Here is a 71,563-nt window from a genome sequence, read left to right as displayed (position 1 = left end):
AGTTCAGTAAAGATGTAAGTGTTTGTCACAGCAAGGACTCTATTGGAACTGGTTGGAAGTTGTCTTACACTTCTTCCCAAAATTGTGACTGCAATATTCCAGGTTTAGCTAGACATTAACTTGGTATTACACACGAAGTTATGACTTATAGTTTGATAAATTAGGTTTTAAAGAGACCTTATACTTAATTAAACCCACATCTTGGATGGCTGACTCGCTCTCGGCCCTATTTTTCTAGGTATCCAGAAGATGAGGTAAACTGTCTTGTGTTTTACGTTCTGTCAACTAGTTTCAATACTGCATTTGTTTTAACTAAATACTAGTGCTACCGTAAATAAACTTGTGTAGAGAATTGTGCTTACGCAAGCTGTCAATGTTTCTGCGGAAACTATTTATTTGCAGTACAAAAGTGAACCGTACAACTCAATGTCACTTCAACTCTGCAAAGAGAAGTCCATTACTGGCCCATATGATGCCTTGTGTGATTTCTCATCACAAGTAATAACTTGGCTGACAAGTGGCCCTTCTACCACAATCAGGAAAGCTCATTAAAAAGATATCTCACAACCATAAACTCTGAAACATGGTAATGTGCGTTCACTCAAAGGCAAACTTCAGGAAACCTCAGGTGTTATAACAAAACAATGAGACCCATCAAAATGTATTACTTAAATGGAATGTTGTGAGTCTTAGCCTGTTCTCACTGAGGCCTTGGTTTATATGTATCAGGGTCTACTGCAATTTTTAATTTTTTTCACAGGATGACCACAGAATGTCTTGTCAAACATTTTCAAATCTGACAGTTTGAATGTTTTTACTAGCTTTTGATCCAACTAGCTAGCTTGTCCTTTAGTAGTAACCTCAATAGTACTCCAAGTAACCTACCTCACCAGTCATGCCATCTCTAGAGATGTTTAATACTGGACACTTTCAGAGGACATTGAACTGGTATGAATACAACAGACACTCTGCTTTCTCTTTTTATAACTTTTTTTTTTACACATTTTGTACAGTTGGCTTGTATGATGTGGATTTTCTTTTGGTATGTCCAGTTGTGCATGTGTAAGATGAGCATCAACTTCCCTCTACACAACTTCTGTCAGTACTAGCGACTAAATGTCAAGTGGATGACTGCATTCAGACTCTGTACTTGACAACAGCAACTTATTTCTTACAAAGTTTGTTTGTACTCTGATTCAATGTCTAAGTATTTAACTTGTATTTATTTTGACTACTTTTCTTAAGGTATGCATTACCTCTGTTTATATGTGGTGTAGGGTTAGGCCTTGATACAAGCAAACTACCATTTTATACTTTTCATTTTAGTTATTTTGAACATTAAACATTTAAGATACTTTGCCGTTTTAAATCTATGACAATGCATTGTAATCATTTTATAAGCATATTGTTGAATAAAACTAACATTCTACTAGTTGGTGTGAGTTCTAACTCAGTGGAAATTGTTAAATTTAACTTAAATGACACTGACGTGCAGAACAATCAACGTAAGGTTGCGCAAAAGTTGTATCGCGTCAATATTGTAAAATTTGCCAAAATCAGATATACATAAGACACCATCTGTCCATAATACTGTTGCTTACTGCCATCTACTGGTAACACAGGACACATATTGGAGGAATCCAAAGTGGACACTATTCAGCCAGCTCTAGATTTACTGAGGGAGTGACTAATCACCCTCAATTCATTCAAACCCCCAAAAAAAAAAAAATAAGTCACATGACCCTATTAAATGTCTTGAACACCCTCTCATAGACTTGCCTCATGTTTACGACCACAAATAACCGTAGCGGCCCGGTTTATGAATATCGACCTCTGTGGCACATTCGCTACCGCTACGGGCCAGAAGGTTGAGGGTTTGCCGATCAGCCCAGATGAGAACTCTCCCTGGAGCCGGTTTCATTACACTACGATCAGCTAGGGATTCATCAGATGTATAGTTAAATAAAATATATTCAACAATTTCCAAGTTTCTCTGCACCACCCAACCAATGAAGCATACCGACTACGGACACTTGTAGGTTTACCCAGTATAGAAGGCTTGGTTGACATTTTCCGAATGTTAGACTTTTTGGTGTCGCTTTCCGTTCAATTGTCCGCTGCACAGTTTGGATTGATTTTATTTGTCATTTAAATACATATACACAAATAACTGACTAGGATTGCACAAAATTGGGGACATATTTCTATTGTGGTCCCTTAATGTTTAACATAAATATAATTTACATTAAGTTTTGCTCAAAGGGGCAAACCTCTGTGTATGATTGTCAATGATAATGCAACGTATTCCCTTAATTCCAGTCACAGGTCTTTTTGTTTGGCTACTGAACAAAAACAAATGTAATGCAACAATTTCAGAGAATGCGTTTTAACCCACAAGGATTTATTATAGACAAACACCCCCCTCGTGAAGAAGCTGGATGTGGAGGTCCTGGGCTGGTTTGGTTACACGTGGTCTGCGGTTGTGAGGCAACAGCTCTGGTAGACATTCCTACAGTTAGCATGCCAATTGCACGCTCCCTCAAATTGAGACATCTGTGACATTGTGTTGTGACCTTTCATTGTCCCCCAGCACAAGGTGCACCTGTGTAATGATCGTGCTGTTTAATCAGCTTGATATGCCACACCTGTTAGGTGGATGGATTATCTTGGCAAAGGAGAACTGCTCACTAACAGGTATGTAAACAATTTTGTGCACAAAGTTTGAGAGAAATAAGCTTTTTGTGCGTATGGAACATTTCTGGGATCTTCTATTTCAGCTCATGAAACATGGGACCAACACTTTACATGTTGCTTTATATTTGTGTTCAGCGTAGATAGACAAAAATATCTATGTAATGTGTCTATCAACCTCTAGATAAGTATAAGGGGAGAGATTAAGTACAATTCTTACAAGCTTGTTTGGGTGGTCGCTTATTTTTCAGACGTTTTGGGCTGCTGATGAATCATGATGTTCAGGCATATTCAAAGTGATACTGGACTAGCGAGTTACCAGAGTCTTTAGGGTGTCTATAGCTAGGTTTCCTTCCAATTGGCGACAGATATTCATGTGAATATTCATAAAAACAATATGCCATTTCAGAGTTTCCTTTAGAAAAATTTGGCGCTGGACAACATGACAGGGAAGATTTTAATATACTGGACAAATTACAAATTTAATGGACATCCATATGCATTGAGATCCAACACAGCTAGCACCATCAATAAACAAGGGATGTTTGCCAAATGAGACACATTTACATGTCCTTAAAAACAGCCTATAACAAATGACAAAAACCCTATTCCTTGTAGGGTTTCGATGTGTAGCATATGCAAAACTGTATAGCCTATTATTTGGGGGGATTCCTAAAACAATAATAGTAATAACAATAACAATAACCTCAAGAGTTCAGGTCTCAGAGATTTGAGCACTAAATGTATCAGGGCACTGCAAAGACCTACAGGCTTAGTTGACTACTGTATGATATTCATATTTTAATAAATATAAACAAAGAGAAGCTTAGGCCTAACCCCAGAGAGCTGAAGATATGCCGATGGCATGCTAAGTCACCGACATGCATTTCCTTAATGTCAGATGGCTACTGCATCTGCTATACAGATAGACATACAGAAGGAGGGTAATTAGTTAATTTCTCTGAATATTTTGTATAAAGATAAGCATTATATTAAAGGAGTAACTCTGGTAGGTCTGAAACTTCCTCACCTCAAGTTGAACTGTTATTTGGACCGCCAAGGCGCACTGCCTTTCATATCGTAGGCCTGGGTAGCTAAAGCTTCATAATAGCCACACCATACCTAAACTTTAAGGTAAATGTATATCTGTCCTTTTGTGAAAGTGGAGACAGATCTTTGAGCTAGCTAGCAATAATTAAAGAGACTTGAGAAACATATTTGTTTATTCAAAATGTAAAACGGTTGATTCTTTTATACAATAAGTAGTCTCTCACAACAATTTGCTAAATTCATGTGTTTTGGGAACACTATTCCATCAGCAATACAGATCTACAGTAACCATTTCCTTCTTATTGTATATGGACTATGGCCATGTTGTACATTCCAGGTAAACTGTACAGTAAGAATAAGTAGGGCAATGGGATAAAAAAAAAAGATATTTTAAAAAGTGCCCCTGCCAGCTATGAGCCCTGAAACAAGGTTATTCCTCTGTGGTATAGATAGATAATGCATGTCATTCTGATACAGTTCTGAAGAGAGTCTGACACACTTCCGCAGAGGGTCTGACACACTTCCGCAGAGGGTCTGACACACTTCCGCAGAGGGTCTGACACACTTCCGCAGAGGGTCTGACACACTTCCGCAGAGGGTCTGACACACTTCCGCAGAGGGTCTGACACAGTTCTGGGCCAGTAACCGAAAGGTAGCTAGATCGAATCTCTGAGCTGACAAGGTAAAAATCTGTCGTTCTGCCCCTGAACAAGTCAGTTAACCCATTGTTCCTAGTCCATCATTGTAAATAAGAATTTAACCTTTATTTAACTAGGCAAGTAAGTTAAGGTTAAATAACATTTTAAAAAAAGAGTCTGACACAGTTTTGTAGACAGTCTGGGGAAGGTGCATAATGGAAATGCACAAGACTGTATGGCAAGAAAAACTTATTGAAAGGTTAGAAAGGCATGACTGTAGTTATATTACAGACAGTTTTGGACAGAAATATCAAGGGACAAAAAAAAAAATGAACAGGAAATTGCTCACAATTTTCTCTAAATGAACGGGAACAGCCTTTTTTTCAAAATGTACAGGACAGTTGCTAAAAACAAAGCCACTGCTAGAAAGATTAGTAGTTTGTCAGTCAATTCTCGTCTGTTATATTTTGAGATCAGTTTCCTTCCCAAATGTATGGTTCCTGTCATGGCTTTGAACTCTTCATCAGTTTCCAGGACTGTTCTTGAGGACGTAGCTACATACAGGAGAAAATGTGTACATAATGACTCATTTATCCTAGATTAATAAGAGCGTTGCTGGGATGAGTTACAATACGTGCTGGAAATGCAAAGTGTTCTAGACTAGTGGACAAAGCCTAGCACCAACAGGGACACTAGGGGCAGTATGCCAAAGGGACGAGGCCATATGAATATTTGTGTGCTCACTTTCCAGCAATTTTTGTATTGTACTATAGTGTATTGGCTTTGTGTATTTTGTATGTGAACATCACAACATACATTTTCAAATGTAAATGGACAATAAAGTTATCATATCTTTGTTTGGTTGTAGGTTTGATTCCCAGGACCACCCATAAGTAAAAATGTATGCAAGTATGACTAAGTCGCTTTGGATAAAAACATTGCAAAATGGCATATATTATTATTATAGGTCTGCAAGCCCTAACCATTGGCACCCATTTTGTGACTGTTCTCCCTTCCCAAATGAGTAGTCTCTTACCCAGAGTGCCGATGGTCTCCTCGCTCTGCGACACCGACTGAGCCATCATACGACTGATGCTCATCAGGCTCTCTGTGATATCACCGGATGTCTGGACCAAACTCTCCTTAGTTGCTTTTCTGAGAGGGGACACACACTGCAATTAATTCCAATGCAATTCCAACTTTCTGTCCCTGTCAAAGGGGTATTTATCCACTTGCACGTTAATACATTTCTTGAAAAAGTGCAGAAGAAAGCTGTGAAGATTGAGGATTGCAGGAATAAGAAACTGGACATATAGAGGGTTAATAAAGCAGCTGTGAGTGAAGAGAAGAGCACCACACACCGTTGTCGCACAGTGGAGTCTCCACCATACAACAGCTCATCTTTCTCAAGGTTGTCAATGGACAGTTTACATGCCAGGTTTGCCTTCCTCCAAGCTGTCTGGTTACTGTAGAGGGAATATTTCGAAAATATTCAGTTCAGGAATTCCAAGAGGAATTGTGAGATCAATTACATTTTCAATAGGAATCTGGATTCCAATCTCATACCTCAGCATCTGTCTACGATTACTCTCGGTCTCACTCAAGATGGCTTGTTTTTCTGTTTCTCGGTCTTGTTCCTTGGCCATTTGCTCCATATTCTGTGAATTTAATGTATAGGTCAGAAGAGTTTTATCTAGCTGATCACAATGAATGCGATGTAAAGTAAGTTAAACTAATGCATTGAATTACATACCTGGATTCTCAGTCGTAGCTGATTGAATCTCTCTTTTACTTGGGAGTTGAAATCCATCAACACACTTTGTGGCCCCGGACATTCTCTAATGTCCTAAGCAAGATACATACTTTTTAAACTTTAACTGACCATTCAATATAATCCACATTTGTTTAATAGTTTATTGCATCGCTTTCTCTCAACAATTACAGTAGCTAGCTAGGCTAGATTAGTTTGCCAAATGTAAACTTACTTGTCCCCCAATCACAAATTGAAATGACACAAAATGAATAAAGAAAATAAAAAAACAGTTAATAAAATATAGCTACCTGAATGAGAGCTTTAATTTCGAGATCATATTTGATTATTTCTTGTCCACAAATTCGGACGTGGACATCCTGGGAAGAGGCCATTTCTGTTGTTGTACGGCAAACCATAAATCCAAAAAGTGCGTGCTATTTGAAGCGCGTTTTTAAATGAAAAGATTGAGTGTTCAATATAAATGGGAAATGCATTACATGCAATATTAACATAACTAATGAACACATCGTATTAAAAAATATATAGCATAAGAAGCTGTGCATAGTCTATGTATGAAAAGTACTTATTTGAATAATATTCTTTTTCTTGTGCATTTTGCTATTTGCCTCGTGGCTCCCACATGCTTTGTTGACTACAAACTTTCTTTACCCGACCGACCGTGGGACAGACTATCTTTGTTCCCACACTCGGGACTAATCCTGATAGAGATCAGTGTGGTGTTTTCTGTAATGACCTTAGTGATCACTGTTTTATAGCCTGTGTTCGTAATGGTTTCTCAGTGAAACGACATGTCCTGCTTTGTCATAGACACTTGTTAAAACACTTTAATTCCTTTGTGAACTGGCCTCTGTAAAATGGTATAGAATCAGCTTGATCCCCTCTGATCCCCTTCTTTTTTTGATATTTTCAGTGTTATTGTTAACAAACACACCCCATCAAGAAAATGAGAATGAAAAACAGGTTCAGCCCCTGGTTCGACCGTGATCTTGCAGAGTTACTCCACCTCAAGAATTGCATTTGGCGAAAGGCTCGGCACACACATACTCAGGCTGACTGGCTCTCGTTCAGGCAAATGAGAAATAAGTGCACTCAGGCTATCCGGAAGGCCAAAGTTAGTTACTTTAAGGACCTGTTCTCTCTCTGTGGGTCTAATCCCAAGAAGTTCTGGAAAACGGTTAGAGACCTGGAGAATAAACCCTCCTCCTCAGCTGCTCATGTCCCTTAATGTTGATGATGTGGTTGTTACTGACAAGGATCACATGGCTGAGCTCTTTAATCACCACTTCATTAAGTCAGGATTCCTATTTGACTCAACCATGCCTCCTTGCCCGTCCAACATTTCCTTATATGCCACCCCTTCTAATGTGACTATCCTCAATGCTCCTCCCTCTTTTCCCCCTGCCCCACTACAAAGTTTCTCCCTGCAGGCAGTCACCTAGTCCGAGGTGCTGAAGGAGCTCCTTAAACTTGACCCCAAAAAAACATCTGGGTCAGATGGTTTATATCCTTTCTTCTTTAAGGTTGCTGCCCGTATCATCACCAAGCCTCTCTCTGACCTTTTAACCTGTCTCTCCTTTCTGGGGAGGTTCCCATTGCTTGGAAGGCAGCCATGGTTCATCTTTATTTAAAGGGGGAGATCAAGCTGATCCTAACTGTTATAGGCCTATTTATATTTTGCCCTGTTTATCAAAAGTGTTGGAAAAACTTGTCAATAATCAATTGACTGGCTTTCTTGATGTCTATAGTATTCTCTCAGGTATGCAATCTGGTTTCTGCTCAGGTTATGGATGTGTCCCTGCCACCTTTAAGGTCCTCAATGATGTCACCATTGCCCTTGATTCTACGCAATGTGCTATTTTTATTGTCTTGGCCAAAACATTTGATATGGTAGACCATTCCGTTCTTGTGGGCCGGCTAAGGAGTATTGGTGTCTCTGAGGGGTCTTTGGCCTGGTTTGCTAACTACCTCTCGAAGAGTGCAGGGTATAAAGTCAGAAAATCTGCTGTCTCAGCCACTGCCTGTCACCAAGGGAGTACCCCCAAGGCTCAATCCTAGGCCCCACGCTCTTCTCAATTTACATCAACAACATAGCTCAGGCAGTAGGAAGCTGTCTCATCCATTTATATGCAGATGATACAGCCTTATACTCAGCTAGCCCTTCCCCAGATTGTGTGTTAAATGCTCCACAGCAAAGCTTTCTTAGTGGCCAACAAGCTTTCTCTACTTTTAATCTTGTTCTGAACACCTCCAAAACAAAGGTCATGTGGTTTGGTAAGAAGAATTCCCCTCTACTACCTCTGAGGGTTTAGAGCTTGAGGTGGTCACCTCATACAAGTACTTGGGAGCAGTGGCAGATTTAGGTATGGGCTACATGGGCAGCCGCCTGGGGTGGCATCTTGCCGGGGTCGGCACTGGACGCCCTAAGAAAAACATTTGGAATGGGGACATTTGCGGGATCAGTTTTCTATCACTCATTTGCACGTCACGTAAATTATATCATGTCACCGTGTGGGACTGTGGGTCAATTAACCTTGTCGGAGTGGGCGCCCTGATTCTAGTTTGTGAGCTAGGCAGGCTACTGCCTGGGAAGGTCTCCCACTCAGAAGTACGAGATGGGGAGGGGGGAGGGGGGGGGGGCGGGGGTAGGTTGACCTTAGGTCTCCCCACTGGAAGCCCGAGGTTGGGGGAGCGGGGAATCTATCAAATAGCGCACCTCTAACTTTGTACAATACTAATGCAATTAGTCAAATCAGTCACACTATGAAATACTAAACCAAATAAACCACAATTCATTCATAATACTGTGAATATATAGTTTCACAGACATGTTGCATTTTTTTTCTGGTTTGTGTGAAATCTTTAAGAATAATATAAAACCAGTCTTCACACCACCAAGGTGAATTGGTTTAGTCTTGACTCTTGGTTGACAGTGTTGGGGGATGGGTAATGTATTGATGCTCGAGTGCCAAATCAACACAAATGGATAAGAAAAGGTCTAAGCCATCAAGTGTCCAGTTTAGGAAAAGAGGAAAGAAGAGGAGCAGAAACTTGTGAAAGATAAAGCTATGCAGCTATGTCCTCTCTTTATGAATATAATATTATGCGGCAGGGTAGCCTAGTGGTTAGAGTGTTGGACTAGTAACCAACCGGAAGGTTGCAAGTTCAAACCCCCGAGCTGACAAGGTACAAATCTGTCGTTCTGCCCCTGAACAGGCAATTAACCCGCTGTTCCTAGGCCGTCATTGAAAATAAGAATTTGTTCTTAACTGACTTGCCTGGTTAAATAAAGGTAAAATAAAGAAATGCATTTAATGAAATAGACTAGTATAACACTTAGCCTATGTTGCTTTCTATGCTATTACACATACAGTGGGGAGAACAAGTATTTGATACACTGCCAATTTTGCAGGTTTTCCTACTTACAAAGCATGTAGGTACACTTCAACTGTGAGAGACTGAATCTAAAACAAAAATCCAGAAAATCACAATGTATGATTTTTAAGTAATTCATTTCCACAAGTAGGAAAACCTGCAAAATCGGCAGTGTATCAAATACTTGTTCTCCCCACTGAAGGGCGACAATATTCAGTTTTCTGTCCAACTAGCTTACATAACATTGGATATAATTTCACATGATAATGTGTGTAGCCAGCAGCAAAACGATTAAAACCTGACTAGCACATTATTGATTTGGTTAACTTTCACTGAGGTGACATCAGAAAGGTTTTCTGTGAAGGTATTGACTAGGTCCTGAGCTCAGTAAGGGGGCTAACTTAAAATACGTCTATATTATGCTTATATTTTTTACCTTTTGTGATATATTGAGTATTTTGGGGTGTCTAATGCCTAGAATTAGCCAATGAGGTTGTATGGTTAATTTGGTTCCTATCTGAAAGTTTGATAAATTGTGCATAATGACATGTATATTTAATTGTGCAACAAATGTATTTAGGGTGTCAGACTCATACTGTATTTCAATGCAAATTCAGGGGTACTTCTGAAATATTTTGGAGCACCCTCTGGCACTTGCCAGGATGAAGAGCCATCTACCTCCTCAGCCACATAGGCCTCTTCAGAAATGATCTCGGCACCTCAGAATGAGGAGCCATCCACCTCCTCAGCCACATAGGCCTCTTCAGAAATGATCTCGGCACCTCAGAATGAGGAGCCATCCACCTCCTCAGCCACATAGGCCTCTTCAGAAATGATCTCGGCACCTCAGAATGAGGAGCCATCCACCTCCTCAGCCACATAGGCCTCTTCAGAAATGATCTCGGCACCTCAGAATGAGGAGCCATCCACCTCCTCAGCCACATAGGCCTCTTCAGAAATGATCTGGGCACCTCAGAATGAGGAGCCATCCACCTCCTCAGCCACATAGGCCTCTTCAGAAATGATCTCGGCACCTCAGAATGAGGAGCCATCCACCTCCTCAGCCACACAGGTGTCTTCACAAATGTTGTCTGAGCCTGTGGATGAGGATTAAGATGAAGATGAGGGGGGGTTATGTGGGCATTCCTGCATAACATAAACAAAATAAATTATTTCCTCTCGCAAAGTTTTAACTTTCCATATTGTAGGTAACTATGATGATTTTATTATTACTGGTTATGTATGTGGGATGATCCACCACTATAAATGCGGTGAATAACGTGTTTAAACTAATGCCCATGTGCTCTCTGTTAGAAATGCCTGTAGCAGCATCACCACCAAATCCTGCTGCTGAGGATGAACCACTGTCTACAGACCCTGCTGACTGGCCTTCTGTTCTGACTGACAGAATTTGGACACAAGTAGTTTGCAGAGGACCAAGTGAGGTACCACCTAACTTTGGTTTCCCAAGAAATGAGAGTGATGGAAGTTGCCACCACCAGTATTTCAGGAAGACCTTGGTGAGTGGTAAAAAAAAATCTCTGGAATTGTGTTGGTGTATTATTTTAAAGAAACAAAAGCCTCTTCTGCTTCCAAGAAGAAAATTAATTTAGCAAACTCAGGTCTGACAGACTGAAAACATGCACGTTCTTTGCTGGCTTCACACGACAGCAGCCCAGAACACCAAAACTGCATGAAAACATGGAAAGAACTGGCAATGAGGATCAAAAAAAGGGAAACAATTGACAAGCATGAGATGGCACTTATGGAGGCTGAGAGGATAAGATGGAGAGAGGTGTTGACACGTCTGACTGCTATTGTGCAGTCTCTGGCCATTAGAAATCTGGCACTAAGGGGCCACAGAAATACAACTCTCCATCAAATGGAAATATCCTCAAAGAGGTTGAACTGATGGCACAATTTGATCCAGTTATGAAAGAGCACATTAACCGTGTCCAAAAAGGGACCTCAAGACACACCACCTTGGCCACCATATACAAAATGAGCTCATTGATTTGTTGAGCAGCAAAGTAATTTCAATAATGGTGACATCAAGCTGGCAAAATTATTCTCTATCATTCTAGATTGCACTTCAGATGTCAGCCACACGGAACAGTTGTCAGTTATGATTAGAAATGTCACTGAAGGAGGAGCCCCACATAAAGGAACATTTTATGTTTTTTTTTTTTTTGAGGCAGAGGAGTCCACGTGCCAACATTTGGCATCCCTGATTCTCAAAAGATTAGAGGAGCTAAAAATTAATTTTGAGGACTGCAGAGGACAGTCTTATGATAATGGGACCAACATGAGAGGCAAAAACAAAGGTGTCCAAGCCAGACTCCTGGAAATGAATCAGAGAGCTCCATATGTTCCATGTGGGTCTCACACGTTGAACCTGGATGTGGCTGATGCTGCTGAAAGTTCTGTCGATGCCACAGGTTACTTTGGCATCTTACACACATCACTTTGAAGGTGTGGACTGAGACAAGGTGGGAGAGGGAAGTTAAGTGTCGAGCCACTGAGGTGACAGGCAGCAGTGGTGACAGAGGCACTGAGGTGTCAGGCAGCAGTGGTGACAGAGGCACTGAGGTGTCAGGCAGCAGTGGTGAGAGAGGCACTGAGGTGTCAGGCAGCAGTGGTGAGAGAGGCACTGAGGTGTCAGGCAGCAGTGGTGAGAGAGGCACTGAGGTGTCAGGCAGCAGTGGTGAGAGAGGCACTGAGGTGTCAGGCAGCAGTGGTGAGAGAGGCACTGAGGTGTCAGGCAGCAGTGGTGAGAGAGGCACTGAGGTGTCAGGCAGCAGTGGGTCAGGCAGCAGAGGCACTGAGGTGTCAGGCAGCAGTGGTGAGAGAGGCACTGAGGTGTCAGGCAGCAGTGGTGAGAGAGGCACTGAGGTGTCAGGCAGCAGTGGTGAGAGAGGCACTGAGGTGTCAGGCAGCAGTGGTGAGAGAGGCAGGCAGCAGTGGTGAGAGAGGCACTGAGGTGTCAGGCAGCAGTGGTGAGAGAGGCACTGAGGTGTCAGGCAGCAGTGGTGAGAGAGGCACTGAGGTGTCAGGCAGCAGTGGTGAGAGAGGCACTGAGGTGTCAGGCAGCAGTGGTGAGAGAGGCACTGAGGTGTCAGGCAGCAGTGGTGAGAGAGGCACTGAGGTGTCAGGCAGCAGTGGTGAGAGAGGCACTGAGGTGTCAGGCAGCAGTGGTGAGAGAGGCACTGAGGTGTCAGGCAGCAGTGGTGAGAGAGACACTGAGGTGTCAGGCAGCAGTGGTGAGAGAGACACTGATTGAGGTGAGGGATTAAACCAAAGACCCTGTGATAAAGATTGAGGACCAGTCCTTGCCAGAGGAGGTGGGATCATACTGCTTCAGCATCTGTACGGTGGTGTGGCATGACATCTGGAGCCAGATCCAACATGTGAGCAAGCTGATGCCGTCTCCCAGTATGCAATGGGGATGTTGCAGTCATTCTTCTCAGAAAGACAGAGAGAGGTCTCAGCAACTACAGCGTGACAGGCTTTATGACTGTACAAACGTCAGCCAAGGATACTTGCTAAAGCACAAACGTCAGCCAAGGATATTTGCGAGGGTATGAATGTAGAGGTCGTTCTACAACAAAAAGGCTGAGGTCCACAAAGCGGACACTTTTCATACAAATCATTTGATGGGCCTTTGAGTGATGCCCCGAAGAAGCTGGAGGTGACATTTTTCAATGTTGTTGTTGATGCTGCAACCTCAGCCCTTCAGGAAAGATTTTCCACATTGGAAAATGTGGGAGAGAAGTTTGGAGTGCTGTCAACCTTTCAAAGTCTCTCCAATGAGGAGCTGACAGAACAATGAGAGGCCCTTGGTATGACACTGCACTATGAATAACACTCAGACTTGGATGGCAGAGATCTTGCACAGGAACTGAAGAACTTGCCTGACTTGCCATCGAAGACCATAACCCTGTTTGAGCTGCTGATATTTATACACGAAAGGGAGCTCTCAGAAATCTATCCAAATTTCTGAACTGCTCTCAGAATTTGTCTTACTCTTCCAGTGACCGTAACTGAGCAGAGAGGAGCTTTTCAAAGCTGAAGCTCATCAAATCCTACCTGAGGTCCACCATGTCACAGGAACACCTTAGTGACCTTACTGTTATCAGTATTAACCATGCAATTGCTGGGCAGATTTCTTATGATGATGATGACTTTGCATCAAGGAAGGCAAGGAAGGGAAGAAAGGTCAGGGTTTAGATGGTAGTTGTGCAATTTAGTTTGTGTGTTTCCTATTTGAAGTGCAGTAGTGTCATAATCAGGTTATCTTCTTTATAAGTGTGTTATTATAGTTGTGTATTTGTGTGATATAGGATTTGTGCAATTTAGTTTTATTTGTATTTTTTGTTAGCAATAGGCTAATAGTGTAATAATTAAATTATATTTTTCATTTATATTTATATACTATTTGTTTCCATTACTTCTTTTTTATATTTATGAGTCTTATTTTCATATATATATTTTTTTACATTTATATAGTTTTAAATGTTTATTATTTATTTGTGTTGTTCCAAATGACTGAATAAAAATGACAGTTAGCCCAGGGAGTCATACAAGCTAGAACCGCCACTGCATGGGAGTATGTCTAGATGGTACACTGTCCTTCTCTCAGCACATATCAAAGCTGCAGGCTAAAGTTAAATCTAGACTTGGTTTCCTCTATTGTAATCACTCCTCTTTCACCCCAGCTGCCAAACCTGATTCAGATGACCATCCTATCCATGATGTCACGCCCTGACTGTAGATTGCTTTGTTTGTTTCTATTCTTAGTTTGTTCAGGGTGTGATGTGGGTCGGTATTCGATGTTGTATGTCTAGGTGTTGTATTTCTATGTTTAGGCCTGGTATGGTTGCCAATCAGAGGCAGCTGGTTATCGTTGTCTCTGATTGAGAACCATACTTAGGCAGCCTGTTTTCCCACTATGGGTGTGGGTAGTTGTTGTCTCTGATTGAGAACCATACTTAGGCAGCCTGTTTTCCCACTATGGGTGTGGGTAGTTGTTGTCTCTGATTGAGAACCATACTAAGGCAGCCTGTTTTCCCACTTGTTGTCTCTGATTGGGTGTTTTCCCACTATGGGTAGTTGTTGTCTCTGATTGAGAACCATGAGAACTAAGGCAGCCTGTTTTCCCACTATGGGTGTGGGTAGTTGTTGTCTCTGATTGAGAACCATACTAAGGCAGCCTGTTTTCCCACTATGGGTAGTTGTCTCTGATTGAGAACCACTATGGGTGTGGGTAGTTGTTGTCTCTGATTGAGAACCATACTAAGGCAGCCTGTTTTCCCACTATGGGTGTGGGTAGTTGTTGTCTCTGATTGAGAACCATACTAAGGCAGCCTGTTTTCCCACTATGGGTGTGGGTAGTTGTTGTCTCTGATTGAGAACCATACTAAGGCAGCCTGTTTTCCCACTATGGGTGTGGGTAGTTGTTGTCTCTGATTGAGAACCATACTAAGGCAGCCTGTTTTCCCACTATGGGTGTGGGTAGTTGTTGTCTCTGATTGAGAACCATACTAAGGCAGCCTGTTTTCCCACTATGGGTAGTTGTTTTCTGTCTTTGTGTTTCTGCACCAGACAGAATTGTTTGAATTGTTTCCGCTTTGTTTAGTTTTTTTGTTCTAGTGTTCAGTTTCTTTATTAAATTTACCATGAACACGTACCACGCTGCACCTTGGTCCTCTTCACCTTCTTCCACCTACGAATATCGTTACACGTGAAGATTACAGATATGTAATTTATAGATCGGCAGGTGAAAGTGCTCTCGAGTGGCTAGATGTTCTGTACCATTCTGCCATCAGATTTGCCACCAATGCTCCTTAAAGTACACCTCACTGAACTCCATACTCCTCTGTAAACTGGTCATCTCTGTATACCCGTCGCAAGACCCACTGGTTCGTGCTTATTTATAAAACTCTCCTAGGCCTCACTCCCCCCTATCTGAGATATCTACTACAGCCCTCATCCTCCACATACAACACCCGTTCTGCCAGTCACATTCTGTTAAAGGTCCCCAAAGCACACACATCACTGGGTCGCTCCTCTTTTCAGTTCACTGCAGCTAGTGACCGGAACGAACTGCAACAAACACACAAACTGGACAGTTTTATCTCAATCTCTTCATTCAAAGACTCAATAATGGACACTCTGACTGACAGTTGTGGCTGCTTTGTGTGATGTATTGTTGTCTCTACCTTCTTGCCCGTTGTGCTGTTGTCTGTGCCCAATAATGTTTGTACCATGTTTTGTGCTGCTGCCATGTTGTGTTGCTACCATGCTGTGTTGTTATGTGTTGCTACCATGCTGTGTTGCTACCATGTTATTGTTATGTTGTGTTGCTACCATGCTGTGTTGTCATGTGTTGCTGCCTTGCTATGTTGTTTTCTTAGGTCTCTCTTTCTGAAGTGTTGTGTTGTCTTTCTTGTGGTGATGTGTGTTTTGTCCTATATTTATATATTTTTAATCCCCCCGCAGGGAGGCCTTTTGCTTTTGATAGGCCGTCATTGTAAATAAAAACTGACTTGCCTAGTTAAATAAAATAATCATGAATAGCAAAATAGAAATCCTATTGTTCTATAGGCCTATGTAATTCTAGGAAACAAGACCAAATCCATTGACAATGAAGAGTTATAATAAGAATCAACTCCAAATCAAAGTTGTCACGTTCGCCTAATACAACAGTGAAATGCTTACTTACAGGCTCTAACCAACAGCACAAAAAAGGTATAAGGTGAACAATAGGTAAGTAAAGAAATAAAAACAACAGTAAAAAGACAGTGAGAAATAGCAGTAGGGAGGCTATATACAGTAGAGAGGCTACATACAGTAGAGAGGCTACATACAGTAGAGAGGCTACATACAGTAGAGAGGCTATATACAGTAGAGAGGCTATATACAGTAGTGGATATATACAGTAGAGAGGCTATATATACAGTAGAGAGGCTATATATACAGTAGAGAGGCTATATATACAGTAGAGAGGCTATATATACAGTAGTGAGGCTATATACAGTAGTGAGGCTATATACAGTAGAGAGGCTACAGTAGTGAGGCTATATTCCGGGACCACCCATACGTAGAATGTATGCACACATGACTGTAAGTCGCTTTGGATAAAAGCGTCTGCTAAATGGCATATATTATATACAGTAGTGAGGCTATATACAGTAGTGAGGCTATATACAGTAGAGAGGCTATATACAGTAGAGGCTACATACAGTAGAGGCTATATACAGTAGAGGCTATATACAGTAGTGGATATATACAGTAGAGGCTATATATACAGTAGAGAGGCTATATATACAGTAGAGAGGCTATATACAGTAGAGAGGCTACATACAGTAGAGGATATATACAGTAGAGGCTATATATACAGTAGAGAGGCTATATATACAGTAGAGAGGCAATATACAGTAGTGAAGCTATATACAGTAGCGAGGCTACATACAGGCACAGGTTAGTCGGGCTGATTGAGGTAGTATGTACATGTAGATATGGTTAAAGTGACTATGCATATATGATAAACAGAGTAGCAGCAGTGTAAAAGAGGGGTTGGAGGGGGGGCACACAATGCAAATAGCCCGTGTAGCCATTTGATTACCTGTTCAGGAGTCTTATGGCTTGGGGGTAAAAATGGTTGAGAAGCCTTTTTGTCCTAGATTTGGCGCTCCGGTACCGCTTGCCATGCGGTAGTAGAGAGAACATTCTATAACTAGGGTGGCTGGGGTCTTTGACAATTTTTAGGGCCTTCCTCTGACAGGCTATATACAGTAGCGAGGCTACATACAGTAGAGGATATATACAGTGGCCTGGTCTAGAGGTCCTGGATGGCAGGCAGCTTAGCCCCAGTGATGTACTGGGCCGTACGCACTACCCTCTGTAGTGCCTTGCGGTCAGAGGCCGAACAGTTGCCATACCAGGCAGTGATGCAACTAGTGCTCTTGATGTTGCAGCTGTTGAACCTTTTGAGGATCTGAGGACCCATGCCAAATCTTTTTAGTTTCCTGAGGGGGAATAGGCTTTGTCATGCCCTCTTCATGACTGTCTTGGTGTGTTTGGACCATTCTAGTTTGTTGGTGATGTGGACACCAAGGAAATTGAAGCTCTCAACCTGCTCGTGCCTGGCCATGCAGTCGTGGGGGGGCTCCAGTGTTGAGGATCAGCGTGGCAGATATGTTGCTACCTACCCTTACCACCTGGGGGCGGCCCGTCAGGAACTCCAGGATCCAGTTGCAGAGGGAGGTGTTTAGTCCCAGGATCCTTAGCTTAGTGATGAGCTTTAAGGGTACTATGGTGTTGAACGCTGAGTACCAGTACCTAAGGATTCATTGCTAATAATTATGTTACAATAAGTATTTATATAGTTCTGCTATCAGTCACTTTTCAGCCCTGTTAATGCATACACTGAGAGTACAAAACATTAGCAACACCTTCCTAATATTAAGTTGCACCCCCTTTTGCCCTCAGAACAGCCTCAATTCGTCAGGGCATGGACTCTACAAGGTGTTGAAAACATTCCACAGGGATGAAGTCGTGGAAAAAGTACCCAATTCTCATACTTGAGTAAAAGTAAAGATACCTTAATAGAACATTTCTCAAGTAAAAAAGTGAAAGTCACCCAGTAAAATACTGTTATAAATATACTTAAGTATCAAAAGTTAAAGTAAAAGTATAACATTTCAAATTCCTTTTATTAAGCAAACCATTAGATATATATATATATATATATATATATATAGTATATTTACAGATAGCCAGTGGCATGTTCCAACACTCACATAATTTACACATGAAGCATTTGTGTTTAGTTAGAAGTTTCTATCTGCATTTCTGCAAATAGAACCAGATAGAAACTTCTAGTCCCAAGCTGTAGATGTCCTCATACATCTCAGCCATTGTAAGAGCTTTCTGCAAGTGACATAATAAACCACTTGACTTTTGTTTGCTTCAGGTAAACATTGTCATGTCATGCTGACTCTGACCAGCTACTGGCATCCACACAAGACAAGAAATCAGAAAAGGACAGATATTGAGAGGATATAGTGTTTGTGTGAAGCTGCCAGGCTATTTGAACTTGCTTTTCAGTACAGTTGGTCAGTCGGTTCATAGAACTAGAATGTGATTGAATTTCTATGATTCAGCCTCTAACATCAATGCTTATGCAATTCAATATTATGTCATATGTCTGGACTGGATTTTAACTATGCTTTGTAGTATGGAAGTCATAGGTCATGAATGTGCTTCAGTGTTAAAGCATACAAATAAACTGATAGCCCAAATAAAACATACAAATGGTAAAAGAAGGCAAATAGTGGTTTTCAAAGGTTTTTATTTTGATATTAAAATCAACAATAGAATTGGACAATAAAATCATGGTTACAAGCAAAATCGGGTTGTGGCTAGATTGGAGTACAGCTACGGACCAAAAGTTACATGTTCGAGTCACATCGGGGTCAGCTGTAGCATTTTTGCTAACCCTTACCCTTTTCCTAACCTTAACCTGCTACATTAATTCTCCTAACCTGCTACGTAAAGTCACTTCAGTCCATAGCTGTACTCCACCTAGCCACAAGTGTGGTACCAACTCCTGGCTGATACAATTCTGTGAGAAAAAGTATGATAAAAAAAAATAAAAACTAAACTAAATGAAGGAGAGGCACAATTACACAAGCAGACACATTTTTCCAATCAATCATAACTGAACCCAACCTACATCACATCTGTACATTTACAAGGATCATTATCTGATCTCCAACTAATTGTGCCTCCAAAAAAAATGGAAACAAAAATAAGAGAAAGAGATCGAACGACAAAAGTATAAACCCAGCACAACATTTAAACAACATAAATAGAACTGTCAAGATATTATTGAATTTGAACAGGCATACATGTGAACTACAAATATAGACATTTCTAATAGGATCAAGTCACTGTTAGTTTCAGCAGGATACAGATTTGTTTATGAGTATCACCCAAGAGATTTATTACAGAGCACTTAGCAATGAAATACAGCCTTCCTACTGTGACAAATATTTTTCACTTGGGGAGTACACACACAGTACTAACTACTTAAAGTTCCCATGCTACATTATCTATTGAAATACCATACAACATCAGAAGCATTACATCAAGGGCATGAATTGTGTAGTTTTAAGAATGGGTGAGATATCTTTAAAAAAAAAAAATGTCCTCATTGGGAGTTGTATGGATTTCCCCAAAAAATTATTTGGCAAGTTTGGAAGGAAAATGTAAATCATTGCAGTGTGAATATGATGTGTTTATGGTGCTTTGAAAGAGGGTTATATCTGTTTTCTCTATGTCATTGGTAATCATTGAATTGGTCTGCATGTGTACTATGCAGGAACACATATTCCAACACTTCGGTAAAGGGATGAGAGATCTCTGCCCAGCAGCCCTAGTGACCCTTACCGATCTCTATGCCTTTTCCTGAAGCAAAAAATAATAATCCTATCAAAGCTACCAGCCAATCCACTTCAATTACATTTTTAAAAACACGGTCGTCAACCACCATTACTGAGGACAAGGCGTTACTGACACCGACACTGCAGTGGCTACAGCAGGTCTTAAAAAGAAGTCAGTCACTGTCCAAAGTTCACTGGGAACTGGTCAAGAGTTGCAACACCCCTCAGGCAGCGTTCCCACACAGCAACAGGGCCCGAGTTGCAGCTCTTGGGGAAGTTCAAGTACGTCTTTGAGATTCAGCACCATGGCTGGTGAACGGTGCCTCCAATCAGCTGTTTGCATTGTTTTGTTTTAAACTCACTCTCCAATTAGTGCCCCCTTCAATCTTAAGTTATGAAGAACTGTGTGGTGGCACTTTGGAGCAAACTGGTGAAATCAAGGAACCTGGATTTGTGCAGATGCCCACCACTTCACCAATCACCATTGCTTTAAGCGTTATACAGGCTTTGCCACGTTTAAAGCACCGCCTGCCCCTGCGTAATTACTAGAGACAACCGAGGTTTGTTTCCTGGAACTCCATGGTTTAACAGATCTATGTTGAACAATGCAAACCTCAACATGTGTCATTAAGAGTTACTGTTTCAATCCTTGTTTGTTCATTGAAGAAAGGCTGCTGAAGGCCATCTGCTTGTACATGTGACACTGCTCCGGGTAAAGTGAAACCCAGACGTTTGTGGAACAGTAGAAAATGAGGACCAAAGAGGCACAATTATCTTGATCATTTTTGGAGGGGACACAATAGGTTGGTAAATTGACAGTTTTTGCAAAGCAGATCTACCGGTTCTATAGAAAACTCAACTAAATCAATCACCATTGGTGAATGCTCTGGGTCTGATAAATGTAATTCAGCAAGAACATATAGCTCGCTGCGGTATCATGAATATCTAAAATAATTTCTATAGGTAAACTAGAGGAAATATTTCAAATGAAATATAAAATAAATGGTATGGCAAGTAGGTAAGGTCTAAGTAGAAAAGGCAAAAAAATATTTAAAAAATTCAAACGTGTGCAACAATTGACTGATTTTGAGCACAAATACAAAATAAATAAAAAAAGGTTTACAGAAATAAGGACAACCATACAAACAAGTTCAAATTCCTCTGAATCATGATTGCAGCACACTTTGGATAGTCTCTCTCACCCAATGTTACACTGGACATCTGGAGTATGAACATATCCTTATATTGAATTGAATCCTTTGAAGGAAGACTACATTCCACTGATGAGAAAACTGTCTGAGGCAAAGCAGCATCAATTTTCATCTGTACATGAGATCCCTGTTAAAACACCAGACAGAGTAAAATGTCAGAATTCTTGGCATAGTGGGCAGAAAGATAGTAAATCTTGTATCCATACAAAACAGCAAGACTTTGAAGGGAGTAGATCACGTTTGGATTCAATTATATATCTTTTTTTTAAGGCACCTGGTTTAGCAGGCATTGTATTAAAATTAATGTTTGACATTTTGTAAAACCAAGTGAGTTGTGGGTATGCTTTTGTTTGTACGATTTTGTTTTCGTAGAAACAGTGGGTAAGCAATGGAAAATAGTTTGATCTGAATATGTTCAACATCCAAAACCAAATCTCTCTATGCTTGTTAAGTTCAAATGCCACGTGGACATAGTCCTTGACACCTACAAAATCCCTGAACTCAGGGTGAAGATGCACCCATTACTCAGTACATTTTGACCCAGTAACAAACCTATCAGATGAGTGAGATTTTCATGCACAATGGTCATTCCCTACGCATATTCTCTGCATTTAATTATCCAACAATATAATACATAAACGGTTATAGTGCACTGAGCATATAACCTTTGAGTATGAGCAGTTCCACAAGCAATATAGGGTGTTGAACAAGTTATAATACGAAAAGAATGCGTTTGAAATGCTTCTGCAATGCTTAAAACCGGCAATCAGCAGTTGAAACAATAGCAAATCGTCCCCCACCACTGGTTCGGGGGAAAAACAACTGGGGGATGTAATAATGGTAACACTAGCGCTACGCAATTAGTGATTTTTTGAGGTCAGTTCAGTTTGATTATTAACAAATAACTTTTTTTTTGTATTTCAATTATTTTTTTTAAACATTAAATGCATTATGAAATAATGACAATATTTTAGAGCTTTTTAATGGAAATTCCAAAGCCAAAAATTGTGAACATTCAATTGCTAAAAAACATTAAAATATTCCATTGTCTCCATCAAGTCCACATTAGTCATTTTCTTTTGATGTCATACCTATGAAATCAAACATTTCAGATGTGCATATGACTTGAGTTTTTATTTGAGGACTTCATTATTTTTTATTGTTTAAAGTCCCATTTTCTGCTCACGCAATAGCAGCCAGACAATGTTCCCTGTGCTTCCCATACTGTACTGTCTCGTCGTCCTTTTTTAGCTAGGCTAGCCTGCCTAAGCGTGCTGCCGAGCTGTCTGATGAAATAATTGTACTTGTTTTTCAAAGTAGATAAGGCATACTTTCACAAACTGTCTCCATCTCTCTCGTAGTAGTGTTGTGTACATTTCTCTCTCATGTGGCCTGTGTGCATCTAACATAACAGGTGTAAATTGTATCTCTCTCGGTCCAAGACGGAAAAAACAGGCATAATGGATTATTGTCATTGTAGTTAATTACCACGTTCTTGTGCTGAACTAGGTTGAAAGTTTGCTTAATGAAAACTACAACTCCCTTCAGCCAAGTGTCCCACATAGTTCCTGACATGATTTCTCTCGTGAATGATTTATCTCAAGAAAAACAACGAGTTGGGCCACCCCCCAAATAAAACAAACTACATGGAATTCAAGTAATTGAACTGACGTCGGTCAATTAGTTGTTTAATAACAAAAAAAATACAAAAATGTAGGTTAATCGCTAAGCACCAGTAGGCACTCTCAAATTCAAAGAGCTATGGATGCAAGGACTGACCATGCATTATATAAAAATGGTTCAAACTGTTTTTAGGCTATACAGTGTTTGTTTACATTTACTTTGTTTACAAACATTGGAGTAAAAAAAAAAAAAGCTTATATTTTGGCTTCCGATGGGTTACGACAGTTGAACTTACTTCATGAGGCATTTTTACAAGCTATATTCTTTAAGAAACAATGGATACGTATCATTAATTTATAAAGGTAGCAACTGCTGAGTGCCCGCCCCTTTAAGCATTGAAGCAATTATATATGCAATATACAGCCCATGAAATATCAACTATACAAGTGTTCATACTTTAAGTTCTCAATTTCTATAGATACTATGGGTGTATGGGAAAAGGGATATAAATAAATAAAATGGCAGAACGCAGGTCCTTTGAATGACAGTTTAAAGCAAAAAACAAAAGCATTCAACTGGTTAGATAAGATGGAAAGGAACATACTCATCTAGCAGTTATTAGACAGGTCTTTCTCTGTTACACACACACACGTGTGGCTCCTCCATTGTCAGAGGAAATAGCTCCACTCATTCCCCACATGCCTATCACCACTAGGAACACCTCCATAGGGTTATGGAGACAGGATAAGAGTCTGACTTTATACAATGAAAATGCTCTGCTCAGACACGAGACAGCTGAAAACTAAAGCAACACGCTGTCTTACTCAAAAACAAGTAAGACATGCATAGTGCACAATTTAAGAACATTGTCATCACATACACTACAAACAACTACATACAAAGCAAGCCAAAATCATATCAGGAATTGAAAGAAAAGAGGACAAACACACTTGCTGCCTCCTCTCTAGAGTCTACTGTAGCCATTTGGGAGAATTGGAATAAATTGAGATCGGTCTCTTTCTCATTGTGATCCAGCGGTTTGTTAATGCTACCATTAGACATCTATCCACAAGGTCTGAGACTATAGCATAAGGTTAACTCAAATGTGATCAAAGCGGTAATCATTTGTTAAAAAGTATAACAAGGTCTGTTAAGCATAGGCATATGTAATGTATAATGAACTATCCTCTTTTTAATACAATATAATCCATTAATAACCAACCCATACATGAGCAGCAGCACAGTAAAACAGAAGTTGGATCAAAACTAGATATAATTTATTTCCCTTTTGAATAATACAAAAAAAAAAAAAAAAGTTTGTACGTTTAAATTTCTTAGAGTATAAAGAAAACCTAATCTAGGTAAAATATTTATACTTACAAATCCATTGGCCTTTGTCTATTCTTATCCTGTAGAGAGCATCGCACCATTTTGTTTTACATTGAATATCCATTAAACGCACACATAGTTATTGAACTGCAGAAATAAAAAAAATCGCAACGTTAATTGGAATACATAAATATATTTTCCTTTGATTTACTATTCTATTACATATATTTCTATTAGAAGAATGGTAGTTACCCTGATTCGCTGCAGAAGAGACCATAATGGATTCAATTATCAGACGAGACTAGTACATAATTACACAATCTATTATCTGTTTATATGTTTGATGTCAATAGAGCAGAAGGAATAGTTACTGGCTTTGAATGTCAACCACTTCTTTGACTGTTAAAATGCCACAGAGTCTCCTGGTTAGAATGTAAAGTTGCACAGCTTGCGCCCATCATGTTAAATGTGAAAACCTGCGTGGACACACACACCCGATGCTGGAATCAGCCTCACAACACTATGTTCCACTAGCTTCTTACACAACATTAATTCCCCTAGCTCAACCTCACTTGCCATCAGTGATCCCAATGGAGAGGCCATCGTTGATTTGAGCATATCACCAGGTTGAAGGTCTTGATTGTAGACAGTACAATATTGGCCAAGATCGGTTGCCACAGCAAACCACTTTGCAATTGAACCCACTATTGGCCATCTTAATTAAGTGAATGGATGGGTGTTTGAGAAGGCAAAAAGTATCCCGGATTAAATCTCCACTGCAAATTACTTGCCATACAGTACAGTGATATAGTTTTCCTTCTGAGGTACTCACAAAAGGATGTGGGCTGTTGTGAGTACCTCAGTCTCCCCCTCCCCATTAAGTACAAGTTACAAGTACAAATTACTTTTAAAATGATAACAATATAACTCTCTGGCAAATGCCCAGAAGAAGTGTGTCTACACTGTACATCAACCTGAAGAAAAACCCAAAGCAGAATTTGTTTTTCCATAGGAAATCTCTACTGAAGGCAAATGAATTCATGACGTTAGAGTCATTCAGAACATAGGGGCATTGTAATCAAAGGTTGATTGCCCTCTTAAGACCTCCCCAACACACTGTCCTGGTCAGGTTACAGAAGTCAAGTACTCACTGCAGCATTCAAACAAGGTCGGTTTAGCAGCAAATGGAAGGAAAAATGCTTTTCTTCATACTTGTTTTTTGTTGTTTTTTTTGAACAAAGTGCTTTCTTTTTCATACATGTAATATAGAATATACTATACAAATATAATATTTAGAAGATAAATCCATTTACAAAATGAAACACTACAAAAACAAACCATGGACGGTATATAGAGAATATTTACCACACTAACAAAGTAAGTAGAATAAGATATCTTATCAAACATATCATTCTAGTTTCAGAGAGTGTATTTTTCCCTTTTTTAATTCAATCAAAAATAGTTGGAGAATGGCATGCAGTGCGGAAACCTGCTTTGCAGAACAATAACATTGTTTCTCTACAGCAAACATAAGGCATGTTCAGATATCTTCAGTACTGAAATAAGAAAATGTTCACTACATTTTCAATTAAAACATGCCCTTTCTCAGAATAAGGACAGTGTTACGTTCCCGCAGAGAGGGTTTTCAGCTGTGCCGGTTTGATTGAATTCAGCCTTAAGTCTCCTTGTTCTCTTGAAATGAGCAAACCTAGTCTTTCAAATTGACAACATTGACAAGTTACAGCAGCCAAGACAGACGCTAGACCTCTCTAAAAGCTGCTCACCTCATTTCGTCTGGGCTGAGATTGTAATACAGGTTAAGACTACAATTGCAAGTATACAATTGAGACTTATCATCCATTCGTTTTCTATCAATCTTCCCCGTGACTCAGCGCAACAGAGGAGCTGTGTCAAGAACTGAGGCGGAGGGCACAAAGAAACCAGAATGATATCCATGATATTCAATCCCTTACTTTCAGAACAACCCCTAAAAAACTAGAGCCTCTTCACAAAGATCACAAAAAACAGGAGGAACCCCTCCCAGAGTCTCCATCCAGAAACCCCACCCTATCTCATGCAGAGTCTCCATCCAGAAACCCCACCCTATCTCATGCAGAGTCTCCATCCAGAAACCCCACCCTATCTCATGCAGAGTCTCCATCCAGAAACCCCACCCTATCTCATGCAGAGTCTCCATCCAGAAACCCCACCCTATCTCATGCAGAGTCTCCATCCAGAAACCCCACCCTATCTCATGCAGAGTCTCCATCCAGAAACCCCACCCTATCTCATGCAGAGTCTCCATCCAGAAACCCCATCCAGAAACCCCACCCTATCTCATGCAGAGTCACCATCCAGAAACCCCACCCTATCTCATGCAGAGTCTCCATCCATAAACCCCACCCTATCTCATGCAGAGTCACCATCCAGAAACCCCACCCTATCTCATGCAGAGTCACCATCCAGAAACCCCACCCTATCTCATGCAGAGTCACCATCCAGAAACCCCACCCTATCTCATGCAGAGTCACCATCCAGAAACCCCACCCTATCTCATGCAGAGTCTCCATCCAGAAACCCCACCCTATCTCATGCAGAGTCACCATCCAGAAACCCCACCCTATCTCATGCAGAGTCACCATCCAGAAAACCTATCTCATGCAGAGTCACCATATCTCATGCAGAGTCTCCATCCAGAAACCCCACCCTATCTCATGCAGAGTCTCCATCCAGAAACCCCACCCTATCTCATGCAGAGTCACCATCCAGAAACCCCACCCTATCTCATGCAGAGTCACCATCCAGAAATGTATTTCTCTGAACATCTCTCAAATGACATACATGCGCACCAACAGAAAAAGGCAAATAGTACAAAAATGTTTTTGTTTTTTCATTCCATTGTTTTTTCTTCCAAAGTTTCTCTGAATGTGAGGATAGGCCTTAGAAATGTGTCATGCTTACTAACGTATCAATTTGAAAAAGTGGCAATTCACAATAGATAGACATGTGTGTATGCATGAATGGACATTACTATAAATACGCAACACTTAATATGACATGTGTATTCGTCTCATCTACGTAAATTATAGAAGTGATATACCTTTTGGTTATTTGTGACGTTTTGACAAACAGTCAAAATAAAAATTGTATGTTCTCCCTCTCTTTTCTACTTCGTGCCAAAGCACAATAGAAGTGGAAGTATTATATGTAACTTCTGGAATCTATCAAATGTTTTTAAAGCAACTAATCTACTTGAGAAGCCAACTGACAGGAGCCGTTTAGAAAAAGTTAATGAATGCTTCTTTCAGTACGTAATTGGACCCAAGCCAATTTCACAGTTCAATGAAAATCCCTGACCCTACCACATTTCCTACATTCAATACGGTGTCAGGTAAGCTGTGCAAAACCTTACTTTATCTGGCTAGTCGCCGTTTTCGTTGCATGTGTCTTTGGTACAAAAAGCAATCAAAATATAGTGTGCAAATATTTTTTAAATTCTATACGAATATCCTTTTTTAACCCTCCCATTCCCATCCCATGCCCCAAAGTCCAAGTACCGATAACCAAAGTACATTTTTGTCAGAGCCATCTTATAATACAATGCACAGACTCTGTGGCATATATCTACATGGTCCATGTTCATATGTACATTCAGAATAGCTTGAAAGAGCAGAAATACATAACAAACCGCTTTACCTTTCCTGCACCATGTTCTGCTCTCCCTCAGTGTAAAATGGTCCACTATCCTTCAACCACTTGTGTAATCATCTCACTTTAAATACAAGGCACAATGAACAGTACTGTTATTAAATACAAATATGAACACACCAAACTAAGGAACTTCAAACTATTAGCCCTCTCATCCCTACTTTGCAAGAAGCCAATGGCGCTTTCATTTGAAGACGCTTCAACCAAAGGGTATATAGATCGAGGAAATGGTTGTTATAATCACGTCATCTAGCTTATAGTCAGATGACTAAGAATTTTTCCCATGCAACGGATGGGTATATAGTGGCCTTCTGCTCAAGTCTATTTGAAATATCTTCTCAACTGCAAAAACACAGGATAATGGAATTGAAAAATCAGGCCTAATCGCAAAACAACATTTCACTGCATTCCTGTGTATCCCCACCCACCAACTTCTACAAATTTTTAGCGCATTCCGTCAAAGTAGACTTTCTTAATGTTAGTAGTAATTCAGGTGCTTGTGTGTTTTTGTTGCCTTAATGTGGTTGGCAGGTTGAGAGTATTGGGTAACATCATCTCCCCCTATGTGAATGCCACGGTGCTAGAATGGGAAAGCAGACAACGGGTGTGAAGCGTTCCCTATACCTCCACAACAGACACTATGGAATACCCAGTGGCTGTTTTAAGTTGGGTTTTTTTTTTCATCTGAGAAGCACAGTTCAGTAAAGGTGACATGGGATTGACAAGTTACTATTCACGTTTCAATAGCAAATATCTCGTGCCATCCCGTCGTCTCGCTCTAATTATAACGGCATCCTGTGTTGCCCTTCCCACCCAGGTACGCAGGAATGAAACGGGTCGTTTCAACGCTACAGGAAATGGCTACAGCTAGAACTGATCATCTTTTTTTCTTCCAATATAAACATTTCGGGAGGTATTTTTCATATATTGGCTTTGAATTCGCAAACACTGCAGCCCTAAAGACACTAGCCACGTGCACTAGCCATGTGTACAAATGGCAAGTAACAGACTATTAGTGCAGAGATAGATGCTAAGTTTCATTTCAGCGCATGCTCACAGTGTGAAGACATACATACATTTGGAGAGTGGTATGTTTATCTTCCCACAGGGCATGGTGATGCGATTCCTGGATGGAATGGTCATGCAGAGGGTGAGCCGTTACAGTGTGGGACAAGAATGGCGCGGATGGCTTTGAGTATGCCATCACCAGACCTCTACATGGTCCATCTACACTCTAGACGTGGGTACACGCAGCCCGACCAGTCCTCCAGTGGGATCCCCCTTGCCAGTGTTCTCTAGGATCTGGTTAACAAAGTCAGACGTCTGCCCGGCAACTGGTGACTTCACTGTAGAAAAAAAAACACGTTTTTTTAAAACAACAGCCATTGTTTAAACTGTGTTTGGGCTCAAAACTATATTTCTGTTGCTACTTACGAAAAATACATCGTCATCTTACCAAGGGTCTCTTGGATGAGTTTGTCCAGAGTTTCAGCCATGCTAGTTCCCTTGTCGTCGCAGATATCCTGCACTCTGTTCACTATTTCTTCCTTTATGGTGTTGATGACAAACAGAAGCCGATCTGGAACAAACAATAAAACAAGGTCAATGTAATTGTGATTTTTTTTAGAGAGAAAGATTGTAAATAGCGTTATTGCCAAACACAAAACATAATAAACTTCCTTCCGTAAACCACACATTATACAGAAGGAGTGTAGTATGTAGTAAATGGAAATCAAAAGGGAAATTGACTATGGGAAAAGTGTATTATTCAACATAACGGATCAACATACCGTATTCTGTGCCCAGACCCCACAGCTTGACTTTGTTGGCCTCATACTGAGCTTTCTTCTTCAGTCGACAGGCCCTGAACAGAGAGACAAACAGCTTGTGTAAAGGTATACATATAACAAGACCACCCCTTATGTAGTGTCATTAGTCGTAGTAGTGACATTAGTAGTGACATTAGCAGTGACATTAGCAGTAGTAGTGACAGTAGTAGCAGTGACATTAGTAGTAGTAGTGACATTAGTAGTAGTAGTGACATTAGTAGTAGTAGTGACATTAGTAGTAGTAGTGACATTAGCAGTAGTAGTAGTGACATTAGCAGTAGTAGTAGTAGTGACATTAGCAGTAGTAGTAGTAGTAGTAGTAGTAGTAGTGACAGTAGTAGTAGTAGTGACATTAGTAGTGACAGTAGTAGTAGTGACAGTAGTAGTAGTAGTGACATTAGTAGTAATAGTAGCAGTGACATTGGTAGTAGTAGCAGCATTTACATTTACATTTAAGTCATTTAGCAGACGCTCTTATCCAGAGCGACTTACAAATTGGTGCATTCACCTTATGACATTGGTAGTAGTAGTAGCAGTAGTAGTGACATTAGTAGTAGTAGTAGTGACATAGTAGTAGTAGTAGTGACATTAGTAGTAGTGACATTAGTAGTAGTAGTAGTGACATTAGTAGTAGTAGTGACATTAGTAGTAGTAGTGACATTAGTAGTAGTAGTGACATAGTAGTAGTAGTGACATTAGTAGTAGTAGTGACATTAGTAGTGACATTAGTAGTAGTGACATTAGTAGTAGTAGACATTAGTGACAGTAGTGACATTAGCAGTAGTGACATTAGTAGTAGTAGTGACATTAGCAGTAGTGACATTAGTAGTAGTAGTAGTGACATTAGCAGTAGTAGTAGTAGTAGTAGTAGTAGTAGTAGTAGTAGTAGTAGTGACAGTAGTAGTAGTAGTAGTGACAGTAGTAGTAGTAGTAGTAGTAGTGACAGTAGTAGTAGTAGTAGTAGTGACAGTAGTAGTAGTAGTGACATTAGTAGTAATAGTAGCAGTAGTAGTGACAGTAGTAGTAGTAGCAGTGACATTGGTAGTAGTAGTAGCATTTACATTTAAGTCATTTAGCAGACGCTCTTATCCAGAGCGACTTACAAATTGGTGCATTCACCTTATGACATTGGTAGTAGTAGTAGCAGTAGTAGTGACATTAGTAGTAGTAGTGACATTAGTAGTAATAGTAGCAGTAGTAGTAGTGACATTAGTAGTAGTAGTAGCAGTGACCTTAGTAGTAGCAGTGACATTAGTAGTAGTAGTAGTGACATTAGCAGTGACATTAGTATTAGCAGTGACATTAGTAGTAGTAGTAGTGACATTAGTAGTAGTGACATTAGTAGTAGTAACATTAGTAGTAGTAGTAGTGACATTAGTAGTAGTGACAGTAGTAGTAGTAGTAGTGACATTAGTAGTAGTAGTAGTAGTGACATTAGTAGTAGTAGTAGTAGTGACAGTAGTAGTAGTAGTAGTAGTGACATTAGTAGTAGTAGTAGTGACATTAGTAGTAGTAGTAGTGACATTAGTAGTAGTAGTAGTGACATTAGTAGTAGTAACATTAGTAGTAGTAGTGACATTAGTAGTAGTGACATTAGTAGTAGTGACATTAGTAGTAGTAGTAGTGACATTAGTAGTAGTAGTAGTAGTGACATTAGTAGTAGTAGTAGTAGTGACATTAGTAGTAGTAGTAGTGACATTAGTAGTAGTAGTGATAGTAGTAGTAGTAGTGACATTAGTAGTAGTAGTGACATTAGTAGTAGTAGTAGTAGTAGTAGTGACATTAGTAGTAGTAGTGACATTAGTAGTAGTAGTGACATTAGTAGTAGTAGTGACATTAGTAGTAGTAGTGACATTAGTAGTAGTAGTAGTGACATTAGTAGTAGTAGTAGTAGTAGTAGTGACATTAGTAGTAGTAGTAGTAGTGACATTAGTAGTAGTAGTAGTGACATAGTAGTAGTAGTAGTAGTAGTGACATTAGTAGTAGTAGTAGTAGTGACATTAGTAGTAGTAGTAGTAGTGACATTAGTAGTAGTAGTAGTGACATTAGTAGTAGTAGTAGTGACATTAGTAGTAGTAGTAGTAGTAGTGACAGTAGTAGTAGTAGTAGTGACATTAGTAGTCATAGTAGTAGTGACAGTAGTAGTGACAGTAGTAGTAGTAGTAGTAGTAGTGACATTAGTAGTAGCAGTGACATTAGTAGAAGCAGTGACATTAGTAGAAGCAGTGACATTAGTAGAAGCAGTGACATTAGTAGAAGCAGTGACATTAGTAGTAGCAGTGACATTAGTAGTAGCAGTGACATTAGTAGTAGCAGTGACATTAGTAGTAGTAGTGACATTAGTAGTAGTAGTGACATTAGTAGTAGTAGTGACATTAGCAGTAGTAGTAGTGACATTAGTAGTAGTAGTAGCATTTACATTTACATTGAAGTCATTTAGCAGTACGTTCTTATCCAGAGCGAGTAGTGACAGTATTAGTAGTAGTGACATTAGTAGTAGTAGTAGTGACATTAGTTAGTAGTAGCAGTGACAGTAGTAGTAGTAGCAGTGACATTAGTAGTAGTAGTAGCATTTACATTTAAGTCATTTAGCAGAGCTCTTATCCAGAGCGACTTACAAATTGGTGCATTCACCTTATGACATTGGTAGTAGTAGTAGTAGTAGTGACATTAGTAGTAGTAGTGACAGTGACATTAGTAGTAGTAGTAGTGACATTAGTAGTAGTAGTAGTGACATTAGTAGTAGCAGTGACATTAGTAGTAGTAGTAGTGACATTAGCAGTAGTAGTAGTGACATTAGTAGTAGTAGTAGTAGTGACATTAGTAGTAGTAGTAGTAGTGACATTAGTAGTAGTAGTAGTGACATTAGTAGTAGTAGTAGTGACATTAGTAGTAGTAGTAGTGACATTAGTAGTAGTAGTAGTGACATTAGTAGTAGTAGTAGTGACATTAGTAGTAGTAGTAGTGACATAGTAGTAGTAGTAGTGACATTAGTAGTAGTAGTGACATTAGTAGTAGTAGTGACATTAGTAGTAGTAGTGACAGTAGTAGTAGTAGTGACATTAGTAGTAGTAGTAGTAGTGACATTAGTAGTAGTAGTAGTAGTGACATTAGTAGTAGTAGTAGTAGTAGTGACATTAGTATAGTAGTAGTAGTAGTAGTGACATTAGTAGTAGTAGTAGTAGTAGTGACAGTAGTAGTAGTAGTGACAGTAGTAGTGACAGTAGTAGCAGTAGTAGTGACATTAGTAGTAATAGTAGCAGTAACAGTAGTAGTAGTAGCAGTGACATTGGTAGTAGTAGTAGCAGTGACCTTAGTAGTAGTAGCAGTGACATTAGTAGTAGCAGTGACATTAGTAGTAGCAGTGACATTAGTAGTAGCAGTGACATTAGTAGTAGTGACATTAGTAGTAGCAGTGACATTAGTAGTAGCAGTGACATTAGTAGTAGCAGTGACATTAGTAGTAGCAGTGACATTAGTAGTAGCAGTGACATTAGTAGTAGCAGTGACATTAGTAGTAGCAGTGACATTAGTAGTAGCAGTGACATTGGTAGTAGTAGTAGCATTTACATTTACATTTAAGTCATTTAGCAGACGTTCTTATCCAGAGCGACTTACAAATTGGTGCATTCACCTTATGACATTGGTAGCAGTAGTAGTAGTGACAGTAGCAGTAGTAGTAGCAGTAGTAGTAGTGACATTAGTAGTAGCAGTGACCTTAGTAGTAGCAGTGACATTAGTAGTAGTGACATTAGTAGTAGTAGTAGTGACATTAGCAGTAGTAGTAGTGACATTAGTATTAGCAGTGACATTAGTAGTAGTAGTGACATTAGTAGTAGTAGTGACATTAGTAGTAGTAGTGACATTAGTAGTAGTAGTAGTGACATTAGTAGTAGTAGTAGCGACATTAGTAGTAGTAGTAGCGACATTAGTAGTAGTAGTAGTAGTAGTAGTGACAGTAGTAGTAGTAGTAGTGACAGTAGTAGTAGTAGTAGTAGTAGTGACAGTAGTAGTAGTAGTAGTAGTAGTGACAGTAGTAGTAGTAGTAGTAGTAGTGACAGTAGTAGTAGTAGTAGTAGTGACATTAGTAGTAGTAGTGACAGTAGTAGTGACAGTAGTAGTAGTAGTAGTAGTAGTGACAGTAGTAGTAGTAGTGACATTAGTAGTAATAGTAGCAGTAACAGTAGTAGTAGTAGCAGTGACCTTAGTAGTAGCAGTGACCTTAGTAGTAGCAGTGACCTTAGTAGTAATAGTGACAGTAGTAGTGACATTAGTAGTAGTAGTGACATTAGTAGTAGTAGTAGTGACATTAGTAGTAGTAGTGTTACCAGTAGCAGTGACATTAGCAGTAGTAGCAGTGACATTATTAGTAGTAGTGACATAGTAGTAGTAGAGTACCAGTAGTAGTAGTAGTAGCAATACCTTAGTAGTAGTAGTAGTAGCAGTGACCTTAGTAGTAGTAGTAGCAGTGACCTTAGTAGTAGTAGTAGTAGTAGTAGCAGTGACCTTAGTAGTAGTAGTAGTAGTAGTAGCAGTGACCTTAGTAGTAGTAGTAGTAGTAGCAGTGACCTTAGTAGTAGTAGTAGTAGTAGCAGTGACCTTAGTAGTAGTAGTAGTAGTAGCAGTGACCTTAGTAGTAGTAGTAGTAGTAGCAGTGACCTTAGTAGTAGTAGTAGTAGTAGCAGTGACCTTAGTAGTAGTAGTAGTAGTGACCTAGTAGTAGTAGTAGCAGTGACCTTAGTAGTAGTAGTAGCAGTGACCTAGTAGTAGTAGTAGCAGTGACCTTAGTAGTAGTAGCAGTGACCTAGTAGTAGTAGTAGCAGTGACCTTAGTAGTAGTAGTAGTAGTAGCAGTGACCTTAGTAGTAGTAGTAGTAGTAGCAGTGACCTTAGTAGTAGTAGTAGTAGCAGTGACCTTAGTAGTAGTAGTAGTAGCAGTGACCTTAGTAGTAGTAGTAGTAGCAGTGACCTTAGTAGTAGTAGTAGTAGCAGTGACCTTAGTAGTAGTAGTAGTAGCAGTGACCTTAGTAGTAGTAGTAGTAGCAGTGACCTTAGTAGTAGTAGTAGTAGCAGTGACCTTAGTAGTAGTAGTAGTAGCAGTGACCTTAGTAGTAGTAGTAGTAGCAGTGACCTTAGTAGTAGTAGTAGTAGCAGTGACCTTAGTAGTAGTAGTAGCAGTGACCTTAGTAGTAGTAGTAGTAGCAGTGACCTTAGTAGTAGTAGTAGCAGTGACCTTAGTAGTAGTAGTAGCAGTGACCTTAGTAGTAGTAGTAGCAGTGACCTTAGTAGTAGTAGTAGTAGCAGTGACATTAGTAGTAGTAGTAGCAGTGACCTTAGTAGTAGCAGTGACATTAGCAGTAGCAGTGACATTAGTAGTAGCAGTGACATTAGTAGTAGCAGTGACCTTAGTAGTTAGTAGTAGCAGTGACATAGTAGTAGTAGCAGTGACATAGTAGTAGTAGCAGTGACATTAGTAGTAGTAGTAGCAGTGACCTTAGTAGTAGTAGTAGCAGTGACCTTAGTAGTAGTAGCAGTGACCTTAGTAGTAGTAGCAGTGACCTTAGTAGTAGTAGCAGTGACCTTAGTAGTAGTAGCAGTGACCTTAGTAGTAGTAGCAGTGACCTTAGCAGTAGTAGCAGTGACCTTAGCAGTAGTAGTAGTGACCTTAGCAGTAGTAGTAGTGACATTAGCAGTAGTAGTAGTGACATTAGCAGTAGTAGTAGTGACATTAGCAGTAGTAGTAGTGACATTAGCAGTAGTAGTAGTGACATTAGTAGTAGCAGTGACATTAGTAGTAGTAGTGACATTAGCAGTAGTAGTAGTGACATTAGCAGTAGTAGTAGTGACATTAGCAGTAGTAGTAGTGACATTAGCAGTAGTAGTAGTGACATTAGCAGTAGTAGTAGTGACATTAGCAGTAGTAGTAGTGACATTAGCAGTAGTAGTAGTGACATTAGCAGTAGTAGTAGTGACATTAGCAGTAGTAGTAGTGACATTAGCAGTAGTAGTAGTGACATTAGTAGTAGTAGTAGTGACATTAGTAGCAGTAGTAGTAGTGACATTAGTAGTAGTAGTAGTGACATTAGCAGTAGTAGTAGTAGTGACATTAGTAGTAGTAGTAGTAGTGACCTTAGTAGTAGTAGTAGTAGTGACATTAGTAGTAGTAGTAGCAGTGACCTTAGTAGTAGTAGTAGCAGTGACCTTAGTAGTAGTAGTAGTAGTGACCATTAGTAGTAGTAGTAGCAGTGACCTTAGTAGTAGTAGTAGTAGCAGTGACCTTAGTAGTAGCAGTGACATTAGTAGTAGCAGTGACCTTAGTAGTAGTAGTAGCAGTGACCTTAGTAGTAGTAGTGACATTAGCAGTAGTAGTAGTAGACAGTGAGTAGTAGTGAGCAGTGACCAGTAGTACAGTAGCAGCAGTGACATTAGCAGTAGTGACAGTAGCAGTGAGTGACATTAGCAGTAGCAGTGACATTAGCAGTAGCAGTGACATTAGCAGTAGTAGCAGTGACATTAGTAGTAGCAGTGACATTAGCAGTAGCAGTGACATTAGTAGTAGCAGTGACATTAGCAGTAGCAGTGACATTAGTAGTAGCAGTGACATTAGCAGTAGTAGCAGTGACATTAGTAGTAGCAGTGACATTAGTAGTAGTAGCAGTGACATTAGCAGTAGTAGCAGTGACATTAGTAGTAGCAGTGACATTAGTAGTAGCAGTGACATTAGCAGTAGTAGCAGTGACATTAGTAGTAGTAGCAGTGACATTAGCAGTAGTAGTAGTGACATTAGTAGTAGTAGTAGTGACATTAGCAGTAGTAGTAGTGACATTAGCAGTAGTAGTAGTGACATTAGCAGTAGTAGTAGTGACATTAGCAGTAGTAGTAGTGACATTAGCAGTAGTAGTAGTGACATTAGCAGTAGTAGTAGTGACATTAGCAGTAGTAGTAGTGACATTAGCAGTAGTAGTAGTGACATTAGCAGTAGTAGTAGTGACATTAGCAGTAGTAGTAGTGACATTAGCAGTAGTAGTAGTGACATTAGCAGTAGTAGTGACATTAGCAGTAGTAGTAGTGACATTAGCAGTAGTAGTGACATTAGCAGTAGTAGTAGTGACATTAGCAGTAGTAGTAGTGACATTAGCAGTAGTAGTAGTGACATTAGCAGTAGTAGTAGTGACATTAGCAGTAGTAGTAGTGACATTAGCAGTAGTAGTAGTGACATTAGCAGTAGTAGTAGTGACATTAGTAGTAGTAGTAGCAGTAGTAGTAGCAGTAGTAGTAGCAGTAGTAGTGACAGTAGTAGTGACATTAGTAGTAATAGTAGCAGTAGTAGTAATAGTAGCAGTAGTAGTATTAGTAGTAGTGATAGTACTAGCAGTGTTAGCATTAGCAGTTATAGTACTAGCAGTGTTACCATTAGCAGTGATATTACTAGCAGCGATAGCACTAGGAGCAGCAGCAATAGTAGTACGAATAGTAGTAGTGATAGCAATAGTAGTGATAGCAGTACTAATAGCAGTGCTAGTAGTAGTAGTAGTGATAGCAGTACTAATAGCAGTAGTAGTGATAGCAGTGCTAGTAGTAGTAGTAGTGATAGCAGTGCTAGTAGTAGTAGTAGTAGTAGTGATATCAGTGCTATCAGTAGTAGTGATATCAGTGCTATCAGTAGTAGTGATATCAGTGCTATCAGTAGTAGTGATAGCAGTGCTAGTAGTAGTAGTGATAGCAGTGCTAGTACTCGTAGTAGTGATAGCAGTGCTAGTACTCGTAGTAGTGATAGCAGTGCTAGTACTATCCGTAGTAGTGATAGCAGTGCTAGTAGTAGTAGTGATAGCAGTGCTAGTAGTAGTAGTGATAGCAGTGCTAGTAGTAGTAGTGATAGCAGTGCTAGTAGTAGTAGTGATAGCAGTGCTAGTACTCGTAGTAGTGATAGCAGTGCTAGTACTCGTAGTACTGATAGCAGTGCTAGTACTCGTAGTAGTGATAGCAGTGCTAGTACTCGTAGTAGTGATAGCAGTGCTAGTACTTGTAGTAGTGATAGTAGTACTAATAGTAGTAGTGACAGTAGTAGTAGCGTGTATCAAAGTTAACTGTAACAAAGCAGAAAGAGAAGGTTCTGTAGAACAAGAGTTGAACAGGGTTTCAAGGTGAGTATCCAGTACCTGGATGCCAGTTTGTTCTTCTCCTTGCGGGAGCGTGGGCGGGCTGTGAGGGGCAGCTCGCTGACCGGGGTCAGATCACTGATCACCTTGTTGAGCTTACGCAGCTCGTTCCCGATCTGCAGCAGCTTGCGAGGGTTAGGGGTCAAGTCCTCCACATCTGTCCGCCGAGACTTCTTCAGAGTGTACTTCCCTGTTCACACAGCCAATCACAGAGCCAGTTAACCACTGAGACATGTCCCTTAGTCAGCAGGGACAGTCAGACACATTTGTATCTCAAATGGATTAATTAAAAAAAATAAAAAAAAAGTACACTATAAATAATGGAATAACAATGTTACATTTGTAACCTACATACATTATCAGGGTAGAATGTACTGTATGATGTGATCTACTGTAATCGATGAACTATGAAGAGTGTGGCTTCCATCGAGTGCATGTGTAAATGCGGGAATTCATACTTCTTCACATGATTGTCGTGCAATAGATATTTTGTGCTGTGTGCTTGTACATGTCAGCACTTACCAGATGTGTGTGTTTATGACAAAGTGTGTCTCACCGTGGTGTGGGCCATTCCTCTGGTACATGTTGCTGGGCAGGGTCTCCCTGTCCCACTCAGAGGGCTTGAGCAAGCATTCCTGCTTGGAGGGGGTGAGCTGCTCGCTGTACTCCCAGAAGTAGCGGCGTTTGCCCCTCTTCCTGGAGATCCCTGCCGTCAGCCCCTTCACGTCCTCCACCGCGTCATTGTCACATCCTGATCACAACAGGAAGGGAGGGAGGGGGAGAGCGAGACACAATTGAGAGAAAGAAGGACCAGAGAGAAAATATTAGCAAGGGAGATAAGGGTGAGGGTAGAGAGATGAATATGGAGAGAGATGAAGATGGAGAGATCGAGGATGAGAAAATGGCAGAGGGTGAGTCGATCAGAGAGCCTTCCACATATAAAACAGTTTAAATAAACCCTTGATTATACTGTTCCATCTCAGAGCACGGCCAGGGTCACACTAACACCCACCCAAAGCAGAAACATGACCCCATTCTCAAGATCCATTTATAATCCTGACTCACTGGACCACAATGGGCCAGGCCAGGGACTCCCAACAGGGAATAAGTTCACCAATCAGATATTTCCTTTCCGTGGGACTCTGCAGCTACAAAGATATTCCCATCCAGAACTCTACGGGATCATTACTATTACAGGAAGCTGACATTTGTAATAAACTGCCGGTCTGAAGAGAGCACCTGCAGCAACTCCAACCTCACTTCACGTGGAAAAACAAAATGGTTGCTATAACGGTACATGCTTGGGCTCGGGGCCAATGTGAGTCTCATAAAAGGTGAATGTCTACCTGATATATGGCTACCTGGCTCGGAGAAGGCGTCGCTCATGTCATCATCTTTATCCCCCTCATAATCATCGTCCTCCTCATCTTCCTCATCATCATTCTCAGAGAGCTCATGCTCGCTTCCAAAACCCTCATCATGATCTTCATCAAGATCTTCATCCAGCTCCACCCCCTCAGCATCCTCTTCGTCCTCCCCCACCTCCTCCTCCTCTTCCTCCTCCTCTTCAACCTCTTCCTCCTCCTCAGTGAGGGCTTTCCCGGCCAGCCTGGCTCGGGTTAGGAACAGGGAGTAGTTGTGCTCCTCCTCCTTCTTCTTGTCAGAGACTGGGTCAGTCCCACTGGCAGTCACCAGGGTCTCGCTGGCCCCAGCCCCAGCTACAGGGTAGTGGAGCATAGGGGGCACAGCGCCAGACGTGCCCACTGAGGCGGGTGGCATCTCCCGGCGAGGCAGCTCTACAGTCTTCTCGTAGGCCAGAGTGCTGGCGGAGGCAGAGGCGGAGGCTGCAGTAGCAGGAGCAGCCACGGGGGCAGCACAGCCAGATGTGGTGGCCAGCTCTGGGGGCTTCCTGCTGTATGTGAAGTGGTTTTCAGCCTCAACCTGATGGGAGGCCATGGGCATGTCGACTAGGGGCCGGTGGGGCATGCTGATGCGAACCTTTGCCTTGCGCACGTAGTCATTGCAGTGGTAGCCCAGGGTGGCCATCTTGCTGGTTCCCTGGGCCTTGGACATTGTCTCTGTGCTGGAGGGGACAGGCCAGGTGGCCTTCTGGGAACCCTTGGCAAAGTCACCCAGGGGGTTCTTGACCAGGTTGGAGCAGGAAGAGGAGGGGCCCGGGCGGGCGGCTGTCTTCTTGCTCAGGGAGAGTGGGTGGAGGGAGGTGTGCTGCTTCTGGCCCCCTATCAGCAGATCAGGGTGGTAGAGTGTGTCACACACAGGGGGCTGCGAGTCCTCGCTGTTGAGCTGAGCCAAGGTGGGGGTCCGGGCAATCACCTCCTCGTCTTGGTAAGGGCTGGAGAAGTCATCCAGGCCTGCCTCCTTGGTGCCCCAGATGTCACAGCTGGTGAAACGGGTGTACTTGGTCAGGTCCTCCCAGTACGTATCCCACTGCTCAAAGTTCGAGCTGTAGGCCGGATCACTGTCCACCAGCTCCATGAGGTGCTCCCCACACTCCATCTCCTTGCAGTCCCCCACCGTGAAGTGATCAACTCTAGGACTTAGGCAAGCAGTCATTTCTCTGTCCTGGGGAGGAAAAGAAAGTACAGAGATGAAAATAGTGCATAGAATTTACATTATTTCCTGGGATAATTATGCAACCATCTTAAATCAACAATATTCTGTGTAAATATATATTTTAAAATTTGTTATTGTATTGTCATAGCGTGTTGTGTTCTCTACTACACCGCCTGTCTGGTCTCTCTGTGTGTATTTATTATGGATACCCATTAGCTGTTGCCAAGGCAGCAGCTACTCTTCCTGGGGTCCAAACACATTAAGACACTTACATAACACATAAAACAAAAGATAAACAGTACATCAGATAACATTACTACACCGCTACAATACAAAATGTATAATACCACCATACAACAATATTACAATGTACGTGTAAGTATGTGGGTGTCTGTACCCGTGTGTGTGTCTCTTCACAGTCCCGCTGTTCCATAAGGTGTATTTTTATGATTCTACTGCTTGCTTCAGTTACCTGATGTGGAATTCCATGTAGTCAAGTATTTTAAAAGCATTTCACTACACCTGCAATAACTTCAGCTTAATATGTGTATGCAACAAATCAAATTTGATTTCTATGTAGTATTGTGCGCCTCCCATAGTATGTTCTGGACTTGGGGGATTGTGAAGAGAACTCTGGTGGTATGTCTTGTGCTAGCAGTTTAAACAGACAGCTCGGTGCATTCAGCTTGTCAACATTTCTTACGAAAAAACAAGTAGTGATGAAGTCAATCTCTACTCCACTTTGAGATATGAGAGATTGACATGCATATTATTAATGTTAGCTCCCAGTGTACATTAAGGGCCAGCCTTGCAGCCATGTTCTGAGCCAATTGTAATTTTCCTAAGTCCCTCTCTGTGGCACCTGACCACACGACTGAACAGTAGTCTAGGTGAGACAAAACTCAGGCCTGTAGGTCATGCCTTGTTGATAGTGTTGTAAAGAAGGCAGAGTAACGCTTTATTATGGACAGACTTCTCTCTATTTTAGCTACTGCTGTATCAATGAGTTTTGACCATGACCATTTACAATCCAGGGTTACTCCGAGCAGTTGAGTCACCTCAACTAGCTCAATTTCCACATTTTTACAAGATTTTGTTGGGGTTTAGGGTTCAGTGAATGATTTGTCCCAAATACAATGCTTTTAAATTAAATATTTAGGACTAACATTTCTTGCCACCCATTCTGAAAATAACTACATCTCTTTGTTAGGTGTTGCAGTAATTTCAGTCGCTGTAGTAGCTGACGTGTATAGTGTTGAATAATCTGCATACATAGACACACTGGCTTTACTCAAAGCCAAAGGCATGTCGTTAGTAAAGATTGAAAATAGTAAGGGGCCTTGACAGCTGCCCTGGGGAATTCCTACTTCAACCTGGATTATGTTTGAGGCTTCCATTAAAGAACATCCCTCTGTGTTCTGTTAGGTAACTCTTTATCCACAATATAGCAGTCATTTCTGGAAGTGCTGTGTCCTCCCCTATAAGGGTGCTAAAAGTCTGTTGTCAATTTGTTTACTGTATAATAGCATTGTATCTGGTCAAACAGAACAGACCGATTGGTCGGCTATTTGAGCCATTAAAGGGGACAGTGGAATTCTTGGGTAGCGGAATGACTTTTGCTTCCCTCCAGGCACGAGGGTACACACTTACTAGTAGGCTTAGATTGAAAATATGGCAATATCATCCCCTATTATCCTCAGTAATTTTCAATCCAAGTTGTCAGACCCTGGTGGCTTGTCATTGATAGACAACAATCATTTTTTCACCTCTTCCACACTCACTTTACGGAACTCAAAATGACAACGCTCGTCTCTAATAATTTGGTCATTTATACTTGGATGTGTAGGTTCGGCCTACGTTGCTGGCACGTCATGCCTAAATTTGCTAAACTTGCCAATGAAAAAGTAGTTGGAGTTTGCCTTTTTGCCCAAAAGGTAATTTAAGGTGCACCAAAGCTTTTTACTATCATTCTTTCTATCATCTGTAAGCTGTGATCCTGCCCGGAGGCTCCTCTGCACGGAGAACACTTACCAGTTCGTACATGAAGTCTGGGTCTGTGTTACTCGCCAACAGGTCCGTGCTGGTCAGCGCCTGATCAGCAAAAGTATAATTTTGAAAGAAATCCCCAAAGGGAAGATCCATTCCACTGATGCCGGGCTAAGGGGAAATAAACATTCCAAACTATTCAACCTGTTGCAAATCCTGTTGTCCTGTTATAATACTCTGAAGAACATATTTAAATACCACTTTTCCATTTCAGAGTGAACAGAGATAATTATACTGAACAAAAATGCAACATGTAAAAGTGTTGGTCCCATGTTTCATGGGCTGAAAAAAAAAATATCCCAAAAATGCTCCATATGCACAAAAAGCGTATCTCTCATATTTTGTGCACAAATTGGTTTTACATCCCTGTTAGTGAGCATTTCTCATTTGCCAAGTTAATCCATCCACCTGACACGTGTGGCATATCAACCATGTGCTGGGGACAATAAAAGGCCACGCTAAAACGTGCAGCTTTGTCACACAACACAATGCCACAGATGTATCAAGTTGAGGGAGAGTCTAGTGGTTAGTGCCATTGGCATGCTAACTGCAGGAATGTCCACCAGAGCTGTTGCCAGGGAATTGAATGTTACATTTCCCTACCATAAAGCCGCCTCCAACGTCATTTTAGAGAATTTGGCAGTATGTCAAACCGGCATCACAACCGCAGACTGTTGCCAGGGAATTGAATGTTAATTGAATGTTTACCACAACAGGCAGGACCTCTACATCTGGCTTCTTCACCTGAGGGATCGTCTGAGGGGGAGGGTGGGGTTGCTGAGGAGTATTCCTGTCTGTAATAAAGCCCTTTTGTGGGGGCAAACTAATTCTGATTGGCTGGGCCTGGCTGCCAAGTGGGTGGGCATATGCCCTCCCATGGCTGCAACCCTGTCATGTGAAATCCATAGATTAGGGCCTCATTTATTTATTTCAATTGACTGATTTCCTTAAATGAAATGTAACTCAGTTAAATCTTTGAAATTGTTCCATGTTGCATTTATATTTTTGTTCAGTATAGTTGTAGTTTAAAGAAGCTACCCGTTTTAAACTAAGGTCATGAGGCAATTACAATATAAGTTACATTCTGTAAGAATCAATGGGTATATATATAAAATGAACATAAAAGTACATTTTAATTATTTAAAATTTTAATTAATGGATGCACCAACTGCAGATTGCCCCTTTAACTAAACGTTAAGCATGGAGAGTAACAGTGAACAAACAACATTTGTGGGGTTGGGACAGTCTGGATAAAAAGGGGAATGTTCCCATGGACGTGGGAAATCACCATAGGCTGTCTGTTCACTGACAGCTGTATCAAAGACTTTTCTAACTAACCGGCTCATTGTTCCATCTGTGCCTATATCATCCACATTGTAATTGCAGGGCAACTAGACTGAGGTCTGTCAGTTTTAAGCTACAGACTGTCCATTAACTGTCCAGCAACCTAGTTGTTTTCGCTTCAGAAGTTGGTCAATTGCAAGACTATAGAGAGACAACTGGCTAAAGCTGGACGACGTCTAAAGAACCCTCCCTTCCATTACCTGAGGCATCGCCGAGCACCGATCTCTGTTCCTTATTGTGAATGTTTCCTCCACCTCGTGTCCCAGTCGTCTTCGGATGATGTCAACCGACAGTAGAAAAATCTATGAGTTAAGTAACAAAAAGAGTCTTCTTTATTGTGGAAAACTCTGTGAACTCATGGAAGTCTAGTTCTCGTCTGGTGCCTGGTGTCTGGAGAGAGATGAGAACACAGGGGGAATGGAAGGGTTCAATTAGTAAGATATTACATATGTTTGCACATTTTCCCACTTCCCCGCCTACAATCTTATACGCCAAAAACACATAATACTGTCACTTAGCCTGCAAGCTGAGATTCTGTGCAGATCGTCAAACACGGCTTCTGAGAGCGACTGTCAAGACCGGCTGTTCATTTAAATCAGAACACATAGCCTACTTCTATCAACTCTAGTGTGATATATCTTAACTCATGACTGTGTTGGTTACACTCAGTGCAAGACTGGGGGGGGGGGCTTCCATGTTTGAAAGAGAGACAGTCGAAGCCGAGCAAAGTTGCAGACATTGTCCGATTGCAGCATTTCAGATCCAGATAATACACTGGGAGCCCTCCCTGCAGACAGCAGATTAGTTTGATGCGAGACAGAATGAGCATTGAATAAACACTGTGTCTAGGCTATTTTTAAAACGACACTAGCTAGCTACCATTCCCTGCTGCCAACGAAGAGTCACAAAGAGAGGGAGCAGAGTCACTGGACCCCGTTTGCATAACAAATCATGAGAAATATGCTGGGGGGAGAGAGGCCACTGTGCTGGCCAGCTGTGACACAGAGCAAAACAACCCAGCTCCTCTAGTGGTGGATGACATTTTCCACCTGGTTTGCCAACTCAGTCAAATGAGCTTCTTATCACCCCTGTCTGCTTTTCACACAGCAGCTTTTGCCCGCAGAGGAAAAACACCAACAGAAAAACACCACCTCCTCTTCTCTCTGCCTGCCACAGCATCACACAGAGACACACAGACACGGCAGCATAGCCTGCAAAGTAGAGCAGTAGCACTGGCTGAAACTAGTTACGCATACCTAGTCAGTATGTTACTGGTTACGCATACCTAGTCAGTATGTTACTGGTTACGCATACCTAGTCAGTATGTTACTGGTTACGCATACATAGTCAGTATGTTACTGTTTACGCATACCTAGTCAGTATGTTACTGGTTACGCATACCTAGTCAGTATGTTACTGGTTACGCATACCTAGTCAGTATGTTACTGGTTACGCATACCTAGTCAGTATGTTACTGGTTACGCATACCTAGTCAGTATGTTACTGGTTACGCATACCTAGTCAGTATGTTACTGGTTACGCATACCTAGTCAGTATGTTACTGGTTACGCATACCTAGCCAGTATGTTACTGGTTACGCATACCTAGCCAGTATGTTACTGGTTACGCATACCTAGCCAGTATGTTACTGGTTACGCATACCTAGCCAGTATGTTACTGGTTACACATAGCTCACCTTAAAAGCGAGATGTGTTGATGAGTCTTAAAATGCCATGCAAAGGAAAAGTAATGTGCTGCGAGTGCAGTCCTGGTCCTGAAAATACACACACCTGTTAGAGCCACTCAGATGAGGGCGATTGTGTTTTGGGAGGCACTGTGGGGAAGCCCTTGCTGCAATGTGCTGATGCCATGCGAAACTGCCTGCCAGCCTGGCTACTGCACTCTGCCATTTTAATATCCTTGTCCTCTCTACACAGAAACATCCCCCTGGACATTAAAAACACACTGCGTGATGCCTTACTGCAACAGTTTCTAAAATGCACGCTACAGAGTAGGCCTCTCTCTTACGCTTACGATTGACCACTCACTTCCTTGTCAGATTTCTGTGATGATAGGATTCTGTTGACGGCAGAATGTAGAGATGAAAGGAAGGCAGAAATAATTGCAGATTTCAGACATAAACAACGGTGCGCCCCACACCTGATATTGACAGCACTGTAGTCAAACTAGATTAGGGCAGGCTCCATGTTTTAAACTTGTTGGCGCAAGATTTTGAAATAGGAGATCACGACTAAAGCATAATGGGCTCTTCAGTATGCTATGCAGACAGGTTAAGTTAGTTTACTATGGGCACTGACATATGGGTCACAATCAATTATTTATATATACACTAGATGACAGACAGGGAGCACTGTTCTGAAGCCACCGTTGATCCATTTTACTACTCCTCCCCCCACGGCTGATCCATTTTACTACTCCTCCCCCACGGCTGATCCATTTTACTACTCCTCCCCCCACGGCTGATCCATTTTACTACTCCTCCCCCCACGGCTGATCCATTTTACTACTCCTCCCCCACGGCTGATCCATTTTACTACTCCTCCCCCCACGGCTGATCCATTTTACTACTCCTCCCCCCACGGCTGATCCATTTTACTACTCCTCCCCCCACGGCTGATCCATTTTACTACTCCTCCCCCCACGGCTGATCCATTTTACTACTCCTCCCCCCACGGCTGATCCATTTTACTACTCCTCCCCCCACGGCTGATCCATTTTACTACTCCTCCCCCCACGGCTGATCCATTTTACTACTCCTCCCCCACGGCTGATCCATTTTACTACTCCTCCCCCACGGCTGATCCATTTTACTACTCCTCCCCCACGGCTGATCCATTTTACTACTCCTTCCCCCACGGCTGATCCATTTTACTAGTCCTCCCCCACGGCTGATCCATTTTACTCCTCCCCCACGGCTGATCCATTTTACTACTCCTCCCCCACGGCTGATCCATTTTACTACTCCTCCCCCCACGGCTGATCCATTTTACTACTCCTCCCCCCACGGCTGATCCATTTTACTACTCCCCCCCACCGTTGTAAAATAACTTTTGGAAGCTAGAGAAATGCATTTACATGGTTTTTGCCATGTTTATTCTATCACAGACACCTTAAAGCATCCTTTTTAAAAGTGTGTTATGTGAGCTGCACATGCAAATCAAAAATATAGCAAGCCATTTTACTTAAAGTTTAATTTTTAAAATATTAATGTTACTGTCCCCACTAAAACCTAAAAAAAAAAACATAAATACATGTTAATTTGTCCTTGAAATATTTAATTGAAATACTGTGTAATTCCATTCATTCCTTTGGAGGACTGCTGCTGAGGATTACCAATATGGCCGACCGGTGGCTTCAAAGCCTCTCATTGGCCAATACATAGCATCAGCAATCTATTTTTTGTATATATCATTGGTCACAATGGATGTCACAAGCTGCTCCTGACGGAAATTAAACTTCACTATGCATTAGCTGGCTTCAAAGGTCTCAACACAATTGGAAAGGCATTAAGCCATAGGCATTAAGCCACAGGCCTTAGGAAACATGAGCCCACTTCACAATCTGATTGTGTGGGGAATGACAGATACAAAGGACAGTCATACTCCTGTACCAACTTCAGGGTGGGAGGGTCTCACTCATAAGCACACAAAAAACATTAAGGCTAAACCAGCCTACCAGCAAATTGACCATTTAAAAGGGGGTGGGGGGTTCTTTGTAAACTTAAACCACATATAAAGTATGTAGAAAATATAATGGACCTACATCTTTTTAATAAAATACTCTTTACAACCATGGAAAGGGGGATACCTAGTCAGTTGTACAACTGAACACATTCAACTGAAATGGGTCTTCCGCATATCACCCAACTTCTCTGATCCCTGACAACATTGAGCTACATGCACACAATAATAGAAATCAGGCCTTCTTGGTCAAATTGCTGCAAAGAAACCTCAACCAAAAGGACACCAATAATAAGAAGAGACTTTGCTTGTGCCAAGAAACACGAGCAGTGGATATTAGTCTGTCTGATGAGTCCAAATTTGAGCTCCAACCACCATGGCTTTGTGAGACGCATAGTAGGTAAACGGATGATCTCCGCATATGTGGTTCCCACCATGAAGCACGGAGGAGGTGCTTTGCTGGTGACACTGTCAGATTCAAGGCATACTTAACCAGCATGGCTACCACAGCATTCTACAGTGATACCCCATTCCATCTAGTTTACGCTAAGTGGGACTATAATTTGTTTTTCAACAGGACAATGACCCAACACATATCCAGACTGTGTAAGGGCTATTTCACCAAGGAGTAGTGATGGAGTGCTGTATCAGATGACCTGGCCTCCACAATCACCCCGACCTCAATCCAATTGAGATGTTTGTGATGAGTTAGACTGCAGAGTGTAGGAAAAGCAGCAAACAAATGCTCAGCATGTGGGAACTCCTTCAAGACTGTTAGAAAAGCATTCCAGGTGAAGCTGGTTGAGAAAATGCCACGCCTGTGCAAAGCTGTCATCAAGGCAAAGGGTGGTTACTTTGAGGAATCTAAAACATGTTTTGATTTGTTTTAACACTATTGGTTACTGCATGATTCCATATGTGTTATTTCATAGGTTTGATGTCTTCACTATTATTTACAATGTAGAAAATAGTAAAAAAAAAATAAAGAAAAACCCTGGAATGAGTAGTGCCCAAACTTTTGACTGATATTGTATATAAATATCATCAAAGATAATATTGTGATAATCTACTTTATCAATTGCTACCCCGTCACCAACTGATATGCTTCACAAAAAAAACAAACAAAACAAAAAACATTGGTGTGAAGGCCAGCATAGGTATATTTTAGAAACACAGGGACCTCTCCTGTGCACCTTTTGCAGCACACCAAAAAAATCTATCACTGGCATATCCAAGTTTCATATAATTCTGCTAATATTGAAGGTAGCGTCCTACAGAAAAAGCTCCGCTTCCGTGCTGAACTGAATCCTTGCCACGTGTGTTGGCTTTATAATATAATAACAGAGAGATAATAATCTCAAGTGTGATAGGCCGATTTGGTAGTGGTAGCAGGAATTATTTGTCGTCATCTCCATTCGCTAATTAATTACACAGAGAAATAGCTATGTTTCTACAACTACATTAGAAAAGTAGGCTATAAACATGGCAAGATGAGTCACGCAAACTTATACTATCGGGCAAATTCTATCAATATCATGCAAGCATATTTATAGGTCTAGGGCCAATACCAAAACAAACCAGGAAGCAAATGCAGTACCAGCAACCTTATAATAATTAACTGACTACTACGCCTGAGAGACAATACAGAGAAATGTCCTAACTTCAAGGGGTTGTTTGTTTACCATTAAATGTTCAGTGTACATCTAGATAGCCTAGATGTTTTAAATTGCATTGATTTTGTCTGCAAGGCTGGCAACATTTGAGATACTGTACTACCAATATACAAAATGGACTGCTTCAGGATTATTGTTGAATTTCTGTAACAACGAAGTTTAGGTCCGTTTTATTATCTCAGTTATTACCATGTTATTATTATCACAAAGTTATCCAATACACTGAGGCAGACATCTTTCTTTCATGTACTCTGAAGGATATACTTCTGGTCTAACCACCACAGCTGGTAATGACAACCTTGCTTTGAGGACATGTTGAGCAAAGAGTCAAGACAAGAATGTGTGTGGTATTCTCAGCATGCAGAGCACTCCACATCAAATTTGCAACACTGGTCACCCCTAAGTTTACAGGGGCAAATCGATCATGTAGGAAAGAATTACAGCAGAAATGGGCTAAGTCTTCAGATCTACCACGTATAAACTACGCTGAACAAAAATATAAAACGCAACATAAATTGTTGGTCCTATGTTTCATGAGTTAAAATAAGATCCCAGAAATGTTCCACACACACAAAAATCGCATTTCCCTGAAATGCTGTGTACAAATTTAAGCATTTCTCATTTTCCAAGATAATCCATCCATCTGACAGGTGTGGCATATAAAGAAGCAAATTAAACAGCATGATCATTACACAGTTGCACCTTGTGCTGGGGACAATAAAAGGTCACTAAAATGTGCAGTTTTTTCACAGAACACAATGCCACAGATGTCTCAAGTTGAGGGAGCCTGCAATTGCCATGCTGGCAGAGGAATGTCCACCAGAGCGGTTTCAGGAGAATTGAATGTTAATTTTTCTACCATAAACTGCCTCCATTGTCATTTTAGAGAATTTGGCAGTACCGGGCTCACAACCGCAGACCAAGTGTAACCACAACAGCCCAGGACCTCCACGTCCGGCTTTTTCATCTGCGCAGGGCGGGGGGGGTACTGAGCAGTATTTCTGTAGGAAATAAAGCCCTTGTGGGAAAAAAAAAAACTCCTGAGTGGGTGGGCCTAAGCCCTCCAAGGCCCACCCATGGCTGCACCCCTGCCCAGTCATGTGAAATCCATAGAATAGTGCCTCATTTATTTATTTCAATTGACTGATTTCCTTATATGAACTGTAACTTAGTAAAATATTTGAAATTGTTGCATGTATATTTTTGTTCAGTATATATATAGGACTAGATGTCTAGCGTTACACGCGATGAGGATGGACGATCTAACGTTAACTACACAGCATAATACCTCTGCAATACAGGATGGCAGTGAGCAAAAAAAACAAATATAATCACTAATCAACTGAATTAATAGTTTGAGGCTGACTCAACATGGATCCCAACACAAACAAGTACAACGTCAAACTAACTACTACTATACTGGGCCAACACCCACGTAATCCAACAGCCCTATTGGTCAAAGCGCAGTTATAGCCCGCCTCCAGATATGCACGAATGGTCGGCTTTACTGTCAATAGCAGGAGATTTCATTGTAGGTTGAGACTGAAAACAACAAGCAATTTAAAAGGATTGTTTTTGTGGCCTAAATAGCTGACTAAATACATGCAAAATGACCCCTTGACAGGCAGAATTCGCATAGGAGATCATTTTTCTGAGGTCTATGTAATCACCGTATAAATTACTGAGGGAACACGCATATCTAGTTAGTCAATATTATAAACACACGACGTGGATATATCGGTGACACTGAACAAAAGTAGGCATTGACAACCGTCCCGACTAGCTGACGCCCTTCAATCCCCGAAATGCCAATTTGTCAACAAACTCGGTCAAATGCTGTCTTTATTCTTTGCTCAATTTACCTAGAATGTTCTAGATCTTTTTCTCGAGCTCTGTAGCAGCATGGTGGGGGTGGGGGGCGTGTACCCTAAGAGGATGTTGATTTTACTTGACCCAAAAATCATTAATGGGGAATGCCTGATTCACAGCACCTCGTTTCAACACCCGCATGACACCCCCCCCCCCAAAAAAAAATAATCTAAATGTCAATCTTACAAATAAAAATAATTTCGTAAACAAAAATGCAAGCTATTGAAAGGAGCTACATTGTGCATGCACATATATATATACAGTTGTCGTGATACAGACAAAATGGTTTGTCAAATAAGTAAGACGTTTTAGTTCAGCACGATTTAACACGAAAATAGCTCAATCTTGTTCCCTACCAACTAGCTCCAGTATGGCCTCCGTCCCGCCCCTCTCACAGCAGCACGATATAACCAGCTAACCAAGACAAGAGGTAACAAGCATACAACGAAGAAACATTATCCACAAAGTTTGGCAAATGGTTTTAAAAACGTTCAGCTCACCTTTAGAAACCCCATATGAACGTTTTGTGTCGTGTTTCGCTTCGTGTTTATTCCTATCTGAGCAATAACAAAGCAATTTCAATGGAGTCCACGCTGCCTTTCTCTTGCGTTTGTTTTGTTTTTCTTCTTCCTGACGGGTTCGTTGGAAAGCGCGTGACTACCGAGTCACCTGGTCCTTCACTGACCAATCGCACTGAAGCTTTAAGCTTGACCCAAAACATTGCACCTAAATTACAGTATACTACTGCACACAATGCAGAGCATTGCACACACTTCAGATGCTGTAATACCGTTATCCAGACATTTTTATAAATAGGGAAGTAATATACATACTTCAATAATGACACCTATATACAGTGGGGCAAAAAAGTATTTAGTCAGCCACCAATTGTGCAAGTTCTCCCACTTAAAAAGATGAGAGAGGCCTGTAATTTTCATCCTAGGTACACTTCAACTATGACAGACAAAATGAGAAAAAAAATCCAGAAAATCACATTGTAGGATTTTTTATGAATTTATTTGCAAATTATGGTGGAAAATAAGTATTTGGTCACCTACAAACAAGCAATATTTCTGGCTTTCACAGACCTGTAACTTCTTCTTTAAAGAGGCTCCTCTGTCCTCCACTCGTTACCTGTATTAATGACACCTGTTTGAACTTGTTATCAGTATAAAAGACACCTGTCCACAACCTCAAACAGTCACACTCCAAACTCCACTATGGCCAAGACCAAAGAGCTGTCAAAGGACCCAAGAAACAAAATTGTATACCGGCACCAGGCTGGGAAGACTGAATCTGCAATAGGTAAGCAGCTTGGTTTGAAGAAATCAACTGTGGGAGCAATTATTAGGAAATGAAAGACATACAAGACCACTGATAATCTCCCTCGATCTGGGGCTCCACGCAAGATCTCACCCCATGGGGTCAAAATGATCACAAGAACGGTGAGCAAAAATCCCAGAACCACACGGGGGGACCTAGTGAATGACCTGCAGAGAGCTGGGACCAAAGTAACAAAGCCTACGTTCAGTAACACACTACACCGCCAGGGACTCAAATCCTGCAGTGCCAGACGTGTCCCCCTGCTTAAGCCAGTACATGTCCAGGCCCGTCTGAAGTTTGCTAGAGAGCATTTGGATGATCTAGAAGAAGATTGGGAGAATGTCATATGGTCAGATGAAACCAAAATATAACTTTTTGGCAAAAACTCAACTCGTCGTGTTTGGAGGACAAAGAATGCTGAGTTGCATCCAAAGAACACCATACCTACTGTGAGGCATGGGGGTGGAAACGTCATGCTTTGGGGCTGTTTTTCTGCAGAGGGACCAAGACGACTGATCAGTGTAAAGGAAAGAATGAATGGTGCCATGTATCGTGAGATTTTGAATGAAAACCTCCTTCCACCAGCAAGGGCATTGAAGATGAAACGTGGCTGGGTCTTTCAGTATGACAATGATCCAAAACACACCGCCGAACGAAAGAGTGGCTTCGTAAGAAGCATTTCAAGGTCCTGGAGTGGCCTAGCCAGTCTCCAGATCTCAACCCCATAGAAAATCTTTGGGAGTTGAAAGTCCGTGTTGCCCAGCAACAGCCCCAAAACATCACTGCTCTAGAGGAGATTTGCATGGAGGAATGGGCCAAAATACCAGCAACAGTGTGTGAAAACTTGTGAAGACTTACAGAAAACGTTTGACCTCTGTCATTGCCAACAAAGGGTATATAACAAAGTATTGAGATAAACTTTTGTTATTGACCAAATACTTATTTTCCACCATAATTTGCAAATAAATTCATTAAAAACCTACAATGTGATTTTCTGGATTTCTTTCTTCTCATTTTGTCGGCCATAGTTGAAGTGTACATATGATGAAAATTACAGGCCTCTCATCTTTTTAAGTGGGAGAACTTGCACAATTGGTGGCTGACTAAATACTTTTTTGCCCCAATGTATTTTCAAAGGCTCTAGGTTACACTTGCTTGGTGCAAGCATGACACTCAAGTCATTAGGGTTTACAAATACCATCTTTGATTAGATCTGCCATAATGCTATTTGTTATGTACTGTGATTTGACATTGTTACCCAATGTTGGAAAAAAATTGTCCAGGGCAAGATAAACATGGAACATACAGACTAGGTTAACTCATTTAGTCAACATTACTGCCTGTACAGGAAATGCTTGGGCACATTGTGTCCCCAAAAATGTACATACAATACAAAATCACAAAGTGGATTTTGAGGCACCTTCAAATATGAATTGTAACAGACAAGTTGGGTGAGATATGAGTTTTGAGAAACACTTAAAGCTGATAGGATGAGCAAGGTAATGAATCCAATCATCGCTTAAGATCCTATGTCATACATTCGCATTTAACCTAAAACACTTAGTAACTGTGAGGTTAATAAAATACATATAAACAAAGCCAAGGATTCCATTGGTGGGAGGGTCTGAGCTCAGGGCCTTGTGGGAAGGAATGGAGGACTTAGATCTGCCTGCCCCCCCTCCAATCAATAGAAGAGGCTATTACTCAGCAGTAAGAAATAAAACAATCACTTTAACTCGATGTGCTTTGTGTATCTCAACCACTTGCCCCCTCATTTTCAAATTCCTACATAGATATAGCTTCCCTAGATGTTGGTGACCATTTTACAGGCTATCATGAATTCCATCTTGCAAGCTATTTCAGTATATTTATTACCATTATCTTAGGTAAACCAAGAGTCAGATATAAAGTAAAAAAAATGCTAAATGGACAGGTTTATGATGCCTTTGTCCTTGGTCCTCCTGGGCCTTTCTCAGTCATTGAGGGCAGAGTCAGCGCCAGTGGAATTGCAGATACCAAATAGTGTCATTACTCAAAGCAGGTCCAAACAGTGGATTCAGCTGGGAGAGAATGGCTATCAACCAGCTGTGAAAGAACAGGGACGAGAAAAAAAACCGTTATGATAGCCTTTCAATTAGCATATTCACTGTGCACGCTCCTCATCTGCTTCAAGCATTCATCATCTTTGTGTTGAATTCATCTTTAATTTGAACAAAGCCAGAATGTGGATTGTTTTGTTTTTTAGATCCAATGATGTAAAAACAATAACAAAAATGATTTAACGTACAATAACAGTATGTACTGTGGAGTGATCAATGAAATACAGTTTAATGAGAACAAAGAAGGAGTTGTTCAGCAAACCTCTCTCCTTCATGAATTCCCAACATTTTACTGAGGAGACAATGCACTGTGCTTGTTTTGTACATTTGCTTTCAATGTTGTGGCCAACTACTGTCGTCAGCTGGTTCATTAACACAACGGCTCAGTAACACACAAGCATAGGCTGCTCCACAAGCTCAATATTTATCAAAAAGAGTTGCTATGTAAATAGATGCAGCAGACAATCCAAGTAACTGTTTGCTGTTTGTTTTGACTGTTTCCTGGGTCCGCCTGGATGGATCTGACTGTGCTATAATCAGGCCAGCTGTCATATTTGGCAGCAACTAATAGCCCACTCTCTGGTATTTGTTCTGAAGCACAGAGACCTATACCTTATCCATTAAACACTGATAACTGGCAAGAGTGGTTTCATTAGGCAACATAGTTTGAAGGGAGAATCTGCAATCCCTTTTTCCCACTTTTAAATTGATGATATATAGCCATTGATTCTTGAAGAATATAACTTAGAATTGCCTCACGAGCTTTGTTTAACTTTCTAACCCAGAACCCAAAATAAGCTTGTTTTCCTGTTGTTTGAAAACAATGTAATTGTAAACAAACAATATATAGCCTCAAAACATGATTAAAACGATACTTTTTTATATCTTGTATCCATAGCTGTCTATTAATTTGAGCGTGGTTACATTTCTCTAGCCCCGTCCCTCAGCTGTTTACAGAAACAGTGGTGGACTGACCGCTTTGTAAATAGTTTGAACTGCAGATTGCCCCTTTAAGTGGTGCTATCTGTAAAATGTGAATACAGGCTAAATAGACAAAGTGAACAGAAGATTCATAAATACTTGAACAGAGCCCCAATTAAAGACAGTGGATTTGTAACAAAGATGTGGCTTATTGAGCTCCTTGCAACTTCTCCCAGTTTTTCAGGTCAAAGTTCACCAATTTGATCCTCGTGTGAATCACACTGGTTTCTCACACACTTAAATACAAAAGGGTATTCTGTTTCTTTCACATTCTTGGCAGAGCTAAGGAACCAATAAATGCACACGATGCCTTGTGTTTACTGCCCCCTACCGGTGGAACAATATAGCACGTATGCATGGATGTCACAATGTTTTTAATCTTTTAAATATATATTTTTATTAACAACAAATCAATACAAAAATTACATGAGGAACACAAGTATATATAAAGAATATACAAAGGACATTTGGGCTAGGGGCGGGGTTAGGGGGTACAATATCACATTCCTTCATCACAACAGCTTTTTTGTTGGCAGAGTATTTAATTGTCTTAAAATACAGTTCAATTTATTTTTGCAAGGTAAGAAAATGTGGTGTTTTGTTTGTAAATTACATTTGTGAATATGAAATTTGGCCAAAAGAATAATGAAATTAATTACATAACATTGTTTCAACTTATTTCTATCATAAGTAAAGAATACAAGCAGTACATCTCTCCATAATAGTGTAAAATCTTCATAAATGTGTACAATTATAGATCTACTGGTGTATTGTCACAGCGTAGCCTAGTGGTTAGAGTGTTGGGCTAGTAACCGGAAGGTTGCAAGTTCAAACCTCCGAGCTGACAAGGTACAGATCTGTCGTTCTGTCCCTGAACAGGCAGTTAACCCACTGTTCCTAGGCCGTCATTGAAAATAGGAACTTGTTCTTAACTGACTTGCCTAGTTAAATAAAGTTTTTCTTTTAAATGAATACAAGCCAAAAAAGATGCAACACTGGATGGTCATTACAAAAAGGTCAATTTGAAAGCATGTTTTTTTTATTTTTATTTTTTACTTCTACATATTGGCAGGATAATATTTATGAATAATTGTAAAATAAACTTCCTTAAATGTTGTTAATAAGTAGGTATGTGTGTTCGCCTGTCACTAGCTAGCTCAGAGGTCACTAGCCTGGCTGACGCGCGACCCACGTGACTACACTGCTCTGTCGATTAAAAAAAAGAACAAACAAGTTGAACGAAGTCTGTGCTGTATAGCAAAACATCTATACATTTCACAAGGGATAAAAAAAAAAATCGTGATACTTACAACAAGTAGCAGCAAACTGCAGTCAATACTAGCATGGTAATGACGACCCTGTGAGAAGCAGATATGGCCATTCATACAGTAATGCAATGGAATAAACATGTTATTTTTCTAAAGTTTAAAGCCACACCATCAGAGTGGGCCATAAAAAACGTCATTTGCTTATACATTTCGTGAACTTTTTGTGATATAATATCGATAAACAAAATCCGACAGCCAGGATTATTTTTCATTCTCATCTCTTTCACATTTCCTGCACAGTAGAAAATGAATTATGTTCCGCAATTACTCACCCTCTGTTTGGTCCCTTCGGAATAAACCATGGTACCACCCCTCCAACAAATCCCCAAAACAGTGTAACTATAACCATAGGAATGGAAAAAGCCATGTTGCGTCTTATGAATTGTTTGTTGATTTAAGAATGTTGATTTAAAACCCGTTTACTGTCTAATGCCTACTACATTAGACTAAATTCACGAGAAGTCCGTGAGAACTACAGAACTTTAGTAGCATATCGGTAAATCAGGTCACATGAAGAAGCGCCTACGTCAAGAATCGCGATGCATAATGTAGCCTATTGTTGATACATTGTAGAAGTGCGTAACCAAATTAATGCAGTAACAAGTTAAGTTTGAGCTCCACCCTCTCCGTTTCAAAGTTACGGGCAAGTCCATGGACCGAATGTCCCCTCCGCTTCCGAAATTGGAATGACGCGAACAGCTGCGAAGTCGTGATTTGTCCAAATAACCAGTGATGAAAAACAGAAGCACCAAACTATTTCTGCTAGTTATCTATCGAAGGTGTCCATAGTTTAAAGACATATATACGGTACCATTTCTGTTTACGTAGCTTGCCCATTAAAGGCAACCTTTCAGCAAGGTTCCATAGAAACAAGGCCGAGGCTGCATATCCGTAGGTAACCGCCGCGTTCTGCCCCCGTCCTGCTCCAGTAAAGATCTGTATCATGTGTTTATTTTTACTTTAACTTTACGCACACATTTTTTTGTGGTCACCCCCTCACACTTTTCTCACTGTCAATCCTGAAAGATAATTCTTAAAGTTTTACAGGAGAAACATCCATGCAGCATCTGCATGCAAACCATTTGATCTCAATTATTTTCATGGGAATATGCATTTAGATCTTCTTTGTTATGTACAGTGTTGTTTTGAATTATGTACAGAGAGCGAATTTCAGAGCAGATCGTGTTAACAAACTGTAGCCTACCTGTGTTTTGTTTCAAAGCACATATTTTGCCTAGTGGCAAGCACTGTTGAGTTGAGGCCGCGTGAGAGTAAAATGCCAGCTCTTGTATGCCATCAGTAAATATTAATACAATTGTTAAATTATGAGCCTAGTTGGTTTAGCCACAGAAAAAGTGAGCAACCTTCCCGCTAGCCATGATTGGCTGAGATAACAAGTGGGCTGGACATGCCGAGAGATGAGTTCGGATTGGTCTGCCATATAGCCCACTTCTGCCCGAGCTGGTCAGTATGTATAGCTAATCCAAGTTTAACACCTGTTTAAATAAAAAATTATCACGTAGTAGAAATGCAAAAATGTGGCTCTCCACTCTCTGGAGGTCCGAGTTTTGAAAACAGGGTAATTGGAGTATGATACCGAAGGAGATGGAGAAAACACCTGTCTCCGGATTACATCTTCAAACTAAGGGCAACCATGGCAACCGTGACAGGGAGAAGCGTCCATCCACAATGTACAGTGGGGCAAAAAAGTATTTAGTCAGCCACCACTGTATTATGGGTAAGATAGTCTAACTAACTACATTTTCAGTTGTTACACGTTTTTAATTTTGACAGAAAGTCATTTTCATTTCAAGTTAATGTACTGTTAGCTAGCTAGCTAACGTTACGTGTATGATCTTATTATTCGTATATCAGAGCCATTTGCTTTGCTAGTTATAGCCTAATGTTATCTAGCTAATATTGAACCTGGTTGGTTAGTTATTTGCAGATCCATGCAGGGTAGTAACGTCATGAGTTGGGATTATGGTTTATTGTTTACCTAGCTAGCTAGCTACATGTCTTAAAAAAGACTCCATAAGGCAAGTAACTATTTTAATAGAATGTCACTGCGACAACTGTTGATAGACGTAGCTGGTAAATTCGCTCTGGCTATCTACTCCGATTTCAGAGCATGAGTAAGACAGTCTAGCTAGCTACATTTTCAGATATTACACGTTTCTAATTTTGACAGAAGGTTGTTTTCATTTCAAGTTAATGTATTGATAGCTTACTAGCTAACGTTAGCTGGCTGGCTTGCTAGCCAACGTTAAGTGTATGATCTTATTATTTGTAACTCAGAACCATTTGCTTTGCTAATTATAGCCTAATGTTAGCTAGCTAACATTGAACCTTGTTGGTTAGCTACCTGCAGATTCATGCAGGGTAGTAATGTCACGAGTTGGGATTATGGTTCATTGTTTACCTAGCTAGCTAGCTACATGTCTTAACAAAAGACTCCACAATGCAAGTAATTATTTCAATAGAATGTCACTGTGACAACTGTTGATAGACGTAGCAGGTACATTTGTTCTGGCTATCTACTCTGAGCGCAAAATAACTGATACATTTATGAACGCTCAACACCCGTTGAATATGGCTGATGTCAGTATATGTTGGCAAAAAAGCATAAATTGTTGCCAGCAGCACAGTTGCTGTCACCAATATAGCATAGCATAAAAACAGCCTAACCAGCTCTGCTAGGGCAAGTAAATTGGTCAGTGAGCTGTTCTCTCATTTGTGTCTGGAAGTAGCTAACAAGCTAGCCAATGTTAGCAGGTTAGCTTGGGTGCTTGACTGTTGTTGTTGTTAGGACAGAACGCTCAGATCAACCTCTCTGGGCTCGACAACAGCCAGTGAAATTGCAGGGCGCCAAATTCAAACAACATAAATCTCATAATTAAAACATCTCATAATTAAAACATACAAGTATTATACACAATTTTAAAGATACACTTCTCGTTAATCCAACCACAGTCTCCGATTTCAAAAAGGCTTTACGGCGAAAGCACATCATGCGATTATGTTAGGACAGCGCCTAGCCACAAAAAACCATACAGACATTTTCCTGCCAAGGAGAGGACAGAAATAGCGATTCAATTAATCACTAACCTTTGATGATCTTCATCTGGTGGCACTCCCAGGATTCCATGTTACACAATAAATGTTTGTTTTGTTCAATCAAGTCCCTCTTTATGTCCAAAAACCTCAGTTTAAATTGGCGTGTTATGCTCAGTAATGCATTGTCTCAAATAACATCCGGTGAAATTGCAGAGAGCCAAATCAAATTACAGAAATACTCATAATAAACATTGATGAAAGATACAAGTGTTATACATAGGTTTAAAGATAAATTTACTGTTAATCCAGCCGCTGTGTCAGATTTCAAAAAGGCTTTACTGCCGAAAGCAAACCATACTATTATCTGAGGATAGCACCACATCAAACAAACACAGACACTCATATTTCATCCCACCAGGCGCGACACAAAACTCAGAAATAACGATGTAATTCATGCCTTACCTTTGAAGATCTTCTTTTGTTGGCACTCCAATATGTCCCATAAACATAACAAATGGTCCTTTTGTTCAATTAATTCCGTTGTTATATCTCCAAAATGTCCATATTTGGCGCGTTTGATCCAGAAAAACACAGGTTCCAACTCGCACAACATGACTACAAAATATTAAGTTACCTGTAATCTTTGTCCAAACATTTCAAACAACTTTCCTACAACAACTTTAGGTATTTTTTTAACGTAAATAATCGATAAAACTGAAGACAGGATAAACTGCATTCAATAGCGGATAAAAACAAAGTGGAGCGAGCTTTCAGGTCACGCGCCTCAACCACAACAGTACACTTCACTCGACCCTCATTCTGAACAGGGCTACTTCTTCATTTCTCAAAGGAAAAACATCAACCAATTTCTAAAGACTGATGACATCCAGTGGAGGCGATAGGAACTGCAAGCAACTGCCTTAGAATTCTAGATTCCCATTGAAAACTCATTGAAAAGAGAGTGACCTCAAAAGAAAAATCCTGGTGGTTTGTCCTCTGGGTTTCGCCTGCCAAATAACTTCTGTTATACTCACAGACACCATTCAAACAGTTTTAGAAACTTCAGAGTGTTTTCTATCCAAATCTACTAATACCAATATGCATATCCTAGCTTCTGGGCCTGAGTAGCAGGCAGTTTACTTTGGGCGCGCTTTTCATACGGACGTGAAAATACCGCCCCCTAGCCTAAAGATGTTAAGGAGATGGGTGGTGCTAAAGCTTAAGAAGGTGTGAATGATGCTAAAATGGTGTAGACAAAGAAGAGCTCTCCAGTAGGTACGGAAATATTCAAAGGTCATTTTCTCAAAATTGAGGTTACAAGTTTATCAACTTTCAAAGCAGAATTACTTTCCCATTGTTCAAATTTAGCTACATAAGACTTTATTAAAAGAGCACCATTCGCCAGAGTAGCCTACTCTCTACTAGTAGAGCTGAGACTGTACGTATGTAGAGAATCCGGCACATGTGCAGAAGCTTCGGGACCTTTAGCCCCTGAGAAGAGCGGTCCAGAAAAGTCAGATCGCAGCCACTCCGTAGAAACAACCCCTGCAGCTACCCGGAGTCTGAGCCTGTGGGGGTGGGGGTGTCACAGCTCAGTCTTGATCTAGTCCATCAGATCTTTCTGGTCAACCATCTCTAGCTGCCTGCTCCAGCGGTGGTAAGCCAGCAGAACAATGTTCTTGGCAGAGCTCATCTGGGTGGCAATAGATATTACATAAAAAATATGCAGTTTTCAGCTACAATAGTCATTTACAACATTAACAATGTCTACACTGTATTTTTTGATGTTGATGTTATTTTAATGGACAAAAATGTGACCCATAAACTTTTGAATGGTAGTGTATTTTAAATAGTTTAACACTTTTTTGGTCACAACATGATTCCATATGTTATTTCATAGTTTTGATGTCTTCACTATTATTATACTATGTAGAAAATAGTGAAAATAAAGAAAAACCCTTGAATGAGTAGGTGTGTCTAAACGTTTGACTGGTACTCTATATATACACTACATGGCCAAAAGTATGTGGACACCTGCTCATCAAATATCTTGTTTCAAAATCATAGGCCCTAATATGGAGTTGGTCCCCCCCTTGCTGCTAATAACAGCCTCCACTCTTCTGGGAAGACTTTCCACTAGATGTTGGAACATTGCTACGGGGACTTGCTTCCATTTAGCCACAAGAGCATTAATGAGGTCGGGCACTGATGTTGTGCGATTAGGCCTGGCTCGTAGTTGGCGTTCCAATACATCCCAGAGGTGTTTGATGGGGTTGAGTTCAGGACTCTGTGCAGGCCAGTCAAGTTCTTCCACACTGATCTCGACCAACCATTTCTCTATGGACCTCACTTTGTGCACGGGGGCATTGTCATGCTGTAACAGGAAAGGGCCTTCCCCAAACTGTTGCCACAAAGTTGGGAGCACAGGATCGTCTAGATTCTAGAATGTCATTGTATACTGTAGCGTTAAGATTTCCCTTCGCTGGAACCCTGAATCCATCTCACTCTCCATTGAATACAGGCAGTTGACCTCAACCCCTCAGTGAATATTCAAAAAAGTATTAAAATAAACGAGATGTATCCACCAATCCAAAGAAAGGAATAGGTGGGAGACTGACAGCCCGCTGTTCCACACTGTGCACAACAATAAGCTTTTCGTCATAATATCCAATCTCTGACCCTAGTTTGTTTCAGGTGGCAGCATCGTATTAGTGGAAGCATAGATTGTTCTCAGTGCAGGCCTGGCTGTAGCTAGATATGTTGCATCTGGGACAATTTTAGCTAACCCAAACCTAATTTTCCTAACCTGCCACATTAATTATTCTAACCTGCCATCCTAATTCTCCTAAGCTGCTACATAAAGTAACTTCTTCTGCTAGTCAAAACCAGCAGACCTGCCCTGAGAGCAGTGTGAGTATACACTAATGCGATATAGCCTTCAGGTGAGAGCTTTCACGTGGTCCTTTGTTTATAGGCTGTGTGCGGTGTTACTGCTTTGCTAGTCATTTCTGTGAGAGCAACCATTTTGTGACCATGACATTTTAAAGTATATATTGAAAATAAAAGTGTTTGTTGATTTGTATAAAAGTTTAAATAAATGATAAAGGTTATTTACTAGTAGTTGGCTGAGGAGTATTTCTCTGTAATAAAGCCCTTTTGTGATTGGCTGGGCCTGGCTCCCAAGTGTGCGGGCTTGGCTCCCAAGTGGATGGTCCTATGCCTTCCCAGGCCCACCCCTGGCTGCGCCACTGCCCTGTCATGTGAAATCCATAGATTAAGGTCTATTAAGGTCTAAGGTCTAAATAAATGTATTTCAATTGAATGATTTCCTTATATGAACTGTAACTCAGTGAATCTTTGAAATTGTTGCATGTTGCATTTGTATATATTTTTTTCAGTTTAGAAAGAGCTGGTACTAACCTCGTGAAGGTACTAACCTCGTGAAGATAATAACCTCGTGAAGGTACTAACCTCGTGAAGATAATAACCTTGTGAAGGTACTAACCTCATGAAGGTACTAACCTCGTGAAGGTACTAACCTCGTGAAGGTACTAACCTCATGAAGGTACTAACCTCATGAAGGTACTAACCTCGTGAAGGTACTAACCTCGTGAAGGTAATAACCTTGTGAAGGTACTAACCTCGTGAAGGTACTAACCTCATGAAGGTACTAACTAACCTTGTGAAGGTACTAACCTTGTGAAGGTACTAACCTTGTGAAGGTACTAACCTCGTGAAGGTACTAACCTCGTGAAGGTACTAATCTCGTGAAGCATTTTCAAGTTATAAATTAAAAACCAACGGTTTAATAAGATTTCCAAACTCTTTTTACATGAAGTTAAATGGACAAGAAGTACCAATTATGTTTGATGTGCCTAGTACAAGTGCATTCAAAATGTAGAATTTTCATGCGTCCTCTTCACTTCACTTAAATGTCTTTCTATGCCTCAGGCCAGCCACATCTTCAGATATTTTGTGTGCCTCTCCTGTTTGTGTGACCTCCTGTTGTGGCTCACACCGCAAGACATGCACAAGTGCATGCAGAGATGTCATGATTCTTTCTCTGTCACACACACACACGCACGCACGCACGCACGCACGCACACACATACACACACACACACACACACACACACACACACACACACACACACACACACACACACACACACACACACACACACACACACACACACACACACACACACACACACACACACACACACACACACACGCACAAAAAACTTGATATCACAAGATAAACAAGACTCAACCTCAATGGTTTCACTGAGGGACATTCCCAGGTATTGTGCAAGGCCATTGTGCTCCATATGTTGTTGTTTTCCTGTAGAGCTGGAACAAACTGTTCATAAAGATGGATGTCCAGCTACATTTTCTCTATCATTTTGGAGGCCAGAGGTTGCCCCCCCCCCACCCCCACCCACCCACCCCCCCCACCCCTCTCGCTCACACACTCACACACCCACACCCACACATAGGAAAGCAATAATTATTGTTGTCATGCTAACTGTATTTATTTGGTTTATTTTGTTGATCAAGTCTAAACTTGTTCACCACTGATGAAAACAAAAGAAAGACAGCATAGTTGCATAGTCATCAGTGAAGATTCGATCTAAATAGACGTCTTATGGTGGTGGTTGGTACCAGGTCACAGGATTTCCCCGTCGCAACCCACGGAGTTTACAGAGCGGAAACGCTGTATTGAATACTTCACCAACATTTCCTCCTGTTCCGGCTTCTGCCGTTTTCTCAACAGACATCATTCTCAACAAACCCACCATCCTGTATGTTTACATTAACATGAAAATGGAAAAAACTAAATTGTTATTTGTCCGATGTTGCAATTTGTTGAGAATGATTGAAAATTATGTCTGTTTGGATATGCGCTTGTACGCGTCATGAGCATTGTCATAGAGTTGTGCAATCTCTCTATGTGCAGTGGGATAATAAAAGGGACTTTCCATTACTATATTGGAATATACGCCTATGCAAATGAGCAGTCGTCGCTTCCCTTATATACCAACTACTATGTGAGGCCCATCATGAACGCCGTGAGTGTGGAGAAGGCGGCTAATGATCTCCCAGAGCGCCTCTTTACCCAGACAGCACGGCAGGATGATTCAGCAGTGGCACGGCCGTGATGCTGACAGCACTGTTGCCAAAATGACTCATCCTGATGATGAAGCCAAAGAAAGAAAAAGGAGAGAGAACCTCATGGTAAGTACAAAAAGAAAGTGACTAACTACCTAATGAAGAACCCTAGGCTATAGGGGTAAATGAGAATGGTCTAAGCTGTCTAATTTGTATTCAAATTCATGGTTATTTTAGGACTACGCCTGTACTGTCTAATGGCCTCTATTTAAATAAACGGATTAATTTGTGCAGAATGCATTCAGAGGTGAGGTTACTGCATTTAAGGGTTTAGACTAGGCTAGCCATCTCCCTACAATGTTAAAGCACAATACTTTATAGTACTCTATAATATGCATAGGCTACAATAATGTAATGACAGGATAATCACATGTATAGCGTCATTAATCCACTTGAAATAGACCCATGTCTGATAATGTTGTTGAATCATCAAGAAGTATTGCTAAAATGGAGACTATAGCCTAATTAAAATTTAAAAAACGCATGGCAAGAGATTGTTAAACATTTAAATTCGATACACAATTATAACCCTAGTAATTGTAACTTATTGAAACATTTTCTAAATATGTTTGTAACTAGTACAATTTTCCTAAGACAATTTAACAATTTAGCGAATACAAATAACTTCTGAATAACTTCTGATTAAATTGTTAAATTACTAACATATCAACCAACAAACTGCTATTACATTTTATGCCACAACTAAGGTATCCTTTTTGATTTAAAACAGTTTATGAGAATTCATGTGATACATGATGAAATACCGAGACACTGTGTTGTTAGATAGTGAAACCTAACCTTTAATGTAAAAGTCATTTGCTTTGAAAGATAGGTCTACTTCAGCTCTAAATAATCAATTAGTATTGTTGCAACAATAATAACAGAAACAAAATTTATATTCAGATAAATGCACCTATTCTTGTTATTTTATTAGCCTAGTATTTTTTTAAATATATTTGTTTTATTGCATATTAATTAATTATTTGAATTTATGGGCAAATATCTGCTTTGAAAATAGTCAAATTAAAGAGCAATGTCCAGATTTAATGTAAATGTTCAAATCTTTAAACAGACCTTTAATTTAATATTTTCTTAGTGAGTTCCTGTTTTTATGCTTGATGTTTGGCAATTGGCACTATTGTGTTTCAGTCACGTGCCCTGTGTTGAAGAATAGAAACCTACAAATATAAAGTTCTTTAAAAGTTAACATTTTACACTGGAAAACCTGGTATCGGGTCATCTGCCTACATAAGACAGTGTGTAACTTCAGTGCAGCATCATGGGAATGTAATGCACCAATACTGCAAATATACAAGTGATCCTTGGAGGTAGCCTACAATAAAAAATAAAATCAAGTCTGACATATTTCTTTTTCAAGGGATAGTCTGTTTTCTCAGTCACAGTATCATGTCCTTTGTACATAAAGGTATTACAATGAGACAGAATCAATCACCACATACTTTTCAAATTTGGGAATAGTCTACATATTTTAGATTTTATTTCATACTGATGTAACTTTTTAAAGCGAGCTATCTTTTAATTGAACTCATGTACTAAATAAACGGTATGGCTGTTTTTGTTTTTGTTTGTGTGATCGCATCACTTTACAGGAAGGATGAGCTGTTCATTCATCTGTAAATGAATGCACTGAACACACCCTGAGTTCTTAGCTTTGAGAACTGAATTCCAAGGGTTGTATTTCTGAAGTCAGCCCATGGAGCTCAGTTGTTAAGCCTGGACGCTCCCTAATCGTGCACAGACAGATATGTGACCAGAGCAACCTTAAACGGAAAGAAATAACCCAAAGTAAATACCTCCATTGCATTAGTATTATTACTACTATATCAATCTTGTAAAAAAAAAAGATTTCAATCAAACCCTGGATTTGATTATTATGCTGTACACATTTTGTCTTTAAACCCCAACATTTGTGATATTTTCTTGATGTTAAAGTGTACTTATGTTGCAGATATATCACCTGCCTTTTCTTATGCTGTGATAGTCTCTAACTGATGGCTAAGTGTCAGTTTGAATGTTGCTGGACTATTCTCTAAATGGGCTCTATGGCTCCTTCTTGTCCGTAGGCCTGATAGAAGATATTGTAGATTAAACATAAATAGACCAGGCTGTAATTTTAGCCCAAAATATTGTATCTTTGGTTTATTCAGAGCTCAAGACGGTTGCTGCCGATTCTCCTCAGTGTCAGCCTTTTTCCATGGTGAGCTAATTTGAGAATGTACAAATGAACAATGAAAATGTCGTAATATTATTATGAAATATTTTGTTTATGTTCCACATCTGAATAGGACACGGATCAAAACACAATCAACTCACTGTGGAACTTTCTCACCATCCTCACCAACTTGTCAAAGTATCCATTCATTAATCACTAACTCACCCTGCACAAATAAACAAATGTCTTTTCAGAAGTTTCCCAAAAAAGAACAATGTGTCCAGTTCATTAGGACACCTACACCACCCGATGTCACAGGAAGGCCGTAAAGATCATCAAGGACAACAACCACCCGAGCCACTGCCTGTTCACCCCGCTATCATCCCGAAGGCGAGGTCAGTACAGGTGCATCAAAGCAGGGACCGAGAGACTGAAAAACAGCTTCTATCTCAAGGCCATCAGACTGTTAAACAGCCACCACTAACATTGAGTGGCTACTGCCAACACACTGACTCAACTCCAGCCACTTTAATAATGGGAATTGATGTCAAATATATCACTAGCCACTTTAAACAATGCTACTTAATATAATGTTTACATACCCTACATTACTCATCTCATATGTATATGTATATACTGTACTCTATATCATCTACTGCATCTTTATGTAATACATGTATCACTAGCCACTTTAAACTATGCCACTTTTGTTTACATACCCTACATTACTCATCTCATATGTATATACTGTACTCGATACCATCTACTGCATCTTTATGTAATACATGTATCACTAGCCACTTTAAACTATGCCACTTTGTTTACATACCCTACATTACTCATCTCATATGTATATACTGTACTCGATACCATCTCCTGCATCTTGCCTATGCCGTTCTGTACCATCACTCATTCATATATCCTTATGTACATATTTGTTATTCCATTACACATGTGTGTGTATAAGGTAGTCGTTTTGGAATTGTTAGGTTAGATTACTCGTTGGTTATTACTGCATTGTCGGAACTAGAAGCACAAGCATTTCGCTACACTCACATTAACATCTGCTAACCATGTGTATGTGACAAATACATTTGATTTGATTATGTTACGTCATTGACAGAGGCAGAGGGGGGAGGGACTGGAGGGCATGAAGTTAGTTTACCCCTTTTGTATGACGATGCTACACGTTGGAAACAGACAGATGGCTCCTGTTTTCCACACCCTGGAAACTGTTACTACTTTTGTAATAGAAAAAACCCCAAACAGTTATGTTAGTAGTAAAGGGGACTGGATCCACCTGTTAATAAGTAGGGAAAACTCTGTTGTAAGAGCCCAGTAGATGGATCCCCACCAGGGGGTGTGTGGGGAGGTAAGGCTGCTAATGATGGCTATTAGACACCTTATTATGTGCTGCGTTGGAAACGTTCCTTCATTTTCTGTGATCCGACAAGATTCGGTGTATTCTGTTCACTGTGTGCCGACCACAGTTATAATGTTTTGTAAAACGACAAAGAAGCCTTTCAGAGAAAAACAAGGATACATGTAAAGCGCTTTTTGTATGATCATTGTTTTTATGTTTTTTTTATGTGTTTTTAGAGGAGTTCAAACACACAACTCCGGGCCTGTTTGAACTAAATAAATTGCATCCACAGAAGAAGAAAAAAAATCACAACATTTTTGTCAATTTTGCTCCTATGGTGTTGTAATCAAACGGACACCTTTATCAACCAAATCACTGATAAAGATATCTGTGTAACTGCCAAAGTAATCTGTCCCATTTCCACAGGTGTACGGTTGGATAGATTGAATAGACTAAATTAACACATCATGTCAAGTCTTAAAACCTTAGTTTGCCATTGTACCTTTTTAATTGTTACAGCAAGTGAGTTTTGTATTTGTATTGAATTTATTATGGATCCCCAGTAGTTCCTGCCAAGGCAGCAGCTACTCTTCCTGGGGTTTATTATGGATCCCCATTAGTTCCTGCCAAGGCAGCAGCTACTCTTCCTGGGGTTTATTATGGATCCCCATTAGTTCCTGCCAAGGCAGCAGCTACTCTTCCTGGGGTTTATTATGGATCCCCATTAGTTCCTGCCAAGGCAGCAGCTACTCTTCCTGGGGTTTATTATGGATCCCCATTAGTTCCTGCCAAGGCAGCAGCTACTCTTCCTGGGGTTTATTATGGATCCCCAGTAGTTCCTGCCAAGGCACCAGCTACTCTTCCTGGGGTTTATTATGGATCCCCAGTAGTTCCCGCCAAGGCACCAGCTACGCTTCCTGGGGTTTATTATGGATCCCCAGTAGTTCCTGCCAAGGCACCAGCTACTCTTCCTGATCCCCAGTAGTTCCTGCCAAGGCAGCAGCTACTCTTCCTGGGGTTTATTATGGATCCCCATTAGTTCCTGCCAAGGCACCAGCTACTCTTCCTTCCTGGGGCTACTCTTCCTGGGGTTTATTATGGATCCCCATTAGTTCCTGCCAAGGCAGCATCTACTCTTCCTGGGGTTTATTATGGATCCCCATTAGTTCCTGCCAAGGCAGCAGCTACTCTTCCTGGGGTTTATTATGGATCCCCAGTAGTTCCTGCCAAGGCACCAGCTACTCTTCCTGGGGTTTATTATGGATCCCCATTAGTTCCCGCCAAGGCAGCAGCTACTCTTCCTGGGGTTTATTATGGATCCCCAGTAGTTCCCGCCAAGGCAGCAGCTACTCTTCCTGGGGTTTATTATGGATCCCCAGTAGTTCCTGCCAAGGCACCAGCTACTCTTCCTGGGGTTTATTATGGATCCCCATTAGTTCCCGCCAAGGCAGCAGCTACTCTTCCTGGGGTTTATTATGGATCCCCAGTAGTTCCTGCCAAGGCAGCAGCTACTCTTCCTGGGGTTTATTATGGATCCCCATTAGTTCCTGCCAAGGCAGCAGCTACTCTTCCTGGGGTTTATTATGGATCCCCAGTAGTTCCTGCCAAGGCACCAGCTACTCTTCCTGGGGTTTATTATGGATCCCCAGTAGTTCCTGCCAAGGCAGCAGCTACTCTTCCTGGGGTTTATTATGGATCCCCATTAGTTCCTGCCAAGGCAGCAGCTACTCTTCCTGGGGTTTATTATGGATCCCCATTAGTTCCTGCCAAGGCAGCAGCTACTCTTCCTGGGGTTTATTATGGATCCCCAGTAGTTCCTGCCAAGGCACCAGCTACTCTTCCTGGGGTTTATTATGGATCCCCAGTAGTTCCCGCCAAGGCACCAGCTACTCTTCCTGGGGTTTATTATGGATCCCCAGTAGTTCCTGCCAAGGCACCAGCTACTCTTCCTGGGGTTTATTATGGATCCCCAGTAGTTCCTGCCAAGGCACCAGCTACTCTTCCTGGGGTTTATTATGGATCCCCATTAGTTCCTGCCAAGGCAGCAGCTACTCTTCCTGGGGTTTATTATGGATCCCCAGTAGTTCCTGCCAAGGCAGCAGCTACTCTTCCTGGGGTTTATTATGGATCCCCAGTAGTTCCTGCCAAGGCACCAGCTACTCTTCCTGGGGTTTATTATGGATCCCCATTAGTTCCTGCCAAGGCACCAGCTACTCTTCCTGGGGTTTATTATGGATCCCCATTAGTTCCTGCCAAGGCAGCAGCTACTCTTCCTGGGGTTTATTATGGATCCCCATTAGTTCCTGCCAAGGCAGCAGCTACTCTTCCTGGGGTTTATTATGGATCCCCATTAGTTCCTGCCAAGGCAGCAGCTACTCTTCCTGGGGTTTATTATGGATCCCCAGTAGTTCCTGCCAAGGCACCAGCTACTCTTCCTGGGGTTTATTATGGATCCCCATTAGTTCCTGCCAAGGCACCAGCTACTCTTCCTGGGGTTTATTATGGATCCCCATTAGTTCCTGCCAAGGCACCAGCTACTCTTCCTGGGGTTTATTATGGATCCCCAGTAGTTCCTGCCAAGGCACCAGCTACTCTTCCTGGGGTTTATTATGGATCCCCATTAGTTCCTGCCAAGGCACCAGCTACTCTTCCTGGGGTTTATTATGGATCCCCAGTAGTTCCTGCCAAGGCACCAGCTACTCTTCCTGGGGTTTATTATGGATCCCCATTAGTTCCTGCCAAGGCAGCAGCTACTCTTCCTGGGGTTTATTATGGATCCCCATTAGTTCCTGCCAAGGCACCAGCTACTCTTCCTGGGGTTTATTATGGATCCCCATTAGTTCCTGCCAAGGCACCAGCTACTCTTCCTGGGGTTTATTATGGATCCCCAGTAGTTCCTGCCAAGGCACCAGCTACTCTTCCTGGGGTTTATTATGGATCCCCATTAGTTCCTGCCAAGGCAGCAGCTACTCTTCCTGGGGTTTATTATGGATCCCCATTAGTTCCTGCCAAGGCACCAGCTACTCTTCCTG

General features: G+C 40.9%; 4 protein-coding genes and 1 long non-coding RNA gene across 12 annotated transcripts in view; 2 read left to right on the top strand and 3 right to left on the bottom strand.

The window, feature by feature from the left end:
* LOC118374252 (stanniocalcin-2-like) overlaps positions 1–897 on the top strand; it is a 4,432-nt gene extending 3,535 nt beyond the window's left edge. For both annotated transcript variants that reach the window (XM_052529456.1, XM_035760627.2), the window contains one exon: positions 1–897. This exon is cut by the window's left edge. The gene's annotated coding sequence lies outside the window, so the exon portion shown is untranslated.
* A 2,999-nt stretch (positions 898–3,896) lies between these two features.
* On the bottom strand, positions 3,897–6,589 carry LOC118374255 (vesicle transport protein SEC20-like). Its single transcript, XM_035760631.2, has 6 exons — positions 6,441–6,589; positions 6,133–6,225; positions 5,946–6,037; positions 5,741–5,845; positions 5,416–5,534; positions 3,897–4,933 (listed from the first exon to the last, which is right to left on the bottom strand). Exons 1-6 carry the CDS (start codon positions 6,546–6,548, stop codon positions 4,737–4,739), a joined length of 714 nt encoding a protein of 237 aa, XP_035616524.1. The 5' UTR covers positions 6,549–6,589; the 3' UTR covers positions 3,897–4,736.
* A 12,271-nt stretch (positions 6,590–18,860) lies between these two features.
* On the bottom strand, positions 18,861–53,520 carry LOC118374256 (CREB3 regulatory factor-like). Of its 6 annotated transcripts, none has more exons than XR_008147265.1 (10): positions 51,536–53,520; positions 43,993–44,182; positions 42,434–42,559; positions 39,175–40,411; positions 38,385–38,579; positions 37,829–38,018; positions 29,632–29,705; positions 29,298–29,420; positions 28,918–29,187; positions 18,861–21,308 (listed from the first exon to the last, which is right to left on the bottom strand). XR_008147265.1 is itself a non-coding variant. In XM_052529449.1 (10 exons), exons 1-9 carry the CDS (start codon positions 51,548–51,550, stop codon positions 29,069–29,071), a joined length of 2,181 nt encoding a protein of 726 aa, XP_052385409.1. In that variant the 5' UTR covers positions 51,551–53,520; the 3' UTR covers positions 18,861–21,308; positions 29,054–29,068. The 6 variants fall into 6 exon arrangements, 1 of the variants encoding a protein (XP_052385409.1); XR_008147266.1 differs by having other exon boundaries at positions 42,434–42,493; XR_008147261.1 differs by having other exon boundaries at positions 43,993–44,094.
* Positions 53,521–53,667: 147 nt separating this feature from the next.
* On the bottom strand, positions 53,668–57,671 carry LOC118374254 (V-type proton ATPase subunit e 1-like). Its single transcript, XM_035760630.2, has 3 exons — positions 57,039–57,671; positions 56,749–56,796; positions 53,668–54,443 (listed from the first exon to the last, which is right to left on the bottom strand). Exons 1-3 carry the CDS (start codon positions 57,131–57,133, stop codon positions 54,350–54,352), a joined length of 237 nt encoding a protein of 78 aa, XP_035616523.1. The 5' UTR covers positions 57,134–57,671; the 3' UTR covers positions 53,668–54,349.
* A 7,176-nt stretch (positions 57,672–64,847) lies between these two features.
* On the top strand, positions 64,848–69,478 carry LOC118374257 (uncharacterized). Of its 2 annotated transcripts, none has more exons than XR_008147289.1 (3): positions 64,848–65,061; positions 67,164–67,213; positions 67,423–69,478. It is a non-coding gene; the product is annotated as an uncharacterized LOC118374257 (long non-coding RNA). The 2 variants fall into 2 exon arrangements; XR_004823568.2 differs by lacking the exon at positions 64,848–65,061 and adding an exon at positions 66,738–66,801.
* The last annotated feature ends 2,085 nt before the right edge of the window (positions 69,479–71,563 follow it).

This window comes from Oncorhynchus keta, chromosome 11 (assembly GCF_023373465.1).
Source record: "Oncorhynchus keta strain PuntledgeMale-10-30-2019 chromosome 11, Oket_V2, whole genome shotgun sequence".
NCBI lineage: Eukaryota > Metazoa > Chordata > Actinopteri > Salmoniformes > Salmonidae > Oncorhynchus > Oncorhynchus keta.
This window is presented reverse-complemented; position numbering and strand designations above follow the sequence as displayed.

Excerpts from the sequence above, each read along its gene's own strand:
- LOC118374255 (XM_035760631.2), bottom strand. The coding sequence starts at position 6,548 with ATGGTTTGCCGTACAACAACAGAAATGGCCTCTTCCCAGGATGTCCAC. Across the intron at positions 6,038-6,132 it reads AGCTACGACTGAGAATCCAG|AATATGGAGCAAATGGCCAA; the intron begins GTATGTAATTCA and ends TTAAATTCACAG. Across the intron at positions 4,934-5,415 it reads GGAGACCATCGGCACTCTGG|CTACGTCCTCAAGAACAGTC; the intron begins GTAAGAGACTAC and ends TCCTGTATGTAG.
- LOC118374256 (XM_052529449.1), bottom strand. Across the intron at positions 42,560-43,992 it reads GGTGCTCGGCGATGCCTCAG|CCCGGCATCAGTGGAATGGA; the intron begins GTAATGGAAGGG and ends ATTTCCCCTTAG. Across the intron at positions 29,706-37,828 it reads AAGAACAAACTGGCATCCAG|GGCCTGTCGACTGAAGAAGA; the intron begins GTACTGGATACT and ends CTCTCTGTTCAG.
- LOC118374254 (XM_035760630.2), bottom strand. The coding sequence starts at position 57,133 with ATGGCTTTTTCCATTCCTATGGTTATAGTTACACTGTTTTGGGGATTT. Across the intron at positions 56,797-57,038 it reads CCGAAGGGACCAAACAGAGG|GGTCGTCATTACCATGCTAG; the intron begins GTGAGTAATTGC and ends TGCTTCTCACAG. Across the intron at positions 54,444-56,748 it reads GCAGTTTGCTGCTACTTGTT|CTGGTTGATAGCCATTCTCT; the intron begins GTAAGTATCACG and ends GTTCTTTCACAG.